The 72,089-nt window shown below is 40.4% G+C and overlaps 1 protein-coding gene across 1 annotated transcript; it reads left to right on the forward strand.

Annotated features, from left to right (window-relative positions):
- Positions 1 to 27,014: 27,014 nt before the first annotated feature.
- Positions 27,015 to 53,340, forward strand: LOC149300557 (terminal uridylyltransferase 7-like). The gene is made up of 28 exons (XM_089485041.1): positions 27,015 to 27,468; positions 30,700 to 30,878; positions 31,493 to 31,609; positions 31,791 to 31,968; positions 32,301 to 32,389; positions 33,331 to 33,382; positions 33,727 to 33,796; positions 34,123 to 34,249; positions 34,824 to 34,943; positions 35,287 to 35,415; positions 35,833 to 36,013; positions 36,095 to 36,700; positions 36,971 to 37,155; positions 37,305 to 37,455; positions 39,115 to 39,201; positions 39,492 to 39,592; positions 39,682 to 39,739; positions 41,425 to 41,528; positions 43,708 to 43,797; positions 43,943 to 44,056; positions 44,849 to 44,926; positions 45,766 to 45,943; positions 46,706 to 46,753; positions 46,827 to 46,918; positions 47,574 to 47,689; positions 48,088 to 48,392; positions 48,945 to 49,076; positions 53,273 to 53,340. Exons 1-28 carry the CDS (start codon positions 27,015 to 27,017, stop codon positions 53,338 to 53,340), a joined length of 4,209 nt encoding a protein of 1,402 aa, XP_089341167.1.
- The last annotated feature ends 18,749 nt before the right edge of the window (positions 53,341 to 72,089 follow it).

Raw genomic sequence — 72,089 nt, forward strand, 5'->3', positions numbered from 1 at the left:
GATAGTACCAGTTTGATTAGGCCAAAATCTATGCTGCTTTTTAGGCCTATGTGGGGTGACCTTGTGTCAACGATGTTGAAATTTAGGAACATTTACAGTAAGTGTCTTTATGCTTTGCCTTTAACTGCCTGGCATTCACTGGTCGCAGAGTGCACTGGGTTTCCAGCTTATTGTATTTGTTTTGGGGAATTAATATTAGCTGAGGATTCAGTGTCTATTTTGAATCCAATTCTAATTTGTTTTGAACAGACTTGGAAACTCCCTTACAAAAAATTACTGCAGTTTTTCTGAAGTAATACTGCAGTTTTTTGGACATGAAAAAACTGCAATACTGCACTTTTACTGCAGTTTTACTGCATTTGTACTTCACTGTACTGCAGTTTTACTGCACATTTACTGCACTTTTTTTTTTATATTGCAAACCTACAGTTGTACTTCAATGTACTGCAGCTTTATTGCATTTGTACTTCCGTACAAAAATAACTGCAGTAAAACTGCAGTACAGTGAAGTACAAATGCAGTAAAACTGCAGTAAATGTGCAGTAATACTGCACTAAAAGTGCAGTATTGCAGTTTTTTCATGTCCAAAAAACTGCAGTATTACTTCAGAAAAACTGCAGTAATTTTTTCGTAAGGGCTCGCAAAAGCTTGATCCGTGCCTTGATTGCTTTGTTTCAAGGAGTCTACTAAGATTTCATCGCGTTCCTCTGGGTCAGTGTCATCTTTGTGTACAGCATAGACATTTTTCCATACAAAGGTATCATTTTTATGGGTTCAGTCAAAATGAAAAAGGAAAATCATAACAAACATATGAAAAAAAGGTCTAGGTTTTGGGTTTGCAAAGTAAAAAAAGAGGTTAAAGTACTAAGTACATGTTTGGTGAGAGAGCAATTAAGAAGCATGAGCATATTGTGCAATCTACTACTTATAATGGGGTACTATGGGGTACAATATTATGGGGGGGGTTGTACGATCATATTGTGATATGCATTAAACTAGAATTGCCTATGTTGTCACCAAACACACATTTATATATATATATATATATATATATATATATATAATGCGTATTCCCTAAATAAAGTGTAATCTCTTAGTAAAGCTGTCAGCCAAATATAACTAGATAAAATAAACCTGGCTCCCAGTGTAAAAGGATATGTCCTGGCATCTGACACTGAAAGGGTTAAAAAAAATTCCCTAAAATTCAGAAGATGATGCTGAAAAATTAGTTAATTAGTTAAGGTGCTAGCAATCTGTGTGCCTTTAAGGAAGTCCTGGCTGCTATTTACTTTGCCATGACTGTATGGCACTACTTTCTGTGTAAAAACAGTGATACATTATGTCTGTGCTCATTCCCAATGTTCTAGCAAGCAACAAGACATGACAAATAGCCAATTTCAAAAACAAAGAAGGACAATTTAACCAGCTGTCAAATCCAGACAAATGCACACATTAAGAAAACACAAGGCTTTAGTACTATATTTTGGGCAAAGCACATAAGTTTACCCGCCACATTTAGACACCCCATGAGATGTGAGCGCTAACACTGCAGCAAGACTTTAGAGCTAAGGTGTATTAGATCTTGAATCTAAAATGTAAGAGCTGGTCCTGAGGGATCTATACAAAGCAGACTCATAAAAGACCCTTAGATAAAGCTGAGTGTTAGTTACATTGCCTTTTACCCCCATATTTATCATGGCCATACCCTGCACATTGTATTATTTATGTACCAAAAACATACAAAATAAACTATGAAGGGTATGTTACATAGAGAACCAGACATATTATCAAGGTTTAATACGTTTCCTGCTGGCACTGCATTGAAGACCTAATTTACTAAACTGGTTTGAAGTTTGAGGAGAAAACTGCAGCGTGGCACAATAGTTTATTGATAAAATGGGGTATTGGTGAAATGGCTTGATGGTTCAGATTGCATTGTCTATGCTATAAATAAGTCTGTAGGTAATTTCAAGGTTCCTGTATGTTTAGTATGTTTCACTCACATGTGCATATGGCTTTGATGAGGTTATCAAAAGATTTCACTGGCAGTATAGTGAGCTCCCATGGTAATATTTTATATTGGTAGCTAAAAATATATTTTTTCTCCTGCTTCAGGAGGCGATTTCATCCTCCCAGAGACCCGACTAGGAATCTAGCATAGATGCCCTCTTCAAACATCTGTGCATGAGTTTTCGCATCAAAACAATCATTCCATTACATCCCCACCTCACCTTAATAAATGGGCTGTCAGATGCTGGCTAGTCTGTGGCCACTCCACTTTTTATGCCACATGGTGTCCATCATTATAGCCTTTTTTTATTTCCTTATAGTTTTTCCCATTCTGTTTTCGTGACTAACATCAAGATGTTTTTATTCCTTTCAGTTTATGTACCTTGCGTAATTATTTCTTCCTCGCGCAGTTATTTTTCTGCTTCTAAGCTAGGCTGATGGAAGCCCTAGAGCAGACCTGGGCAAAGCACGGCCCGCGGGCCACATCCGGCCCGCTGAATAGCTCGGACCGGCCCGCAAAGAGTGTCCTGGTGACTCACCAATGAGTCCGGTGTCCCCCCCCCCGCCCCGGTCACTTACCTTAAACTCCTGTGTTGGAAGCGTTTGTCTCGGGTGCCGGCGCTTTACGCTGGGCGCCGGCATATGACGTCAGACGCCGGCGATCAGCAGTGAAGCGCCGGCACCCGAGACAAACGCCTCACGCTTCCAACACAGGAGTTTAAGGTAAGTGACCGGGGCGGGGGGGGAGATCCTGAGAAGGGGGGGTTAGGGAGTTAGAGGGGAGATACTGAGAAGGGGGGGTTAGGGAGTTAGAGGGGAGATACTGAGAAGGGGGGTTAGGGAGGGAGGTCTTACTGTGTGTGTGTGTCTTACTGTGTTTGTGTGTGTGTATCTTACTGTGTCTGTGTGTGTCTCACTGTGTCTGTGTGTGTCTCACTGTGTCTGTGTGTGTCTTACTGTGTCTGTGTGTGTCTCACTGTGTCTGTGTGTGTCTTACTGTGTCTGTGTGTGTCTCACTGTGTCTGTGTGTGTCTCACTGTGTCTGTGTGTGTCTCACTGTGTCTGTGTGTGTCTTACTGTGTCTGTGTGTGTCTTACTGTGTCTGTGTGTGTCTCACTGTGTCTGTGTGTGTCTTACTGTGTCTGTGTGTGTCTTACTGTGTCTGTGTGTCTTACTGCGTTCATAGCTTATTCAGTTATTGTAATAAATATTTTAGCCCATTTTTTAGCTCAAAATATTTTTTCCTTTTTTTTCTCCTCTAAAATCTAGGTGCGTCTTATCAGCAGGTGCGTCTTATAGAGCGAAAAATACGGTATGCACTCCGAAGCCTTGTTCATTTTGTTCACTTCTGTGCTGTGGTAATAGTTATTCAGGCCTTACTTATTCAAGCACCTCTACCAATGACGTAGGCTTGAATAACTTTATTAAACAGCACATAAGTTAACAAAATGGACAAGGCTTCGGAGTTTGTAGTTTGTAGAGGTCTGGCCCTCTAAAACCATTCCAATTTCTCATGTGGCCCCATGGGAAAATTAATTGCCCACCCCTGCCCTAGAGCCATGTACAACAATTATTAATGCCATGTCTCCACATGCATTGTATAATGCAGAAGGTAGCAAAACAAGATATTTCAGCACTGATAGTACCAGCCACAATAGATTAATTAGTATTTCAGTACCTAACTACAATAGCAAAGTATTTCCTGATTTTAAGAATCTGTTCCAGCAGATTATGAAGTCTTGTCATGGGTTTGTCATGATAAAACAGTGAAGTGAGACATTTAATGATTTCCAGTAGACAGTGGTAGACTATAAGGATGGTAGGTCAGTGGAACAACCCCCCAAATGGTAGATATAAATGCAGTAAGGGAATGTAAGCATGCATTGCATAGGCATATGGTTATCTTGAATATACAACGAGACTGGAAAAATGGGAAGACTAGGTTGGCTCTTATCTGCCATCAAATATTTACATGTAAATGTAATACTTACTCTTTACCTGTGGCTACATTTTTTATTGCCCATAACACTAAGTTTTAGTGTTAGATGCTAACTAAACTTCAATGTGGCAGAATATATATATATATATATATATATATATATATATATATATATATATATATATATATATATATATATTATACACTATACATTTAGAAGTGCAAACGTACTTAATTCCAACGTGGAACTGTATTGTGTTAAAAAACTTTGTCTGTATTTGAACAATATTTATTATTTTCCAAATTCTAGCTAGTATTGTATATAGAAGGTCATTGTTATATTATTGTTATTTAAGTTCACCAGATTGTTGTGATTTTGGCATTATATACTGGTATCTATGTACACCTGACAATGTCAACATAATTTATTTATAATTAAAAAATAATTAATAAGGTTTCCCAGCAGTATTGTGTCCATAATAGATTGCCCCTCGATGTTGGCAACCATTTATGTGAGACCTTGAAGTAAAGTGTATCATTACGGTGGCATACAAAGAACAGAACACAGATATAACATTGCCAATATCAACATCCATAAGATTAATCATATGGCCCATCATGAAGGTGAACTTAAGCAAAGGAGGGGTGTGTAGAAGTGTAACCACAGGTCCACCATGTAGCACTTGCAAGTTAGTCTGTGCTAAAGTTTTTGTTTTGAATGAGCTAAAACTGTATCAAATGTATTTTGTTATGTTACAAAGTTTTCCATATGTCATAAAAATATTTTACCAAATAAAATTATTAGATGATACAGTTTGTCCATTCCCAGAATCATGTGAAAGGTTCAACTAATTCTTGATTCACAGCCCAAATAAAAAAGTGTGGTTATATTTATACAGCTCTGGAATCTATGATAATTGGATATGAATGTTAAATTTCATAATTAATTTCTTATTATGAGTTGATGAAAAATCCAAACTATGTATAAATTTATAGATTTTGTTATGGAAAAACACAATGATCCACTGCCGTATGTACTTTTGACTTAGAGCCAAATACATTTAAAACTATTATGGTGTGCAGCTGTTGAAAATATTTAGCTTTAATATAAAATATATATATATAAATACTTTTTAAAGAATGAGCATGCTGTTTGGCTATGTAAAATAGTATTGAGATTTTTTCTATCATTTTGTATTTACATTAAAGAAGATAAAGTTGGAGGTCACCAATTTCAATTGTGCTTCTTCTGGATCAGGTTAAGTCTGTTCACTGTGGACTTCAGTCATATCTGTCATCTAGTGTCTTACCACTTAACTAAACTGAACCCCAAGATATGTGGTTAATCATATATCTTAGATAACAGTTTCAGCTTTTCCTGTGAACCTATGACACCAATGCAAATATTCTAAACTATGAACCTATGACACCCAAACAAATATTCTAAACTGATCTAAAGGTTTGTTATTTTCAGCAATATTATGCTAGGTGCACCGGATACCATGACTTAGTGTTAGTATAACTACTGAATCAAAGTTATTAGAGTTATTTTTGTAGCAAAAGCATAATAGGTTATTTTAAAAATTCAGAGCTTTATCGTAGGACTGTCATAAGATGCCACCTTTGCCACATGTCAGTGACAAAGTTAGATCTTCTCTTTACATTGTAAGTGCTTTTGTTGTGAAGTGTAAGTGTCTACCACCAACAACAGCTCAGCTACAAAGTGGAAGACCACAAGGACAGGGTTGTCGAATGCTGAATCACATTGTGTGTAAAAATCACTTGTTCTCTGTAGCATCACTCACTACAGAGTTCCAAACTGCTTCTAGAAACAATATTGGCAGGAGCTTCATGGAATGGATTTCAATGGCCAAGCATCTGCACACAAGCCGAAGATCACTTTGCACAATGCCAAGTGTCGGCTGGAGTGGTGTAAAGCACAAAGCCGCTGGACTCTGGAAGCTGAATCATGCTTCACTATCTGGAAGTCTGATGGGCAAATCTTGGTTTGGCGGATGTCAGGAGAACTCTACTTACCGGAATGCATAGTGCCTACTTTAACGTTTGGTGGAGGATAGATCATTTTTTCAGAGTTTGCATATAGATTCATCCAGAGTAAATACATGAAAAAAATCTAATCGTTCCATGAATGTAAAATATTCACTTGACCCTAAAAATTGCAGTATTATTAGTAGTAGTATCAATATCAAACGCTCTCAGTGCCATCTAGTGGCAAATTTGAGCACTTGTCTTTTCTTTATTATCAGTTTCACTTAACTATGAATTGCATTCCCAGGGGTAATTATATGATTATTTTATTTATTTTTATGTGGTAGTGGGTTTGTTTAACCCCTTCATGACAAAGGCTGATTTTATTTTTTGTACCCTTCGTTTTAACATTTCTGCGCTGCTCGTGTTTAACTGTAATTTTCTTCTTTCCCGTTTACTGAACCCACACATAGTTATATATTGTTTTTTTCAGGACAAGAAGGGCTTTCTTTAGATGACATTGTTTTGATTGTATCATATTATTTACTATTAAAAAAAGTATAAAATATGGTGAAAATTTTAGAAAAAATTACTTTTTCTACCTTTTAGTTGAAAAATCTTTTACTCATCTATAAAAGGTAATGAAAAAACCTGCTAAATAGATTCTACTATTCATCATGAGTTTAGAAATACCCAATGGTTTTATGTTTTTTTGCTTTTTTCTACACGTTATGGGGCAATAAGTACAGGTAGCGTTTTGCTATTTCAAAGCCATTTTTTCCAAATCTGATAATTCTTCCCCCCATGTGCCATTTCGGGTATCTTTGAAGCCAGCCAATGCAATTTACCCCATCAAGTCATATATTTTTGAAAACTAGATACCCCAGGGTATTTCAAATGCTAGTATTTTAACTCTTTCCATGCACCATATCTACCACCAGTCTTTGTCAAACTTTATGGTAGTCATTTTTGTGGGGCAAAAGGGCCACATTTGGGGCATGTGCATTTTTCAATGTTGAACTTTGGCGTTTGGCGATCAACTGCCCATGCCCTATTTGGTACATCTTTGAGCCCGGCCATTTCAGTGTGCTCTATAAAACCATATATTTTTGAAAACTAGACACCCCAGGGTATTTTAAATGCTGGTATTTTAACTCTGTCAAACTTTGTGGTAGTCATTTTTTTTCCACACACATTTTAGTTCAGGTATGAATAAACAGGTTCTGGTATACGTCACTATCATAAAACACCCAAAATATGTGTTCAGCAACATCTCCTGAGTACAGCGATACCTCACATGAATATTTTTGCCTGGCTGTTTGGGGGGAAAGAGGGCCACATTTGGGGCATGCACATTTTCAATGTTGAACTTTGGCATTTGGGGATCCACTGCCCATGCCCTATTTGGTACATCTATGAGCCGGGCCATTTCCGTGTGCCCAATAAAACCATATATTTTTGAAAACTAGACACCCCAGGGTATTTTAAATGCTGGTATTTTAATTCTTTGCATGCACACATTTTACCACCAGCATTTTTTCAAAGTTTGCAGTATTAGTTTTTTGTGTGTATTTTTCCCCCACACACCTACTTTATGTATGAATTTACAGCTCCTGGTGTATGCCACTGTCACACGACACCCCAATATGTGTTCAGCAACATCTCCTGAATGCAGTGATACCCCACATGCATGGGTTTGTCATTTTTTGTGCGAAGTAAAAGGCCACATTTGGGACGTGTTCATTTTTCTAATTGGAAATTAGATGTGTGGCCATCCTTCCCCCCGTGTTAATTGGGACATTGTTGAACCCGGCCAATTCAATTTAAATTTTTTGGAACTTGAAGGTTCTCCTGATAGTGATATCAGTGGGAAATTATTTTTACATTTTAGTGTTTTTTTTAACTATTTTTTTCTAATTATTATTATTTTTATTTTATTTTTTAATTTATTTTTACTAATTTTACTGATTAGAAAGCTGGGCTCCATTGACTTGCATGGTTGAATGTAGTACCTGTATTCAACCTACAAGTGGAGCCAGAGTTCTCTAGAGGGTCTGGAGACCATCTAGCGAACTTTTTCATCTTTATTATTGTTTTTACAGGGTGGCCGTCATCTTGCGGATGGCGAAGATCACACATGCAGTGGCGTAAGTGTTTGGTGTCGCAGAATGCCTCCTAATCGAGGCATTCCAGCGACACCATTGAAGTTTAGTAGGTGATCATTAATGATCATAGTTCTTACTGAAAAAGTACAAAACAAGATTACATGTATATATTTACAGATTGCAAATTTAAATGAAAGTAAAGGAAATTATATTAATGAAAAAGATGCCTAATACAATAATATTATTATTATTATGTATTGTTTTATATAGCACCATCATATTCCATAGTTCTGTACAATGGGTAAACATAACAAGTAGTATATAACATAACAATTTAAATTACCGAACAAATAGGTGAGTAGAGCCCTGCTCAAATGGGCTTACTATATTGTATCCAGTAAAAAAAGAAATTAAATGTAATAATCTGCTAAGTAGCTTTTAAGGATAACGGAGGTTAAAATGAGTACAGGCTTATTTATACAGAACTTGTTCAGGTGCAAAATATGATCTAATCTAATAAAATTTATAGTTTTTATCCACCTAACATTTGTTTAAGAATTTTAACCAGATCATAAAACCAGTATAGCTAAAGTGAATTTCCAAAAGATTTTCAAGATTTTTGGGAAACCCTATTCCAGGGGGGTCCAACCTGCGGCCCTCCAGCTGCTGCAAGACTACATCTCCCATAATGCTCTTTAAGCTAAGGGGCTGGCTGAGGAGTATGGGAAATGTAGTCCTGCAGCAGCTGGAGGGCCGCACGTTGGACACCCCTGCTCTATTCATACCAGGAGCGTGACATGGGGTCCTTTCAGTGGTGTGTTCTGGGCACACTGGGTCTAGGGTCTGCCCCATAACTGGGGAAAGATTACCCTACTGGGCAATCAGGCTCATCAGCACTGGGGCACTGCCCTAGGTCAGCTAAGATAGCTCCTGTGGTGCAGGGCATGATGAGGTTGATGTGTTATATATAATTTACTTGGGGGGTCATTGTCTATGTGTTGACATGTGGGGAATGTGTGAGGGGTTATATTGTATGTTATCTGTTGTGGACAATGACTTATTGTTTGGTATGTTGTATATATGTTTATATCAAATATATATGTTATATATATTTATCATGTTATGGTTGTAATAAAGCTGTGGACAATTATTTTCCAACATATTGGTGTGGTCTCCGTTATTGGGTTCATGGTGGGGGAAAAGGTTATGGCTGGGGTCCTCAAACTACGGCGCATTTTTACCTCAGGACATCCATGTGTTCCGAAAGATGCTTTTGGAACACAAGGATGCCTCTGTGAAGTCCCTGCGGCACGCGTTTACTTTAAAAACACGGGGACCGCCGGGAGCAGGCGCACGCAGCGACGTCACTGACGTCCCATGCGTGCACCCATGGCAACCGAGCGCGGAGAAGAAGAGAAGAAGCAAGGACGCGCGCTGGAGGTAAGTGTTTACCAGCGGCGCGTCCCTTCGGTGTTCTGACCACCGATCCTCCGGTCCTGCTATGGCCGGAGCGGTGGTCGGAACACTGAAATGGGGCAGTACACAGGCATACAGCCTCCAGCCATACTGTATGGCTGGAGGCTGTATGCCTGTGGGGGAACATACTGCCAGCCTAATGTGGGGGGAACTATACTGCCAACGTAATGTGGGGGACTATACTGCCAGCCTAATGTGGGGGGAACTATACTGCCAACCTAATGTGGGGAACTATATACAAAATACATTGACAGCTCAGCAAAATACTTTTGTGAAGCAGAAGCAGCTAAATATTTCATCACTGAGAGCAAGTTTTCAAGTTGCCAAGCTAATAGCGTGCACTGGCAGACCATTCGTGGAGGGAGAATTTGTTAAAGAATGCCTTCTTTCTGTTGCCAAAGAGATGTGTCCAGAGAAGGCCGATTTATTTTGTACAGTGAGTCTTTCAGGACCTACAATTACACGGAGGATTGAAGAAATGGGAGACAATCTGTATCAGCATTTGCAAAACCTGACAAAAAAACTTTCCTATTTTTCCATACTACCCAGAAAATTTTCTGGGAACCCATCAGTATTTGCTCTGAAACCTTGTCCATGCAATAATTTCCTTACCCTGTGGTTTGGGCTCATCATCTATTGCACATAAACAGTCCCTTGCTCTAGTCCTGGCCCATCTTCTGCTGGGCCATGAATGAACCGTATGAGGATCCCCAAAGAAAGGCCACTGCCTAGTCTACTATCCGCTCTGTATGCCAAGGCAAATGGCAATTGGAGGAAGATGTTACAGATTTCTACTTAGTAGCTACTTAAAGCACCTGGAATAAAGCAGCATTGAAAAATCGATTCCAGCTTTGTGTTGCGGATAATTAAAGGGACGAACCAGCTAAAATTGGAATTCCAGAATCCTTGAACGATCTCATCAGTCTGGTTACACAAGTTGACTGTGGGATCAGAAAGCGACGTCTGAAACGCTCCTCATTTACGAGCCAAGCCTTTAAGACTCCTTCAACTGTTTATTTCTAACCAAGGCTTGTGACCAATGCTACTCCATCAGCTACACATGAAGAACCTATGCAAAGATAGATTGAGGTCCTCTCTCTTATTAAAGAATTGGGCTTTGTTGGACTCTATATCCATTGTTTACTTTGATTATATACTGATCTTTTTCTCTTTATTACTCCAACACAGAAAAGGTGTCACCAAGGTTCTCTTCAGACTCCGGACCCACCAGTTATCCGCTAAACTAAACAAATTCATTTTTGAGACCCAGCAAATGGATTCATCATTTGCTCTTGAGGAATGGAGCCACCTACTTGATGGTGCTCTTCAGCCAGTCACTGTTTGAACAGAAACTTGGAATACTTACGACTAGCATGACGACTCAAGCCTCAACACGCTTACTGGGTTCTGTTTTTCTCAAGATTTAATCTCTACATTACCTACAGACCTGTCTCGCGCCAAAAAATAGTATAGCTAATTCCCTTATTAACATGTATTGTATTTTTCTCCCACTAATTTTTAGGATGAAGAACAGCAAATATAGGTCTGTTGTAATATAGCTAGAACACTTAAGTATTTGAAACATTAATAAAGTTTGAATGAAGTTCATGGGTACTATTTTTATTTGTGCAGAATGGAGTATATAAATAGTTGTGTAATGTCGATACACACCTTGACTCAAGCAGCAGAGCAGAAACATGCTTAGTGCCTTAAATTAGGAATTGAGTACTGTGCTCTCATGGGACATATGATGTAACATTCCCCGTACCTCAGACAGTGGATTTACAGGGTTACATAAACCTTTTATTAGGTTCTCTCTAGATTTATGGAAAAGCGTTGATCCACAGGTTGTTGCCAACTTGTTTAGCTGCTTTCAAATTGCGTTAAAATTAGACATGCCTCATGCAAAAAATATTTTTCATTGCTAGGTAGAATCCCATGAGTAATATTATATAAGGTGATTTTTTTTTGTATGAGGCTGAACACCTGCATCTTCTAAACGATTACATGTTATTAGTTTTATTTTTGTACGTTTTCATTTTGCTCTATGTATACTGCTTAAAACACATTTATGAGGAAAGTGTAGAAATGTAGGTTGTAACAAAAATTGTTGACTATACTGCAATTGTATTTTATTTCCTTTATGTTTGACATAAGGGCAGCTGCCATTAGGAAATCATAAATGCTTAACCACTGTCAACCTCAGCATTTTTTTACTTGCTTACAAGAAACTGTCACCATATTGGCATCATTGTTTTTATTGACCACCTATAGCTTGTGCTTTTAGTGCATCAATTGTTTTTGAGCATTTGTAGTTTAACCCATTCAGGAACAGCGCTATATTGTACTACATAATTCATATTTGTATATGTCTTCTTTTAGGCCTTATTTCTCTGTCTCATTCAGTGTACCCACACAATCAAGTAGAGCCATCTTACATATTTTCAATTCATGCATATAAAAGTGGGTAATTTTTTTAGAAGAATTTTTTATTTTATAGTTCTATTGAGTGATGTACATTGGGAAAAGTTACACTATATGACCAAAACTATGTGGACACCTGCCTGACCATCACACCTATGTGAGCTTTTTGGACATTCTATTCTAAAACCATTATTATCTTTTATTTATACAGAGCTGACAATTTATGCAGCATTTATTACATCACCTGGAAGATAAAAACCATGGGCATTAATATGGCGTTTGCCCCTTTTTTCAACTATAACAGACTCCACTTTTCCAGAAAAGTTTTCCATAAGATCTTGGAGTGCGTCTGTGGGAATTTGTGCCCATTCAGCCAATAGTGAGTTCAAACATTGATGTTGGATAAGAAGTCCTTGATGCAGTCAGTGTTCCAATTCATCGCAGTAATGCTGGAACAGGAAAGGACCTTCCCTCACCTGGTGCCACAAAGTTGGAAGAATATAATTCTCTAAAACGTTTTGTATGCTGTGGCAATGACATTACCTTTTACTAGATTAAGAGGCCCTTGAAATAAAACCCAGGACTGTTATCCCCCGTCCACCAAACGTTGTAATAGGCACGGTGCATTACGGTAGGCAGCTCTCTACTAGCAACCACCAAACCCTGATTTGTCTATCTGAATTCCAGACAGTGAAGCATGACTCATCACACCAGAGAACATGTTTCCACTACTCCAGAGTCCAGTGGTGGTGTGCTTTACACCACTACAGTCAACACTTGGTATTGCACATAGTGAATTTCAGCTTGTCTGCAGCCGCTTGGCCACGGAAACCCATTTCATGAAGCTCACAGTGCTTGTTCTGATGTCGCGTCCAGAGGCTGTTTTGAACTCTATAGAGAGTGATGCTACAGACAACAGGTGGTTTTTACAAGCTTCAGCACTTGGTGGCCTCACTATGTGAATGTGTGGTTTACCGCTTTGTGGCTGAGCAGTTGTTAGCTCCTATATGCTTATAGGTGCAATAATATTTTGTACAGTGGACCAGGACAGATCTAGTAGTGAAGCAATTTCAGGAACTGACTTGTGGCAAAAGCATCCTATGAGTCACTGAGCTCTTCAGTACGACTCTTTGAACTACCATGTTTGTCTATGGAGATGGCATGCCTATGTGATTCATTTTATAAACCTGTTGTGGCTAAACATCTAAAATCATTAATTAGGAGGGGTGTCCATATAGTGAACTATGTTATGGAAACTTTTTTTAAAAATTATTTAAATTATTTAGATTTTTGTGTTTTTTTTTCATCTATCCAATATGTGCATTTGTAAATTAACCTTATGTCGGTGGCAGTACACAATATATTGCAGGGATTTAATGCCATATATATTAAACAAATACAGTCTAGGACCAAATATAGATTTCAAAAAGTATGATACCCCTTTTTCACCTCTGGTATACCTTCATTGGTGAATTACAACTCCCACATCCTTAAGCAATGCCTCCAGACAAATGATAAACTGACACTCACAAAATGAAACACATGAGGCTCATACAGGATTTCAAAGAGACAAGTAGTATTCAGGTAATGACAAATGCACACATACGCATCTGCATTTGATTCTAATGGGAAGAATCCAAGTGGAGGAGTCAGACCTGAAGAACTCTGCAGCAGTAGCGTACCTAGCGGGGGGTGGAGGGGGCTGTCCGCACCGGGTGCCACTCATCAGGGGGGTGCCAAATTGCCGGCACCCCTCCAGAGACGGACAGTAATGTCCGCCACTGGAGGAGAAGGCTCGCAAGGGAGCGGTATCGGAGGTCTCTAACAGACCTCCGGCTCCCTTGAGTGATTTTAAGCCGGTTCCCTTGAACCGGCTTAAAATCACTCAAGGGAGCCGGAGGTCTGTTAAAGACCTCCGATACCGCTCCCTCGCGATCCACGCGGCAACTGCTGCTGTGCGCCGGGGTTTGTTGTCAGATCCCGGCGCACAATACTGAAGCCGCGCCCACCGCCGTCCGTGCCCTCTGAACCGGAAGAAGACAGAAGAGGAGCGAAGAGAAAGAAAAGGAGCTGACTGCTGTAAGAAGAAAAGAGAAAAGGTAGGAAATCATTCAGTGAGAGTGACAGTGAGAGTGGATTGGTATGTGTGGAATCTGTGGATTGGTATGTGTGGATTGGTATGTGTGGAATCTGTGGATTGGTATGTGTGGAATCTGGATTGGTATGCGTGGAATCTGTGGATTGGTATGTGTGGATTGGTATGCGTGGAATCTGTGGATTGGTAAGTGTGGAATCTGTGGATTGGTATGTGTGGAATCTGTGGATTGGTATGTGTGGAATCTGTGGATTGGTATGTGTGGAATCTGTGGATTGGTATGTGTGGATTGGTATGTGTGGAATCTGTGGATTGGTAAATGTGGATTGGTAAATGTGGATTGGTAAATGTGTGAGAGTGATGGGTGTTATGCTGTACCATTTCCAATGTCTTTTTCATTATATAATTATGCTCTAAAGTACATCATAACTCCCATCACTCTATACTGTTCCATACAGTGGCAGAGCTGGGAGACTGAAGCCTTGCACCCCCACCGCAGGACTCCTGAAAGGTAAGTGAACTTCAAAGGGGGGAGAGGGTAGATAGTTAGGAGGGGGTAGATAGGGAGAAGGGAGTGAGACGGGGGATAGGGGGTAGATAGGGAGAAGGGAGTGAGAAGGGGTAGATAGGGCAGAAGGGGGTGAGAATGGGTAGATAGGGAGAAAGGAGGGTAGCAAGAATATTGAAATAAAGAGTCAGAATGAGAGAGCGAAAATGAATGGATTAATGTGTGGATGAATTGTTTGAATGAGTGAGAGAATTAATGAATTTGTGAGAATGCATCAATGAATATGTGTAAATAATTTGTGTGAAAGAATAAATGATTGTGTGAATGAAAGTGAATTAGTGAGTGACTGTAAAAGTGTTTGTGTTAATCATAGGTGTATAGCTGATTTGTCAAAAAGGCAAAGATGGTATAAGCAGGGTGTTTATGGGACAAAAATGGCACAGACAGGGTGTTTATGGGAAAAAGATGGCACAGGTAGCGTGTTCATGGGACAAAGATGGCATACACTCGGCTGTTTGGGAACAATGCTGACTCATGCTGGGCTGTTTGGGGGCAAAGATGGCACGTCCTATGTGTGTGTAATTTGGGTGCTGGTCAGGTTCTATGTGGGCAATGTGGACGCTGTTTTTTTTGGAGGGTTATTAAAGAAAGCACTATTATATGTTCAGTAAATGTTATTTAAACGTATTTATTTTACTTATAAGTTATTAATTTATTTTTTCAGATTTCTTGTTGTTTACAGTTGACATACAGTTTACAAACTGGTGCAATAAATATTCTTGACATATTTTGTAGATGTCTTTACATTTGGTGGGGGGGGTGCCACTTACAGGATCCGCCCCGGGTGCCAAATACTCTAGGTAAGCCCCTGTTCTGCAGTTCCAATGTTATGCAGTCCACTCATTATTAAGTTAATAAACATGAATTTTACATATTAAATTACAAAGGAAACATAAAAATTTGGTGATGGTGGTTTGAGCAGTAGACTGTTCCTTTCGAAATATCAAGCATACAGGATATTTTGTTATTTCTGTCCTTATTACTGAAAGTATGTCTGGCATTCTTCTTTTGAATAGTCTTTAAGTTTTAGAAAGGTGCAAGCTACTATATTTTTACCAATGTAATCTCCCTCTATCTCTACAGGACTTCATTGGTGGAAATACACTCTACTCAAACCACAGTTAGAACCAATATGATTTATCAAAGGGAAGCAATAACATAATAAAAAGGAAAAAAAAACGTGAGGTAGGTTTCCATATGTATATAAACCATTTCTGCATACTGAACAGAGAAATATAGAGATCTGCAGTATCCTAGACAAGAGGTAGTGTTGACAAATACAAGGAACTAGCCTCAACACAGCATATGCGTAACATTGCCCCGTGCCCTGCATTTAAGCCATAATTCCATTTTACATTATGCCATCATACTACAACACACAAATGAAAGCTGTAGTCAGCAATGAAGAGGTTAACTACAATACAGAAGTGCTGCACTCCCATTTTGGCTATAAACACAAAGAGAGGTTAGTTTATACAGACTCCTGACTTGGCAGCAAGAGGCCTCTCAGTTGCCCCCCCTACCCATACGCACAATGCCTTTTTTACGTGTAGAATCCTAATGTAGGTATGGACCTTGTAGACCTCTTGTGCATGACCCATACATGTCATTGAAACATTGGCTGTAAGTAGCAGGACCCCTTACATTTTTTATGAGAAAGTTAGTGCCCCTGGTACAAGTGCCCCTGGCAGCTGCCTTAGTCAATGGGCACTAAGACTGGTTCTGCTATAAGGTTGTCATAGAGATGTGTTTAATATCAGGCATAAATGATCAGCTAGAAATAACTTGGAAAGATGTCTATCTAATTTCATCGAATTAAATCCATAAAACTCCAATAGATTATTGCATGTACCTAAAAACCACCGTACAAAAACTAATTTTATAAAAGTAAATGTCACAGGATGCAACCACAAAGCAATGCAGTTTCTTTCTATGGTCTGATTTGTGATCTTTTATCTTTCTTTTTTTTGTTAACTAAATGATTGCTGTTTATTATACAATTTGCTCAAGAGAGCTCAACATATCGTTACTATTTCAGTATTCTTTTAACAGCTATGTAATTAATGTCACATTGTTTTTGGAAGCCCAGCTAGAGACAGTTGTGTGCTTCATGTCGAGATAGGTAGAGAAAATCTGACAGGGGTGTGTGAGAGTTTAACCATTAGCTCTTTTTCATTTATTTTTATTTCCATCTAATGGCTATCTGACAAGCACGAAAATCAAAAACTGTAAAACTGTCTAGTAAACTAAAACAATAAAACATTTCAACAAACGCAACATCCGTGGTAGTGATCTAGAGGGGAGAGGTTACACAATATTTTGTCATGAAGGGATAAAGACATTCTCCTGCTAATTAAATATTCTTAACTAGAAAAAAAATATATTTTATGTGTCTTATAGGATATATAAAATGTACAGACAGTATCTTTTGCAGGTTTTCTACTCAGCGAAAAGTTGTCAAGTACAATGAGTAACTATATGCAAGAGTAGGGTGGTCTTCTTCTGGACACTGAGGGGTGGAGCTTGGGAGGTAGAATGTCACTCAAACTGGCAGCTCTACTGTGCGTGTGCATAATTCTGCACATGCATAGTATGCATTTTCTTGTGTCCCTATTGCAGTCCTGAATCCTGCTGCTCTGTCGAGCTCTAATTCAGTCCTGAAAAGCACTACAGAGGTAGAGATTGATGGGACAGAGGGATAGAGTGGAGAAATCAGGTGTCAGAGCTTGTCTGGCACGTCCAGGCCCACGCAGGAGCCCTCTCTTTAATGCCGCCTGGCCGGATAGTCTCCACGCTGAACCCTCGAGTCCTCTGAAGCAGCAGACACGTGCGATCCGCCTTCCAAGATGGCGGACACGTGCGTTCCACCATCCAATATGGCGGACACAAGTACACCATTAAAGAAAGCAGAGACACCTGAGGTAGATACGCTCCCTCTGACATCACAGTGTCCAGGAATCTCTTTTCTCCAATGATATTCCATATGCTGCTGCACCACCCTTCGCTTCCCTGGCAATGGAGGGGTGACGGGGATATCAGGAAGCATAAAAACCCACAAAACCATGCCTTCAGTGCTAGGTTATTCTGATCCTTTATGCAGAAGATATCCCAGCGTTCTTATACCTGTTTTTGTCCTGGTTCCTGTTCCCTTCATCTTCTATCAGACTTCCCAGTTACAAGACCTCGGCTCGCCTTTGGACCTTGTTAACTGCTGGCAGCCTCGACTTCGGAACTGTTCCTGACTACCGCTTGCCTACTCCTTCTGTTTAGACCTTCCCGGTCTTTCTTTACCTTTAGCTGGTCCTTGCCATATCCAAACACCACGATGTACTGCCTACAAGCGTGACAACAGGATTTGCAAAGCAGGACAGTTGTGAGGTTAAGTTTTTACTCTCCATTATTGTAATGGTGCTACAGAATCTGCTTTCACTCTATAATTAAAATGTCAATTAATATGCAGTGGAGGCTGCTGGGTACTCACGACAGTATAATCAGAGCATTAGACAGAATCATGATACAAGAGGGATCACTAGCCAGGAGGAACAATTAAGACAGAGATAAAGACCCCATTCTACATGCTTGTCCTGAATTCAGCAAAGATTCAGGTACAAAGGTAAGCTGCGGGAAGTGAGAAACCATGCTTTAGACACTGGGACTTGTCTTCCGACACGTTTACCTTCACCATTGCTACAGACTTCACTAATATCCTATGAGTCTGGTTTAGCAGAAATGGTACGGCCCAGAAAAGCCATACCATTTAACAGATGATTAGATTATAAAGCCTCAAGTACCTTACCATAAAAGAGAATTTTTTAGTTCTGCGCAACAAAATGTGCTGCAGTATGTCCCCCCTTCTGTCCACAGTCAGTCAAGCCATCTACTTCCTCTGGGGTGCCAAATAAAGTGCACAGTAATGTACAAGGACCTTTCCTAGGGTGACAAAGGAGTGTCCAATAAACAAACTTTGTGTAGAGCCTCCTTTGAATAAACAGGTGCAGCTTTTACTTGCCCCACTCCTCCTTTTAGAGAAGTCTAAAATGAGACAGGTGGGACAACACTATCCCTTCCAACTAGAATAATCTGTGGTTTTACTTGGATGTTATCAAATTTGTGAGGGAACATAAACTGGAGGAGGTTAAATATCAAGCACTTTATTAAACATGAAGATGTCTTTTTTCACACAGAAAAATAAACCTTATGAAATCTACAAGGGGATATTTTTGTTATCCATATAGCACCAACAGATTTTGGCACACTACACAACATATGACAGCAGTTCATATGTTGGGTGGTGTCAGCAGGTGGTGCTATTGTGTAAAAGAAAATTGCACAGTGTAATTGGAGTATTGCTAGGCTTTATTTTGGAAGGCTGAGGGAGCGGAGTCCCTCATCAAAAGGCCAGATACCTGAACCTGATCTTGCTGTATTTATAGACACTGAGCAGACCACGGCCCTTCTTAGTAGTTGCTGCTATGTGGCTAGTATTAATAAGTAAATTACTCTGCTTGGTATGTGCTAAATGTCAACAGCTTCAACATGAACAAAAAGTCCGCTATTTTATATAAATGTAAAAAAAAATAGTATTTCATGTTTGCTAATTTTTTTACAGGTTTTAAAATAGAGACCAATAGACTCATTCAGGAGATGCATATAAAAAAAGCAGTCTCTTGCAGTTGTCGCCAACACGCTATTTCTGTTATTATTATAAAATATAGAAAATTGGGCTTGTGACTCCATTAGAAATCAAATACGAATATATAACAACAAATCCCATGCCGTAAATAACTGTACTGCACAACGTACCTGTATGACTGCTAATTTTGTTCTCTGCTAGTGTGCAAAATCTGTCACATAATGACACTATATACAATTCAATCTGGTGCATAAATGTTTTTTCAGCGTGTTTTTATTCACAAATACACAATAAATTTTGTCTCATAGTGTACTGTATACGCAGTTTTTGTCATATGCAACATTTTTGTAAATTCCCCTCAACAAATCAGAATATCAGAACTTATATTTATATTATTATATTGATCCAAATTTATATTACTATTTGTTCTGTATAAAAAAACACTAACAGATATAATGAAATGAAAAAAACATGATGGTATAAAGCTTCAAACACACAACATTTTTCTGATCTTGCATCTTCAGTCTTCTTTCTTCATCCGCGAATCAGGCCTCTAGTGCGGATTGCTTTGCGGATGTGCACCAGGAGGCCTGGTTCAGAGACACAGATGAGAAAAGCTACAAAGACAGAATAAAGAAGTCAGAAGACTGACAAGATGCAAAATCAGAAGCGGAGCTGTGGAAAAGGAGACAGGGACAGGAAAGCGGTTGGTGGAGAAGGTAGGGAAGACTCTGGAATTTTGTTATACATCCTTTCATGTAAAGTCGCAAGTTCCAAGAACCTATCTGCGATGTTAAGTGAGGACTGACTGTACTTTATACAGGGGCTGCTGAGTTCTTCCGACGGTGGAAGATTATTGGGGGGAATTACCTTCATAATGTATGAGGAAACATAACACCACAGTTACTGAACACCAGTATGCAACAATAACACCAATTGCTTTAAACCAAGGATAAAAGTATTCCAATACACTTACACGAGCTGGGAACATACATGTACTTTTTGAGAACTTTTTTTTTTACATTTTCAATGTAGGGTTAATTCAATGTGTGTAATTTCCCCAGAGGTCCCTCTTTCACATAAATTCCATATATACTGAGCTTCAATATTTAATAATGTTTTTTAAAATTGCTGTGGTCTTCAAAAACTCAAGATACATATTATTGGCCAATAATCTGCTAGTATTAGATATAGTCACATAAACAGAATTTCAATCTTAATATATAATAATGCTTGAGTCTATGTATCAAATACCATCATTTCCTATGCAGTTTTAAAAGCATAGTAATGTGGGATAACCTCATGACTTTATTCTCTTTAAAAAAATCATTGCGATATGTAATTGCACAACCTATTAGTAATTAACAAAATTTCACATTGAAGCTCAAGTATACGTTTTATTACAGTAACAAAAACATGCAGTATGGAGTGCTATATGCAGGGCCGGACTGGCCCACCGGGATACCGGGAAATTTCCCGGTGGGCCGGCAGATTCGTAGGCCGGGCTGCTGCCCGAAATCTAATCTAAACGGCCGGCGCTACTTCAATTCTTTTTTTATTAGTAAAAAAATTAGTATAAAAGTATTAAAGCAGCGCCGTCCGGCGGCATCAGCACTCAGCGGCTGTGTGCGATGGCCGCCTACTGATGGGAGTAGCGTGAGGGGTGAAAACCCCGCCCCCTCGCACGGACCTTTCACCCCTCATGTTGCTCCCATCACTATGCGGCCATCAGATTAATGGAAATGTAATCGAAACGGCCGATGCATGCTGACACCGCCGGCCGGAGCTACTTTAATACTTTTTTATTTTACTTTATATGGCAAGCCGATCCGGCATATTCAATTTAAAAAAAAAGAATTAAAGTAGCTCCGGCCGGCGGTGTCAGCACGCATCGGCCGTTTTGATTACATTTCCATTAATCTGATGGCCGCATAGTGATGGGAGGAGCGTGAGGGGTGAAAGCTCCGCCCCCTCACACTCAGACTGCTGGAGCACCGGATGTCCTGTCACTGACATCCTGTCAACATAGAAAACGGCGGCCTGCTGCTACCAGAGGACGGAGGCCAGGATGAAAAAGCCCCAAAGTGGAAGAAGTAGAAGGTAAATAAACAAATTTATTTTTTTTAACAAACTGTATATTTTTTTATATAAAAGCCTTATGCCCCCCATATGCCACTCTGCCTCCCTGATATGCCTTATGCCCCTTATATGCCACTCTCCTTCCAGAAATGCCTTATACCCCTATATGCCACTCTGTTCCATGATATGCCTTTTAACCCCCTAAATGCCAGAGTGGCATCTAGGGGTATAAGGCATTTCTGGAGGCAAAGTGGCATATAGGAGGTTAAAATGCATATCGTGGGGCAGAGTGGCATATAGGAGGGTATAAGGCTTTTCTGGAGTTCCCCATGGTATGCCTTTTAACCCCCTATATGCCACTCTGCCTCTATAAATGCCTTTTAACCCCCTATATGCCACTCTGCCTCTATAAATGCCTTTTAACCCCCTATATGGCAGAGTGGCATATAGGGGGTATAAGGCATTTATGGAGGCAGAGGGGCATATAGGGAGTTAAAAGGGGGCAGAGTGGCAAGCCTGGGGCAGATGTCTGGCACTCCACCAGAATTGATCTGTGTTTATTTTCTGGATGTACCCTACAATACGAAAAGACATCAGATTCTACTAACTTAATCAGGTTCTATTAACTTAAGTAATTGAAAGCTCCTTGACATGGGGCTCTGTGTAAAAGAAAATAAAAAGGGGGTAGAAGGGGCTGTTGGCAGGTTGGCAAATAAAAGGAAATAAAAACGAAAACAAAAAATGTCTCAATCTAAAAATGTTTGCAGTAGTAAATGTTTTGATTCCATTATGTGTAATATATTTCATTTATTAGGGCCTTTTAACAGTTTTGCTTTCTGGCATTTTAATACAAATAATATGATAAAAAGAATGTTTTATAGTTATTTGTACGGCAAATAGTGTGACTCGGGTATGTATAAGGGGTGCGTGTAGGTATAAGACAGGGGTGGGCAATTAATTTTCCCATGGGGCCACATGAGAAATTGGAATGGTTTTAGAGGGCCAGACCTCTACAAACTACAAACTCCGAAGCCTTGTCCATTTTGTTAACTTATGTGCTGTTTAATAAAGTTATTCAAGCCTACGTCATTGGTAGAGGTGCTTGAATAAGTAAGGCCTGAATAACTATTAGCACAGCACAGAAGTGAACAAAATGAACAAGGCTTCGGAGTGCATACCGTATTTTTCGCTCTATAAGACGCACCTGCTGATAAGACGCACCTAGATTTTAGAGGAGAAAAAAAAGGAAAAAATATTTTGAGCTAAAAAATGGGCTAAAATATTTATTACAATAACTGAATAAGCTATGAACACAGTAAGACACACGCAGTAAGACACACACAGACACAGTAAGACACACACAGACACAGTAAGACACACACAGACACAGTGAGACACACACAGACACAGTAAGACACACACAGACACAGTAAGACACACACAGACACAGTGAGACACACACAGACACAGTAAGATACACACAGACACAGTGAGACACACACAGACACAGTAAGACACACACAGACACAGTAAGACACACACAGACACAGTAAGACACACACAGACACAGTGAGACACACACAGACACAGTAAGACACACACAGACACAGTGAGACACACACAGACACAGTAAGACACACACAGACACAGTAAGACACACACAGACACAGTGAGACACACACAGACACAGTAAGATACACACACACAGTAAGACACACACACACAAACACAGTAAGACACACACACACAGTAAGACCTCCCTCCCTAACCCCCCTTCTCAGTATCTCCCCTCTAACTCCCTAACCCCCCCTTCTCAGTATCTCCCCTCTAACTCCCTAACCCCCCCTTCTCAGGATCTCCCCCCCCGCCCCGGTCACTTACCTTAAACTCCTGTGTTGGAAGCGTGAGGCGTTTGTCTCGGGTGCCGGCGCTTCACTGCTGATCGCCGGCGTCTGACGTCATATGCCGGCGCCCAGCGTAAAGCGCCGGCACCCGAGACAAACGCTTCCAACACAGGAGTTTAAGGTAAGTGACCGGGGCGGGGGGGGACACCGGACTCATTGGTGAGTCACCAGGACACTCTTTGCGGGCCGGTCCGAGCTATTCAGCGGGCCGGATGTGGCCCGCGGGCCGTGCTTTGCCCAGGTCTGGTATAAGAGCTCAATCGCGAGATAAACTATATGGGGCTGCTCTCCAAATGTTTCCAGGGCTGCTTTTCAGTCCCAGTCCGGCCCTGGCTATATGTGATGTATTGAAAAAAAATGTAAAAAAGATTTTTTTTACAAAATGCAGTATTTAGAACAAATTAAAACTGCTTAGCAATAATACTCCAGACGCATTTTTTAAAAGTGACACTTCTACATGCACGTATTTGCCAATTGACTATTACCCGGAGCACCGTATGTTTTCTAGATTTACCTATAATTCAAATATGTTTATATGATCTCCCCAACTTGCCCATTTACACGATGGCACAGCTTTATGATATGATGTCATGGCGGTCGCAGAGAGTTGGCAGGTCGGCTTGTCCTGGGTCAGGCCTAGGCCAGTGCCAAAGTTAAATACACCACTGGTTGTAACATAGTTTGTATAGGGTCCTCCTAAACTTTACTTCTATAAGTACAAAGCGTTAAAGCGAGGCACTACTTGTCATTTTTCCACACTGAATAGTATTGCAGAACGATGGTGCTATATAAAGTAGTAATTATTAGGAAACCCTGTCCAAGTGAGTTTCAGCTGCAAAAAAAGAGCTTGTTACTGTATAGTGTACACTTGGATTAGTGAGATTTCTTGAGTCATATCACTGATTAAACCATAAAGATTGCAGAAGATCAGCAAGAGCTTTTAACAGCTAGTTTTATGTAAGGGAGCTTACTGCTTATAACGAGCGTTGCGTCGTGAGATGAAAGAAAGAAAAGACTACTAATTACACTATTCCCACAGTTCTGCATTATCGCCTCAGCGCATGCTCGGCAGGACTTTATGTTGGGGGTGGTGTCTCCTCTCACGCAGTCAGTGACTTCTTCCTGTGTCATCGTGTTCCGGTTTCCGGGTGGGGGGTGTTTGGTGAAAAGCATTATGGAGACAGCCAGATAAAAGCCGGTTGGAAGAGGCAGACTAAGAGCAAGCCAAGCCCGTGGATGTACAGTGAGGACGGGCACGGTTAGTGTGCAGTCTGAAGGGAGAGGGGGCCTCGGTTTGGTTCCCTCGGCCCATTACTGTCCTCTCGTGTTGCTACTTATGTGTTTATTGCTCTAATGCCGTGGGTCTTACACGATTGAGAATGTCGCCGTTCTGTCGGTTGGGGTTACGCTAGTTTGGCATCCGAGCTGCTGTGTACACCTTCAACCTACTGTATGCATATTTTACCTATCAATGCCCCCATAACTACAATACGTGCACTCAAAAATTATCTACAGGCTTCCAGTATGCACCATAATCTCAAAACAGGCCCAGCTTTATGGCAGCCGGGGGAGGGGGTGGGGACTTCCATTATCAAACAGACTGATACACCAGTTCTTATAGGATGCAACCATTTGTTAAGACACTACTGTCTACACCAAAGTGGGCTTTAAAATTTTCGTTTGGTTAATGTTTTCCTTTGTTATTGCAGCTGTACCTAATTGTACCAACCCACTTATTCTCGTTACTAGCAGGTAGCATGCCGGTGGTAATCTGCCTATCCTATTGCTCGATAACTATAGTAGTATTACAATCCTGAGTATGGTCTGTACATTTTTTTTTCTCTCCCCTACCTTGGTTTTCTAACTTTGCAAGAGATATGTAATGGTTTAATGTGTGCTCTTTAATAGGTGTACCAGCAACAAGTGCCACAGCACAAACTGTACTGCTTCTGTGCATATTGTTTTATTTGTCTGAACACATCTCCGTGCACATGATGTACTTACTGCCAGTTGTGTGGCAAGCACCCCCATTGATTTAAATGGGAGTGCTTTCCTGCCACTGATTGGCTGCTTCGGGTACATACCTGACGTTGAAGCTGCTCTCCTTCTTCTTTGATCATTTTTTAAATCAATCGCATCCCCCCATCCGCAGTATTCATCAAGCTAGCACTGGATGTAAGCATAGCGTGTGCGTTGAGACGTCTCCTACACCGCATATGGCTGGAGTCCTTAAGGGACCCTGCTGTGGGGGCAACGCAAAAACGTAAAGGGAAAACCAGCTATCATATGCATTAGTGCATACAGTGGCTACAGTGTCTCTTCAAAAGATAGTTGTTCATTGTAATACAGATGATGTCTTCCCACTGTAACATTTTCTATATGGCTAAATGAGTAATGACTGCTCATGGTGGACTCTGAGCCCTGCCTAGGAGTTGTCATTACTCTGTTTTCTGTATGATGCATGCGATAAAGTCATGGAGCTTTTATCCATTTATATTCAAGACTTGTCACAGGTAGGTCCTCCTCTACTCTTTGAGTAAAATTTTACACACACACACACCTATCTCTCTCTATCTATCTATCTATCTATCTATATATAATCTCCCAGTTTGAGCTCAAGCAGCTCAAACTAGATGGTTGAAATGGATTAAATCACCTGTGTTCAGATTTGATCTGATTTGATAACCTTCGCCCTATCTTTGTATTAATTGGCAGCCTTTTCTGGCCCAGGTTGGCAGATAGAGGCAGCAAAGCCTGTCGGGCTTTCATTTTCACCTTTGTATCTAATGCGTTCTTTGGACTTTGCAGTTTAAGCCCAAGCCCTCAACTGGCCTGAAAATGCCATAATTGTCATGTGCGATATTAGTTTCCCATCTGTACCTGCTACTATTTAGATATGTTAACTGAACGTGTCTGTTTATGGCTCCAAGTTTACCACTTTGTAACATATATGTTACTGCTGTTGTTCCAGTGTCTTTACTAACTTTTGTACTCTTTTCTTTTTTGGTAATTTTATGTATGATCATTTTAATTGTGAAATATTCAGCGCAGTAAAATTGTGAGCTAAATTGAGTCAAAGCATCTGCCTAGGTCAATGCAAACATTCATTGACTTCTCCTGTTAAATGAGCTCTCGAGCCAGTCAAGAGTTTGCTTGGAGGATGTAAAAGCTGGTGAAAGTACTCAGACAATTCAATATCCACGCTAAAAGGGGCTGGTTGTCAAATGCATTTTAAACATTACCGGTGTTTAATGTCCTTGTCTCTGTATCCGATACTTGTGCCCTAATGGATACATGACTATAAAAAAAGTGTTTATGCCCTGTGCAAATTGGCTGAAAGTCATTAACCTGCAAGTGTTTTCTGTACTAATTTTGATCTTTAATAGGATCACAGTGAAAAGAGTGACTTTGAAGAGCTGTTCTCAGGCAGTTGTTAAAATGGGCCGGATTGAAAACTAAATATTTTCCATCTTTCTTATCAAACACTCCAAACTATGGTAGTGTTCCTGAGTGCTCCATCTAAAAAAAAAAGTTCATTGGGTTAATTATCACAGAATGGGGGGGAGAGAGTTTTTGCGTGCCCTTTTAAATGGAGGTGGTGAGAAGCTCCTTCTGTGACAATTTGTGCTTTATGTCATTTTTTGCATGACAGACTACTATATATTGTATACATTATGAATTATTTGCATTTCAACTGATGACTGTAAATTCCCCAAAATGCTTTTTACTTGTATAGGTAATATCAGTTTCTGTTTGCTTTATTAGGCATGAATTTAGTCTCATTTGGGGAAAATGGGAGATGCTGTCAAGAAAAATAGAGAGGACCATTTAATGGATAATGAGGAAGAGTTTGGGAGACGTGTCATCAAGCAAAATGTAAGTAAGAGAGGACATGGTAAAGCCTCCTTGAAGCATGAAAAGATCACCCCCAAAAAAGGAGTTCCATTTACACAAGATGCCAGAAATGGGGCGCATCAGAATTCTTCCAAAAACTTTAGTCCCAGTGGGCGAACAGTTGCCAGCCAAAAAGATGCCTTTAATAGATGGTCAGTTGATGAGCAGCGGAGTAATTCAGAAAACTGGAGGGACCGTGGACACAGGCGACTTAGGAAGGATTCCACCAATGAAGTAGAAGATGATAGATGGCAAGACCTATCTTGCCTGGGAGACAGAAGTTACCAAGGTGTAGGGAGACCAGCAAAGAAGGGGACAGCATGTGAAGATAATCAGCGTGCCCATAGTGGAGGTTTGTGTAACCTGTTTCATGTTTTTATAAGTTCGTTGTCTTGTTCCGGCTACATATCTGAGTACGTTGTATAAATATGTGCAGGGCTAATACAGTGATCTGTTCAAATAACATAAATGTACACAGAACAAAAGGTTATCCTCTGGGACTGGAAGTGTGAAGATTTCATAGAAAACAGAAAAGGATTTCTTAGCACCACCTCTCTTGGCAGTATCAAGAGCTGAGGGTTTGGTTTAGCTCTAAGAGCCAACCCTAAATTGTAGGAGCCAGTCTTTTTTTTTTCTTTTTTTTTTTTTTTTTTTTCTTTTCTTCCAATCATGGTTTTATTTTAAGTAAAAATGTCTTGTGATGGGTGATACCGGAGCTATGGGCATTGTAGAAATGCACCAGGACAAATAGATTCTATTTAGCAGGTTTTCTTATGTGTGTAACTTGTATGGATACGCTAAATGGGAGAGGAGAAAATTACCGATAAACATGAGAACAGCAAAGTGTCAAAACAGCCTTGGTAACAAAAGGTATAAAAAAACTGCATGTTCCTTAGGGAGTTGATAAACTCATAAACTAAGAATTTATTGGTAAATAAAGTTATTACATTGTTTAAAATGGTGAAAAATCAATTCAAAATGAGGTTATTAAACACGAGCACAATGTTTTGGGCTGGCTGTCCCTACAATCATAGTAACGTACAACTACTAAAGCCATATGTGGCTGTGCTCACATGCTAACGCAATACACGAATACCCACACACTAACGCTATATGCTGATACAAAGACACTCATGCTACTGCCATAAGGTAACACACACACCACACCTTATGCTCATACACCCAAATACCACACACAGACACTATAACTATATATGTAAAGTAATTCTATATACACACTCACTGGCCACTTTATTAGGTACAACTCTCCAATTGCTTTTTAACACAAATGGCTAATCGGCAAATCACATGGCAGCAACTCAATGCATTTGGGCATGTAGATGTAGTCAAGACAACTTGACGAAGTTCAAAGGAGGCTCAGAAAGGGGATTTAAGTGACTTTGAATGTGGCATGATTGTTGGTGCCAGACGGGCTGGTTGTAAACTGCTCATCTACTGGGATTATCACGCACAACCATCTTTACAGAGAACGGATATTTTTCCTTTTTTTTGGACCAGCGAGCGGTAGTTGTGTGGACGAAAATGCCTTGTTGATGTCAGAGAAGAATGGGGCGGACTTGGTTACAACCAAGGTATACAGAATACCATCTCTGAACGTACAACACGTCAAACCTTGAAGCAGATGGGCCACAGCCGCAGAAGACCACACTGGGTGCCACTCCTGTCAGCTAAGAACAGGAAACTGAGGCTACCATTCGCACAGGCTCACCAAAATTGGACGATGGAAGACCGGAAGAACGTTGCCTCCTCTGATGAGTCTCGATTCCGGCTGCAACATTCAGATGGCAGGGTCAGACTTTGGCGTAAACAACATGAAAGCATGGATCCATCCTGCCTTGTATCAACGATTCTGGCTAGTTGTGCGGATGTACTGGTTTTGGGGAGATTTTCTTGGCACACTTTGAGCCCCTTTGTACCAATTGAGCATTGTTTAAATACGACAGCCTCCCTGAGTATTGTTGCTGACCTTGTCCATCTTTTTATGACCACAGTGTATCCATGCACCATGTCACAAAGCTCATATCCTCTCAAACTGGTTTCTTGAACATGACAATGAGTTCCCTTTACTCCAGTGGCCTCTGCAGCAACTGTGTTATGCCATCGTGTCCATATGGACCAAATTCTCTGAGGAATGTTTCCAGCACTTTGTAGAAAGTATGCCATGAAGAATAAAGGAAGTTCTGAAGGCAAAAGGGGATTCAACTCGGTACTAGCAAGGTGTACCTAATAATAAAGTGGCCAGTGAGTGTGTGTGTTTATATCAATCAACCATAACACTGACACCCCTGACAGGTGACGTGAATTACACTGATAATCTTGGCACAATAATATCATGGCACCTGTGGGTGGAATATATTAGGCAGCAAGTGAACATTTTGTCTTCAACGAAAAATAGGCAAGGATAAGGGTCTGAGCGACTTTGACAGTGGTCGAATAGTGATGGCTAGACGACCATGTCAGAGCATCTCCAAAACTGCAGCTCTTGTGTGGTGTTCCCGGTCTGCAGTGGTCAGTGTCTATCGAAAGTGGTCCAAGGAATGAAAAACAGGCGACAGGGTCTTGGGTGGCCACAGCTCATTCATGCTTGTCTGGTGGGGTCAAATCCAACAGACAGGCTACTGCAGCTCAAATTGATGAAAAAGTAGATTCTGGTTCTGATAAAAAGGGGTCAGAACACACAGTGCATCGCAGTTTGTTGTTTATGGGGCTGCATAGATGTAGACCAGTCTGGGTGCGCAAGCTGACCCCTCTCCACTGTTGAAAGAACACATGAGCATACGAACTGGACCACAGAGCAATGGAAGAAGGTGGCCTGGTTATCTTTCACATCACGCAGATGGCCAGGTCCATGTGCGTTGCTTACCAGGAGATCACATGGCACCAGGACATATCTATAGAGGTCCCACCATGCAACTTACAAGAGCTGCTGCTAACCTCTTGGTGCCAGACACCACAGCACATCTTCAGAGGTTTAGTGGAGTCCATGCCTTCATGGTCAGGGCTGTTTTGGTGACAGAATGGAGACCTACACAATATGTTATGGCTGATCAGTGTGTATATATATATATATATATATATATAATATACACACACACTCTACTCCCTCCTTCCTTTATTTACTGAAAAGGCAGGGTCTATGCTTTGCACATTACTCGACTAAGTACTCGAAATATACTCTGTACATGGATAACTTCCTGTTGCTAATTCAGGCAGGGGTCGATTTATACAAAATGCTTATGGCCCGGAAATCACACGCGACTTTGGTTTTTGTAGATCTTAGCTGGGTTAGTTGAAGTAATACCTTTATTAAATAATGTCATTGCGGTTTGATTTTATCACAGTTGCCTTATGTTAGGCCCGTGCATGGGACATAATATGGGACATTGTGGTATATCACACCTAGTAAAAGACACAGGGTTATATGTATTTGACTTTTGTGACGATGATGATGGTAATTGTATCTGTTTCTTAATGGTATGTTTCACTTTTTATTTTAAATGTGTGAAAACATATTTTTGTAGTTGAGTCATGTTTTACATCTTTCACACCTTTTGGATTGCAGAGTCCAAAATGCAAGTAAAGTCAAAGAATGATCGCAGACGCCGTCCATCTGAGCTTGATGAAGAGGACTATGTGGGCAGCCCAGAGGCAGAGAAGAATATGATGTCCAAAAAAGAGTTACTGGGTTTGCAGCAAGCTGAGGAGCGTCTTAAACGAGACTTCATCTACAGACTCAAAAGGGTATACAGCAGAAATAAAACTTTGTAGTGCAGTTTAAAGAATGCTGTAACAGGAAGAACTCAACCGTAGGACTTTTTAATGTATTCAAATTTTACAGGGAATGCTTTGTTAAAGTGAAAAAATAGCCTTTTTTTAATCAAATAGATGTACAGTTTTTCACTGGCAGTACTACTAGTCTATGCTAGATGTCTACGTAGAGGCAGCTGAAGGAGCAGTAAAATGAGACAAGTCTCATTCTCTAAATAATTTTAAGAATTCCGGCACTGATTTGCATGCAGTAAGGTTTAGTAGAGTCTCTGCAAAATGGACCTCCAACATTCAATTAACGTATGAATAGGGTTGGTATGGACTTTTTTAAGGTCTGTGATGTTAAAGTGCTTAATAATGTTTCATTTAAAAAAAATCCACAGCCTGTTTAGAAGTATTTTCTTTTACATTATCCTTATGGTACTCCTCTGCTCAATATAGTCTAGTAAATGTAGTAGAAATAATGCTTTTCTATAAAATGCAGCACAGAGAACTTTGGTAGTAACTTAAATGATTGGGATTTGCCATGCTCTGTGGGTATTGTATTTTCAACCTCTAATACCATCTTTCACTGCTTTTTATTGCAGCGTCCGAGGAAAAATGCTTCAGCCGTCTATTCCTGTAAGCTGTGTGATGTTCTGATTGAATCTGTGCAGTTGGCTCATAAACACATTAAAGAAAGGAGACACAGGAGAAGTATAAAGGTGATTATTTCCTTTTAGCCTGCAGTGGTCAATTAAATATAAGAAACTTATTATAAAAAAAGTGAAATATGAGTATTCAGGAATAAAGTTTCAGAAACAGCTATTTCAGATATTTTTTGTGCAGAATTGTCATGTTGGACTTTTTTTTTTATTTATTTTTTTTATTTTTTTCCCCTCCTAGGAAAAGAAAGAGGAGCAGCTTCTGACTACTCTACCTCCACCAACATTTAACCAGATAGAAGCAATTACTGAATCTATTAATAAAATAGTACAGGAGAATGGATTGAATGAAGATGACCTTGCACAAAGACTTGCTATTTTGAAAGCTGTGGAAAACCAAGTACAGCAGAAGATTCAGGGTATGGAATGCGGGGCACAGAGTCACACCATCTATTTGTAAATTATGCGTTTGGCATTTTTAACTATATCCCGTTTCATATCTGTCTGAGCTTGTGTGTGTGTGTGTGTGTGCGCATCCTCATGCACCGTACATTGTTATATGCAATAAAGTATATATGCTTGTAGCTATGTCTCGAAAGAGAATGTAAATATTGTACACATTCAAAACGGTCTTTTGAATGCAAATGTTTGCAAAGATTTCACAGCCATCTTCTAGTTTACTGCTTTATACAATTGTTACTTTTTTAACATTTTGTTTTTTACAATTATGGTACATTTTTTTCCCCCCCAGGATGCACGCTAAGACTTTATGGATCCTCCCTTAGCAGATTTGGCTTCAGAACATCTGATATGAATATAGATGTCAAGATTCCGCCTAGCGTAAGTAGAATAAGTGCCGGTTAAAGACACTTTGCCATAACCTTGCTTAGACTCTCCAGCCATCATGCACTTTAACGCATAGGATAGCGGAATTTCTTGATGTTACGGTCCCTTGTCAAAATATAAAGAAGTTCTAAATTTTAATCCCAGGTTCCTATTTTTATAGAACCCTTATTACTTTTTCTCTGAGAGTCTGCTCGTTTGGTGTCGCGTAGGAAGAGGAGTGTGTAGCCCAGGCAATCTACCACCTGGTTCGTAAAACCTGGCAGCAAATTCCTGCCTGATGTTTTAATCTCATATTTTGCCGCACTGTGTATGTCAATAACTCTGGGTAATTGTGCCCACCATGTTATTAGAAGCTTGCAGGTACCAAACACAACCTATCTACCTCATAGCTAGGTGGCCTATTATTTCTCAGGCCCTGCTTAATTCCCTCCTGCCATATTTGATGGCATTCTAAAGAGCATCCTGCCAACACAAAGAACATCATCATGTCATGATTCTACTATGTAAGCTTAACCATATTTCTCAAATCATAAATCTGAAGATGCTAGGTGCTGTGTCCCCTGTGTGACCTCACTGCCTGGTCCCCCTGTAAGTTTCTGGCACCCAGGCACGTCCTGTCTGGAATGCCTGTGCCAGCCCACCCTTGTTGCCCCTATAGCTGTGAACGTAATGCAATGTATGCCCTCTAATATTTGCACTATAACTGCTACAAATATATAGTGGTTATATTATTTCCAAACTCAAGACGCTTAATGTATCTTGGTCAACTTGGCTACTTTAGTGACTATTATACCACAATCATAAAAAAAAAAGTGGAACTGTTTTCATTTTTTTGGTATAAACATCTGTTATTGAAAAGAAAATCATATTGCGTATGTACTGATATGGTCAGTGTGAGAAGTCAAACAGTCATTTGGGTGTCTCTGTTATTATAGATGAATCAGCCTGATGTGCTCTTGCTTGTCCAAGAAAGTCTAAAGCAGAGTGGTAAGTCATGTAGTGTGTCTTTCTTTTTGTGGGGGGTCTTATACTTAAAATCCAGACTGGACTCGACATATATATATAAATGTCCTGTGAAATCACCACAAGTGTTCACACAGACTTCTGTCTACCTGTATTTGTGCTGCTCAAAATGTACTGGCTAATGCGGGGGAGTGTTTAGTCAAAGTTGGTTTCTTGGACAACCTTTACTGGCTTTTTTTGATCAAATCCTGCCCTTAAGGTATTCTGACTTGTTGCACGGTAATGTACAGTAGACAAATGCTAATTTTGACGTGCAACTTACCCTTGTGAAAAGGTGTTAATGTGTAATTTTTATTTTTGGGCAACAGACTTATTTACAGACTTTGATGTGGATTTCCATGCCAGAGTTCCAGTGGTGGTCTTCCGGGAAAAGCAAAGGTGTGACAAATAATGCTATAGTGCCTGTGTCATAGATTACCTGTTTGGTTACTGAGGGGGAAACTTTTTTTCGTATAAATGTTTTATGCAAGTTCATTGTCTGTCCCTAAATGAAAGCTTGTTTTATTGTAATTGCTGAATTGCTCTTAACTCTTGTGTGTATTTGTGGGTGCTGTAGTGCTGTGCGATAATTTTTTTTTTTTTTTTTAATTTTTTATTTTTTGGGGGGGGGTTGTGTCTTTTTTACATTGTAGATCTGTGTCTATTTGTAGTCATTCATAGTACAGTAACACTACGCTGATCAGTGTCCTCTATATCTCTGTTAGTGGTCTATTGTGTAAAGTGAGTGCGGGCAATGAAAATACCTGTCTAACGACTGAGCTGTTGGCCAAACTTGGTAGACTTGAACCAAGAATCATAGCATTGGTGATTGCATTCCGCTACTGGGCAAAGGTAAATAATTCTGAAAAGCAGTTTGCATTATGTAGCTGCTGTTTGTTTTGATATGCATATACAGAAATATATTTATAAGAACGACAAAATACAATAGTATTCAAGATGTATCTGTGCTATACCTACTCCTTTTAATCTTCGTGATGGCAGTTTAAATATTTGAATGACAAGGAACATGAGCGCCAATGCCTTGCTATGCAATACGATACATTGGAAGAATAAGCAATGCTGTTAAACTATTTAATACCAAGAAGACCAGCTAAAATCAGCCTGTTTCTGTTCTGAAAATATTCTATATAGAATGTTAGTGGCCCTTGGCAACAAGATTAGTATTTCAAGAATAAGACAATATATTGTATATGCGAATTGCTCATGTTTCCCTTAAATTGTGAATTTAGCATTGTGCTACGCTGCTTGCACATGGCTGTATGTAATTCCTGTATCATAACATCACAGTATTTAGAAGAAAAGCATGTGAAGTACCGCATATAGAGGAAGTGATAAGGAGTCCTGATTATATAGTTATTTGTGTCTTTTTATGTGTAATAATGCAGAAAACCTATTTTCTTTACAGCTTTGTCATATTGATAGACATGATGAAGGAGGCCTACCTCCATATGTATTTGCCCTCATGGTGGTTTACTTTTTGCAACATAGAAAAGAACCTATTCTACCTGTATATTTTGGCACCTGGGTAAGTTCTGTACAAACTGTAACATATTTTAAGTGTTTGGTCCTCAATGTCAATATGAGAATTTAGAGCTTGTTTTTTTTTTTTTGTACAAGGCCAGTTATATAACATCTTAATCATACTCACTCGGAGAGTTCCTTTGACTAATGAATCTGTAGATAGTCGTCTCAGTGTGTTGCTTGTGGAATGCCATTGACCATTCACCAATAACGAAAGTTTGGTATTTGCAATTGAAAAGAAAGTGTTCCAGAATAATGTGAAATAAAACACTCTTGCTGCACTTCATTACTGTATACAATAGTGTTTTGAATGCTGAATGCATTTTCCTTTAATGTATAATCTTTAGGTTGAAGGATTTAGCATTTCCAAACTGGGACAGTACCATATGGGATTAGCAGAAGAGCAGACTGTGACGTGGGAGTACACTCCGGCAGATGAGACTACTCCCCGTGAAGAATGCACTATAAGGGGCAAGGTGAGGGTGTAAATCTTAGCTGCCCAGGTGTCTGTTTCATTTCAATATTCATTGTGAAGTTCCAACACTGGCAAGTTTCTCCGGCAGGGCTGAGTTAGCCCTGCATAATGTACACAATTCTCAATTTCTTTAAAAAGAATAGCTGCCCTTGACACAGACAACAGCTGCCTTAGGTCAGTTTAACATAATATGCTTGTATAACCTAGATATTCACTGACTTGCACAGCTGTGATTTATTTTATGAAAACTTTAGAGCCATATTTGTTACCAATATCCAAATTAAGTTGACTATTGCCAGATCATATTTTTAAAAACAAGGCATTTCAAATGTTTGTTGCATTATGTAAAAAAAAAGGCAAAAAATAGTTTGTTTAGTTTGCTTATTAATTGTAAACTAAAAGTAACAATCTTTTGTAGGTCCCTTTGGTCTTTCCTGCAGATCGCCAGTGTCCTGCATCGATCGGCCAGCTGTGGATTGAAATGCTTAGGTTTTATGCACTGGAATTCAACATGGCAAACTTGGTTATCAGTATCCGTGTTAAAGAAAAGCTTTCAAGGGAAACAAAGGACTGGCCTAAAAAGCGAATTGCTGTAGAAGGTGTGATTTGTATATATGTGTGTTTCCGTGTTGATGCAATCTGTTATGCAAGAAACCTAATCACATTTTATTATTTTGTAGATCCATATGCTGTCAAAAGAAATGTGGCTAGATCCTTGAACAGTCAGCTAATGTACGAGTACATGCTTCACTGCTTGAAGGCAACATACAAATATTTTGCCACACCTCAAAAAAAGGTGGTAAAATCCAATTTTAAAAAAACAGCAACTTCTAATGTGGTCATAGACCAGGATTCACACACAGATGCTCTTAAAAGGGTCCCTGGGGATAACAATATGGCAGATCTAAATAAAAAACTGGAAGACTGTTCATTCTGTGGCATTGATAAGCCTGTTGCCTGTGCTGAGGAGAGCCAACAACCACAGCATAATAACTTGGAAACAGACCGGTGCTCTTCAAAGAAGAAACTGGTCTATGGCTCAACGAATGGTGACCCCGCTCTTAAAAATGATGGCTGTGTTATAGAGGAGGATGTTTTATGTGACCCCGAGGAGTATCTCCAGAGTTGTGAAGAGCTAGAAAGTTGTCATGAAGAGTCAGAGGATGATGATATACTTGATCGTGAAACCGAACATGACAACATGAGTGATCAAGGTATGGAGGAAGATAGTGAGAATGGAGAATACCCAGTTGCTGGCAACGAGGAGACAGACAGCCTGTCTGATTGTGAGTGTTTTAGCAGTGTAGCTGTAACAGAGAGGGGTGGCTTTTCAATGGAAAGTTGCAGAGGAATTTTGAGTAACATTGATCCAGAGGAGGACAGCACAGATGAGCTTGAAGAGGTTTCTCGTCATCTCATTGTACTAAATCAATCTGAGGAAGGAGAAGAGGAGGAGGAGGATGAAGAGGAGGAGGAAATAAGTCTTATTCTAAATCCGTATAGTCTGACCGCTGATGAAGACCTGGATAAGTGCACTGGTTCAGTCTGTGATATAGTGTCTGAATGTGAGCAAATATCTACCACTTGCCTCCAAAACAATGACGCGCAGGTTCTTGTAACAGAGATTTTAAAAGATAAAGATAACAAGGGGGAGTCTGTACATCTGGACAATGTGATTTCTAATGATGATGACGACAACTTGTTTTATGAGTTCAATAAGCCAATCTTCACAAGAGGCAAGGTATGTGAATTTTTGTTAACAAACCATTGTATTCTGGAACAATATTTATTATGTTTCAGCTTAAACAGTTTGAGCACCTTGTATAAGTGATAATCACCGTTCTCTTTAAAGTTTATTAAGGGACATCTCTGACCCTTTCTTTAATTTAGCTACCTACAGTTGTCTGCAACCTGTGTAAGCGAGAAGGCCATTTAAGGAAAGACTGTCCAGAGGACTTCAAAAGAATTAAGCTTGACACTTTGCCACCTCTCACACCTAAATTCCATGCTGTTCTGGATCAAGTTTGTATGAAGTGTTATGGTACGTACTGATAGTAATGTTTTGAAATGTTGCAAGTAGCTTGAGCAGCACAAATGAATTGGAATAATTCTTTAGTGCTTTGATGGAGTAGACTTCTCTACCATGCTTAATTAGCTTTTCTTTTTTTGTGTGTGTGTAATTGTAAAATTGTAAATCTCGTGCATAAAACAAATTTTTATGTACAGTTCCGGGCCATGTTGGCATATTTAAGAGACCTGAATGGATGCAATTTAACACAACAAATTGTTAGGTGCTGTGTTTACCTTTTTAGCCTGTAGGTGTATCCAATACAATAACCTCCAACACCAAAAAGAAAAAACAGAAGATGGTATGGATAGAACATGCAGATGAAACTTGAGATACGCTGTGTGAAAGACCCACTATCCCTATGTTCTATTATGAACAAAATAAGCATATGAACCATTATTCCCCTTTCATGTGAATAAACTATTGGGGTTTTTTTCAAGGAGAGATTTCTTTTGATACCATAGTTACATGATTAGCTGAAAATGTAGAATGAGTAAACAGAATATTATCTTTTATTTATATAGCGTGAACAATCTACGCAGCGCTTGAATTAAAAACTTAAAATTTCCATTAACGTGTTATTGTACTCGCTGTACTTTTATCTCTGTCACAATGGCATTTCTCTAATCACCTTGCTTTTTTTACTATGACATAATAAAAGCTATATTTTAATACAAGAATATATTTTAGTACAAGAATCCAAACACAATATTTCGCAAACTAGGTTTTAATACCTAAAAAATTTTTACTTTTAATTCACATGTAAACTATTTTTTCATATTTAAGAACAAAATTGGTTGAGAAAAATGCATTTTATTATATGCCATTTTGCCCACCCAAACTTACCAATGCATCCTCAGACTTGCCACCCCGTGCTCCAGATTCCCTGGTGTCTAATGGGGACAGCCGGTGGGCATCTGCACAAAGCGTGTAGACAACCTCTACTGCTGCCTGGCACCTCCGACCTAGCCTTCTAAGAAGGAGCAACTGAAGGTCATGTCACAGCAGCACTCAGTAAGAAGTCCCAGAATAAGTGCCAGACAGAAGCGGAGGTTGTCTGCGAGCATCGCACAGACGTTCACCGCCTGCCGGAGAAGAGGGTCCAGGTCCCCTGCTGCGCTGAGGGGAATCTGGATCTTAGTCTTCTAGTGAGACTAATTCAAGTAAACGATAATGAAAATGGTTGTCAACCATTTTCATTATCTATTTTATCGATTTAGTTGTTGCACATCCCTGGCTTTGCTAGGCGTATGCTATATCTGAAGAAGCTTAGCAGTCCAACAGAAGACCCTGTTGATATGAAAGTTTATATTTTTGTAAAGCCAGGGTATTTTTCTAGAGGTTTCAGGACACTTGTCATGCAGCTGTTTGGCTAGCGGTCACTGCCAGGGTTAGCTGTACCTGGTTTGTGTTGGTTTACCTGCTATATAAATTTTACTCAAATCATACTTTTGTTTCTGGTTCATCTGGTATGCAGTAGATTTATATGCTTTTCTTGCTCCCACTTCCTTATCCCTATCGTCTAGATTGAAAGCTTGCACCACCAGAATGCCAGCAGATATATAGCAATTTATTTGGGAATGAGTTCTTATTATATTCTTTTTTTTTTTTTTTTTTTTTCAACTTTTGTAGAAGACTTTTCTCCTTCCACATTGGAGTATAAAGCTCGTGAATTTATTCGCCAAGATTTGGAAGACTTTATCAAGAGAGAATTTCCTGGTAATTGTGGGGAGAAATATTACAAATTAATTAGAGGAACTGAAATAAAGCACTTTTAGAAAAACTGTTTAAATCAGAGCTGCGCACACCTTTTTATTATTGGGAATCTCAATTAAAATGTATAAAGCTACATGTTTTCGGGCAAGGGTACACAGAATGGTGTTGTGTCCTTTTATCCTTCAAGAGCTGGCATGCATTACTGGTTTAAATAAAACTTATTTTTTTCTTTTTAATAAAGTTAAGGTATACAAAAAAGGAAAACCGTTGTTATTTAACACATCTCATTACAGGGGCCAGGCTACGTTTGTTTGGGTCTTCAAAAAATGGATTTGGCTTCAAGCAGAGCGACCTTGATATCTGCATGACAATTGATGGCATTGAAACAGACACTGTAACTATATTTTGTTTTGCGTGTTTTGTAGTCCGTCAATTAATTGAAACGTATGTGTGTTTAATTACGTGTAATGTCTTTGTCTATAGGAATTGGATTGCATAAGAACAATCGAAGGCTTGGCATGGCATCTTCGAAAGCATCAAGGTACAAACTGTTTTCCACTTGCTTTTGTGTGCGTATATACCCTTGAATAGTTACTGCTGATCAGCCTGATGTAATATTTGCCAACACAAAGACTTGGCAGCTTTAACTTGGTAATTCAAAGACAAAAGTCAATCAATTTCAACCTTGCTGTTGATCTAGATGAAGGCAAAAAAACCCTCATGGAAGCAATTTCCCATTGTACCTAATAAAGGGGGGAAAATCCTTGACTTCAAAATAGCATTCTGACTGGACCAGCAAGGTATAACAAACCCTATCTTAATAACCAGTTATCCCTGTATGTTCTTTGCTTAAAAAAAAAATCCATCATGACAATTGACGTGCCTGGCACGTCACGGAAAAGACATCCCATTGGTGACAACTGACGTGCCTAGCAGGTCATGACTTTAAAATGGGTGTAGAAAGCAATCTTCACTTAGTGTTGCTGTAATACACACTTTCCAGATGTGGCCTTTAAATCGCCAAATTGCCAAATCCATGCATGATGGGGGGGTATCACTGTACTCAGGGGAGGTAGCTGAACACATTTCTGTGTTTGACAGTATAAATAGCTGTGCTTGTCACTCCACATGTATGAATCTGGTGCTCTGTTGTATATATTATGGAGCAGGTGGGGCCTATGTATAAAGGGGGCACAAGAGCAAAAAACCTCACAATTGCATTGGTGTAATAAAGCACTAAGGAACGAGCAATGCTGGGGACCATAGACGCAGTGGTCTGCCAAGAAAACTTAGTGCAGCAGATGGAACATCTGCTTGCTTCATCGGAAGATGTCCAGCTGTGCCATCAGCTCAGCATTGGCAGGAAACATTGGGCCCTAGTATACCCGTCTACTGTCTGGTCAGAAGCGGTCTTCGTGCAAGACTTGCAGCCAAAAAGCCATACCCCTGGCATGGAAACAAGGCCAAGTGTCTCAATTATTAAAAAAAAAATAAAACACAGGGACTGGGGTGCAATAAAATTGTAGCAGGTGCTCTGGACTTATGAGCCAAAATGTTGACTATGGGAGGTGGAGGTTCCTTGCAAGTTTTGGGGCAGCATTTGTGAAAATGTAGTTGGGGATTTAGTAGTATTAACTATGCTGAGAACTACGGATAGATACTTATCCATCATGCAATACCATCAGGGAGCCATTAGATGCCCCATATTTGTTCTGTAGCATGACAGCGACCTCAGAGTCAAGAATAAGGAGTATTGGAGATGATGGCATGGCCCCCACAGAGCCCCGATCTCAACATTGTCGCGTTTGCAATTGCATTAGTAAAGAACCAACTGAAACTGCCTAAATCCACAGTGGAGCTATGGTTAGTTCTCTAAGATGTTTGGAACACCCTACCTGCTGAGTTCTTTAAAATTGTGTGCAGGTGTACCTAAAATAATTGCTATTTTGAAGGCAAAGCGTGGTTATACCAAAAGTAGATTTGGTTTAGATTTTTCTTCTGTTCACTCATTTTGCATTTTGTTAAACAAAAAAAAAAGTGTGTACATTTTTTTTTATTATTATATGTGGTGTTTGTATTGAATATGTAGTTAAAGTTGATAACCTTTTTATCGGACTGTTTGTTACTGATAAGGTGGATGTAGTAGAATAAAACTACAAGTGCTAATGTGTTAGTCTTAACTGAATTGGAAATCCAGGTTTTATTGTGTATTTTGTTCTCCCGTAGGATTGAGAAACATTTTGTCAATCACCTCTGCCAAAGTGCCAATTGTAAAATTTTATCATGTCAGGAGTGGCATTGAAGGCGACATCAGTTTATACAACACTTTGGTAAGTTGAAATTGGTAGGTGAATTAATTTGTTCTCAGTAAGTTTTGTTTTTTTTGTTTTTTTGTTTTTTTTTTGTCTGGGGAACAGTTGGATTTTTTTTTACGTTCTAAGTGCAAATTTAAAGTACTTGGGATTAATGAGTACAGTTAAGATTTGTGTGCATTTGACAAAATTAGCGAAACACCCTATTTTCAGGATAATGTCTACTGGAATTATTTTTGTGATGATTTCTATTAGTCTTTAAATTGTTAAAAGTTTAAATTCCCACCAAGCCGTAACAGAATGCTGTATTGTTGAATCTACCTCCCCTATATTTTTCATAAGACCGCTTACTTCCTCAGTGGCTACTCTGGTTTTGAATTGGTGCCAATCGCTTGAAATAAATCCATTCTTAAAGCCATATTACAAACTCAGTGATTTAGCTAAAGTGCACCACACATGTATTAATATTACATATCAATGGTTATAAAATTTACTATAAGCAATATTAAATATTTTACCAAGAAGGCACTATAGAAAGGAAAAGGTGTCATTTTTACAAAGTAACTTTGTTATATGTTATATAAAAATGGAATAACATTAATATTAAATTTTTATATTGTGATACTCAATAGACTTTATTAGATACTAAACATTTGACATTTAATATACCAATGCAACTAGGTAATTATACAATCACAAACACATAGAATAAATGTTTTTTGTTTATATATGCAAAACATAATTGTATTGATAAATTAAATATATACATACTTGATAGAATTTATTGGATAAATACCTAACCTCACAATAAATGTATATTTCAAAAATATTGTTTTAAAAAGACCTTCAGAGCAAAATCCCTTTAGGGTGCAGCGTCTCTAATTTATATCTCCTGATTGGAAGACCAATTTGTATTGGATATATAATTTCTAGCCTATCGTCTTCCTCTCATGATAGCCCATCGCAATACTTTAGAGACTGTGTTTTAAGACCTTTTCTTGTATTGTAAATATGCTGATAACGTGTTTTTAAATCTTTTTATAGTTCTACCAATGTGTTGGATGCCACATTGGCATTTCTTATACATATGGCAAATGTAAACTGTTTTATATTAAAAATGTTATTACTAGTGAATGTAGCTCTATCACTTTTTCCAATAATACAGCCAGCACAGGTTCTGCAAAAAAAAAACCAAAAACCTGACCCTTATTCCCATTTGCTACAGAACTGTTTTTTTTTTTTGTTTTTGTTTTTTTACGAACTGTAGGGGCAAGGAGGGATTTTAAATTTGGTGCCCTTGAGAACGTAATGGACAGGCAATCTCCTAGGATAGAGCATACATCTGGTTCAGCCTATAAAACGTCCCAAATGTTTTAAATTATTCTTTCCATTGTTGTCAGTCATGTGACTTGTTTGGGTGACGCTGAACTGATTATTTATGGCAATGCTATGAAGTCAGTACCTGCATAGACTTGCATTAGTAACAATGTATGTCCAGCTGGGAGATTAGTGAACAATTGTATTTACCGCGGGGGATACTTGTTTACTATAATGGGCCATTAGCTAGAAAGAATACATATGACAAATGTGTAGCTGCCCGAAAACATATTAAAGCTAGAACTTTTTGGGGAGGGGGGGTGCATTGTCCAGCTGCCTATAAGTTGTTGGTAAACACCTTTTTTGTATTTTTATAGCGATAATATATTAGTTCTGAAAGTGTATGTCATGAGTCAGTACTTAATAAATATATTTAAAAGAAATATTGTAATGATGCCAATTGTTGCCACAGGTTTTTTCTGTCGAGGAATTTTGGGGAATATGCAAGTATAATCCCCTGATTAAAGTGAAATGCGAACAGTGTTAAAGGTTTAAAGCCTTTTTAAAAATATTTTGTAATTGAACATTTTAATACACCCTCCCTTAATACTTTATAAACTTTGCTTATCTGAAGGTCACTTGGTGTTCGGGTAACACTCTCTATTCAAAAAAGCTCATTGAGCTGATTATGGCAGGGCTAATGAAGTCGGAGCCTCTGGGGCTTTAACGTTGAGCTAACGTAACGCTCATAATTGGCAACAGAAATAAAATTCCTGTCCATGTGTATGTATTAATCCAAGGTGACAGCGAGCACAGGAATTTGCTATAAATCTCTGCATCTACTCCTCATCGGGTAATTGTTGATGCTTTCATGTTATAGGCTCTGCATAACACGCAACTTTTAGCATCATATGCAGCCATTGATCCACGAGTCAAATACCTCTGCTACACCATGAAGGTTTTTACCAAGGTAAGAAGTGGTTCCAAGGTGTATGGCCAACGACCATATTGATGTGTATGTGTGTGTGTGTGTGTGTGTGTGTGTGTATATGTATATGTATGTGTATATATATATATATATTACACACACACACACAATGTTTTTCCCTTTTCAGATGTGTGACATTGGAGATGCTTCCAGAGGCAGTCTCTCTTCTTATGCATATACTCTTATGGTGCTGTTTTTCTTACAACAAAGGAACCCTCCAGTCATCCCTGTCCTTCAAGAAGTGAGTATAAAACTAATCCAAAATTTACATGTTTATTATGAACGTTCTTGTGTAAAGTCTAATTATGCAGATAAAACTAAGTGCTAGTCTTTCAAATGACTGCAAACACATTTTGTTGGATTGCTTGTAATCCAATAACAAGTAATTCCCTCCTTTGCTTCAGTTGATCATCACTTGTGACAGGCTTTCTGTGAAATATAATGAAAAGCTAATTTATTGCGATTTTACCGCAGTGAAATGGCATGACTATTCTGGCCACCTACCTGGCACAAATCACTAATATTTAACCATTTATCAATTGCATAATATGCTCGGTTGGCAGTGCAGGTTTCAAACTTTTCATTAATGGAATACTTAATGTACTTAATGCTGAATTTAATGCCGCCAGTATTAGTAAGGGAGAACTGCATTTCCCCCAGAAATATTTCATTTCTTCACGAGCCACATCGCATCAAATTCTCTCTGCCGTTAGGGGAAGTAACTAAATTCTCCCACAAATAACTCACAGTGATCAAAAATATCCTCCGGTTCTCTTATCATTCTGTTTATTTTTGAAGTTTAATGTAGGAATGTTCAAAAAAAAAAAAATGTGCTGAGAGAACAGTTTGTATAAAATTGTGATTATTTTGAAAAAATGCATTAGGTTTCAGCTTATAACTTTTTACAGTGCTGCATTTGATGTACTAAAACATGCTAGACTGTTATTTCTATTGACATGATATTTTGTGTACGATATGTGTGTGTGTACACATGCATAATGCGTATAATTTAATGAAAGCTATTATTCTCTAGATCTACAGAGGTAATGAAAAGCCAGAAGTTCTTGTTGATGGTTGGAATGCTTACTTTTTTTCACAGACTGATGAACTGGTAAGTTTTAAATAACGGCTTCATTATTTGCAAAATGCTTAGCTTTAAATTTATGTTCATTACTATTTTGGTTCTGGGCCTTTTATAATAGAATCACTCTGTTCCCGTTATAAACACATGGTTGATGCTTTCTTAGCCAAGGGAAACTATTGAATGTTTTAAATGTAGAAAAAAGAAAATGTCCACCTTTTAAACATGTTTGTGCCTATCCTTGCACCCAGTCCGTGTATACTAGATGATGATCAGTATTGACCCCAGTGCACTTTTGCTTCCCCCTTATACTTCTTGGTCTCATCAGAGGCGGGCAGGTGGAGGAAAGCATCACAGTTTTTATTTCTAACTCCAGTAAATAAAGAATGCATACATAGATTTGAGAGGTTTGATTATCAAAAGGTTTTTTTCTGTTACGGAGCAATAGGTTCTTATCTGATGTCAATTTCTTTCAGCCTGTCTAGTCTGCCCATTTTCCCCTTAATCAGTTCTTGGAGCATTTATGTCTATCCCATGCATGTTTAAATTCCCTCACTGTATTAGCCTTTACCATTTCTGATTCTCTTGTTAAAGTAAATCTCCCTCAAATAACATCTGTTCTGCAGCCCTGCTATTCTGATTACAGTGTGTGTGGGCTCTGTCATGTTGAGTGATACCGCCTATACTCATGCTGCCTGACATTGCGGTGTTTACATTTATTACAATTTAACTGTTTTTTTTTAATTTTTATATATATATATATATATGTGTGTATATGTATAAATTAGCCTTTTTCCAATAGAATGGAGACTAGGCTGTTATTTGGAAGCCTGAACTCTTGAATTTTTTTTTTCATCACCCTGATAAAGGAAAAATATTGGCCTGAATATGGTAAGAACAAAGAATCTGTTGGTGAGCTGTGGCTTGGCCTTCTCCGCTACTACACAGAAGAATTTGATTTTAAAGAGAATGTCATTTGCATCAGAAGGAAAAGCTTACTGACTACTTTTAAGAAACAATGGACATCTAAATACATAGTTATTGAAGGTAAATAAATATATATATATATATAACATTTTTCGAAAGTATATCATTAAAGTGCTCAATGCTACCTATTAACTGAAAACTTTTAGAGCTGAACAAACGCTGAAGGGTAGAGAAGATAACAAGAACCTTTCTTTTGTGTCCTTACCTGTACCACAAAATAGCAATGGAATGCGAAATCTGTTTTGTTTTTTTTGGTTTTTTTTTCTCGTTTTAAAAAAAAAATAGAAATTCAGTAATTGAAATCTGTGTGACAACCCTATTTTGTGTCCTCGCTTCAACGGTGGTTGGCCAGAAGCTTGTGAAGCATGCACATGCCATTCAGCACACTGCGTTAGATTTTCTAAAATGTCTTTACTGAATTAAGAGTTGGTACAGGCCGGGTATTGTTTACACTTTATGTAACTCCCTACTATGTAATGCGATATAAACCAGTCCTAAAGGAGCATAACAGGTTAATCCTGGGCTGTTTGTTGTGCCTTGTCGAGAAGCACTATCCAAACCAGTGGGAAGACCTTAATCGTACAACATGTGGGATTTGTGAGTTTGTTTAAGTAGTCTGCAACACTCACAGCCTCAAGGTTCCCATTGAAATAATGGTGGTTAAGCCCTCCATTTCATAGAATTTCACCTTGACTTCATTGTCAGAGTTCTTAATAAAAATGTTCAATTTATGTAGATATCAAGGATGTATTTTAATGTGATTATTTTCAAATTGCAATATAAACTTTTTTTTTTTTTTTTCTTTTCACCTTCCTTCCGAAGATCCTTTTGACCTAAATCACAACCTTGGAGCTGGATTATCACGAAAGAGTACGTTTTTACATTTAAATATAACAAATATGTGAAAATAACTATAAAATATAATAATTTTTCTGTCCTTTAGTGACAAATTTTATAATGAAAGCTTTCATCAATGGAAGGCGTGTTTTTGGAACTCCTGTAAAAGAATTCTCGAAAGAATATCCAACCAATATGGTAATTTTTATTCTTAATGTAAAGATTTCAGCTGAAGTCTTATTTTCATTCTCATTTCAGTAATTTTTAATGTAAACAAGCATTGTTTTATTAGTTTATTTGCTATTCACTCGTCCTTCCTTGAGGGTGGCAGGGTAGCCATATTCCAATCTCATGCATGTTTATATTTCCTCACTATATTAATCTCTACTACTTCAGGTGTGCTGTTCCACCTATACACCCCACTCTCGGTGAAGAAATTAAAGGTTTCTTTAACAGATAACTTCAAAAAAGAAAGGGTTCACTGATATTGTGGTATTATACTACTATCCAACCAGAAATAGTAACACATTAAAAAGTGTCATTTTAAACTATTAGAAAACCAGAACCATGTCAATGTAGACTTGGATGTGCTGTTCCACCTACAGTACATAACATAAGCTTTATAAATCATTCTTATTTTTGCCTCGAACATGGTTTAAGGTTCAAGAAAGCACTGGTAGGTTGTTGCCGTAAAAACTGAAAAAAGACTTAAAAGGTTTTTTTATGTGATTAGGTTTCTTTTCCAATTTTGAAAAAGATGGTTTTAAAGAAAAACGGGGTCTTTGTGAAAATATATGACCAGAAAATAGAATCAACCCCATCATTAGCCATGTTTCCTACCATTTTTACATAGGAATACTTTTTTGATCCGGAAGTATTGACTGAAGGTGAACTTGCTCCCAATGACAGATGTTGTCGAATTTGTGGTAAAATTGGACACTTTATGAAAGAATGCCCTAAACGGAGAAAGTAAGCAATATTTCAAATGTACAGTAACCAGTGTGGCTGTGTCAGTTATCCGCTAACTAGATTTTTTATTTAAAATATAAATTTTTAAAGGGATAGTAAGGTCGGAAATGTTAGAAGATGCCTGTGAGATCTTGCTTGTTCTGATTTCCTTTTGTACCCTCGGTCTCTCTCCACATGTTGTAATGGTTATACCTAAACTAACTTTAGAGTGGTCTGCGTATGTGGACAGTTTTACATTACTGGAAACTATAAGCTGTACCATAACCTCAGTATAGCCAAGCAATTATGCCTAGTAAAACGATATGTTTGTTTGGAGTCTAATGCTGAAGGGAAATACCTTTAGTATGTCAATTGTGGAAATACACTGCAAGTTTTTCATCCGTATTTTTTTTATACAGAATGAGAAGCCGAAATGGTGAAGGTGCTATGAACCAAAGATACCCAGAAAGAAGACTACAAAGAAGAATGGAGGATACGGAAAATGAAAACTCTGGTTTGGATGGAAAGCATGTAACCAGTACCCCTAGGAGCATCCGGCAAGGTGTCAGAGCAGCGTATGAAACTTGCAAGGACAAAACACCCAAATCCAGCTATGAAAAATGGAGGAGGCAAGACGATCGAGAAGTGAGGGAGAAACGCTGTTTCATATGTGGAAGAGAAGGTCATATTAAGAAAGAGTGTCCCCAATACAAGGGCTCAGCAGGTGAGGAAAGAAGTCATTTGTGAACCAGAAACCATTGGAAAATAATCCTAAATAGAATTATTTTAATAGTACAATTTGCATTGCGTTAATAGTTAGGAGGTAGATAGACCAGGCCCCCTTATGTGTGTCTGCTGGGTAAAATTCAGGCATCTTTGCAACAAATTCAGTAAATTTGCTGTACATTTTAATTTCTTTCAAACAAGGGAGTGAGTGCATATTTTCATTAGATATATTTGATTGTTTTGTATATATTGCTAAGAAAAACCTTGAAAAATCAAGGATGGTTTGAGTGCCATATGCCTTTAGCGGCATTTCCTCTGTGAGCTCAGCAAGTGTGGCGATAAGGGAAATGGGAACCACAACAAAATGGTGAAAAAATGTTGCTAAAAAGCTCTGATTCCATTGCAATCGGAACTAGAACTGTCCACTTTAAGGTAGAATACTTAAAGCTACAATAGCCAGTATATCTTAAATATAACTGTGCAGTATTTGTAAGGTTAAAGTTTTGTACATGTATGTATAAGGTTTTCTTTTTTTGTGGAATACATGAAGGAAGTCCCAAGTCAGAGATGCTATGTGGATCTCCATCTGCCTCAAGTCCTCTAAAACATAAAACCAGATTGCAGGTAATACCATCAGAAGAAGACAAAAAGAAGACAAAATTGATTTTCAGCCCTCAATCAGGTAATATTTAAAATGCAAAGTATAAAATGTATATTTATATAAAGTGGTTTCTGTAGTTATCTTACAACAGGAGACATTAAAATGATTTAACCCCTTTGACAATTGACGTGTCAGGACCGCCATGGCTGTTCGCTTTCTGTACCCAAACGGTGTTGCTGTAATGGCTTGATGTCGCCCCTTCCAGCGGCGTCAACGTCTGCCATACGCTGTATGACGGTGAACACCCGTTTAAAATAGTTTAGGAGGCTATCAACTAAAAAGGAGATTTCATGGGTGCACTGGATTTAAAGGATACTTATTTCCACATCCTTGTTCATCATTTCTTCAGAAGATTCGCAAATCAGAAAAGATCCTCCGTTCCCTATTTTCAGGCTCTCCCATTCGTCCTGTCTTCGGCTCCAAGAATTTCAAAAGTCAGTGTTTTGACTGCCCTACTTAAGTCCCAAGGTATTTTCATTGTTCCATACCTAGACAATTGGTTCATTGGTTCACTGGTCATCACTTCCTTGGAGGCTCACGGTTGGATTGTAAATCTTGAAAAGTCAACTCTCATTCCATCTCAAGAATCCAATTCTTTGGTATGTGGGTAGACTTCATAAACATGAAGTTCTCTTCTTCCCAGCAACATAAAAATAGTTCTCAGAAGATGAGGAGCCTCATTCTTGTTGCTCTATTTGAAAGCCCATAGAGAGTGTTGGGTCTGATGGTGTCTGCCATTCCAGGGGGGTCCCTTGGGCAAGGCACACCTGCGGCCTCTGTAGGGTTTGATCCTAAAATTCTGGGACAGATGGCATCACACTCTGGATACGTTTATTCATTATTGAAGGGCAACCTTACATGGTGGCATGTGCTTACACTTCTCCGATAGGGTGTACCTTTCTATGAGGGCCTATGTTGCCACGTTACAACAAACACCTCCATGATAGGTTGGGGGAGCATATGCCTGGCCGAATAGCAAAGGACTATGGGGGTCAAAAGATCAGAGCCAGTCATCAAAAGTTTCTAGAGCTAAAAGCAGTGTGGATTGAATTTCTGTGTTTCAGTCAGTTTTGGCAAGGCCTTCCTGTGCAGGTCCATTCAGACAATACTACAGTAGTAGCTTATTTAACAGAACAAGGAGGAACTTGATCCAGTTCCCTGGGACAGTAATGCACAAAACTCATGGCTTGGTCAGGAAAAAGTCTCCTGGCTTTATCAGCCGTTCACATTGCAGGCCATCACATTATCCTGGCAGGCAGGTTGTGCAGGGTCTCTCTCCCAAAGAGACTGGGAGCTCAGCAACAGACATTTCGCAGAAATCAACCAAAAATAATTGGTACACCAGAAATGGATCTTATTAGGGATGCACCAAAATGAAAATTCTGAACCGAAAATTCAGGATTCACTTGGCCGAAACTGAAAATGACCCCCCACACACACCTTTAGAAGAAGAAAAAAACATTAACACACTTGGCAATCACACTCCTATTATGCCAAGTCAGCCAGGACATGCTGGAATCTAGGTAAGCATGGGCATGATAGGAGTGTGATTGCTGTTAGCAATCATATTTAATACACCAATCACACTCCTGTCATGCACAAGCAGCCAATACATGCTGAGACCTGAACCTGGCTAGCTGTCCCCTTGTGTATTGATGCTATCAGCAGTATGGGATCTGTGCATCACTTACAGCCTCTCTTTACATTAAATCTTTCTGCTACTGACCATTCACCTTTTCTGCTAACTCGCCTGACTGTCTTTCAGTAATTGCATCATGGATGGAATTCCATTATCTAAAGTTCAACATCTACAAGACTTCATCTGAAAAACATCTCCCAAATCTGCCCATTCCTCACACAAGAAACATACTAATCAACTTGTGATATCCCGTCTGGACTATTGCAAATCCATACTAACTGGCCTACTCCTCTCTCACCTCTCACCTTTCACCACTCCACTCCAAAACACTGCAGCTAGATTCATCTTTCTCCGCCATTGTTCCTCATCTGCTGCTCCACTATGACAATCACTTCATTGGCTCCCCATACTCTTCATAATTAAATTGACCCTGACCTACAGAGCCCTTAACAACTCTTCACGCCCTTATATCCCTACCCTCCTATTCAAATACACCCCTAACCACCCTCTTTGTTCCTCTCATGACTTGCAGCTCTCTTCTGCTGTAATTACCCCTTACCTACTCCCGCTTTCAGGATTTCACCCATTCTGCACCCCTCCTGTGGAATTGCCTTCCCCATTCCGTCAGATTTTCTTCCTTGTATACAACTTTCAAAAGCTCTCTGAAAACTCAAGTTTTTTAGGAAGCATACAACCATTCTTCCTAACACCCTCAGCCATCATAATTAGGGCTGCAACTGACTTATTTTCATAATCGATTAGTTGACCGATTATTTTCTCTATTAATCGAATAAAAAACAAAATGCTAATTTGTCGGTTTATTTTAAATAATTTAATGAACAAGCTGTGTGTTAAAAACAAACAGCAGAATAAAAAACCTAAAATTTACATTAACGTGTCATTGTACTCACTCTCTTACCCCCGAACTTACATCCCCAGACCTGCCCCTGTTCTCCAGACTTCCTTGTGTCTAGTGGGGGCAGCCGGTGGATGTCTGCACGATGCGCGTATACAACCTCTGCTGCTGCCCACCACTTTCACCGGGGCTTCTGTGACGGAGCACCGGAAGGTCTTGTCACGCCGGCTCCATCATAGAAGCCCCGGCGGAAGTCCCGGAAAGCAGCAGAGGTTGTCTGTCCATGTCACACAGATGTTCACAGCTGCCAGAAAGGGGGATCCAGGTCCCCTGCAGCGCTGCGGGGGATCTGGATCTTAGTCTCATAGTCTGACCTCTATTTGAAGTCCGATTTATAAGAGCATTTGCTCTGAAAAAACTAATCTTAAATTCGAACAAATCCATTCAACTAATCAATTTCACTAATCAATTTTATCGATTAGTTGTTGCAGCCCGAGTCATCATCAAGCCATCAACATGTCATTCCTATCCAAGCAGTCCCCTCCTACTGTTTCACTCCCCCATAAACCATTGACTAGATTGTGAGATCACAAGAGGAGCAAGGTCTTCTTTTGTAGCAGTTTTATTGTGTTATTCCATTATCCCACTGATCGTAACAACGCTACGGAATCTTTATAAATACATTTAATGTAAATGTTTTAGTATAGGTTTTTTTATATTCCTAGCAATTGTTTTGCATGTTTCCAAGGTTTTTTATACCTATTTAAGACCTATGTTTTCATTGGAAAAAAAAATGTATAATTTTAAGCCCGGATAAGAGGAATTTGATTAAACCAATATACAGTAAAAAAGGCAAAAAACATATGGTAGCTAGGGTACTAAGAAACCTTGGTATGGAACGGGCTATATCATTTAAATGTGTAGCAACAAGCAAAGCAACTAATGGAAAGCATATATATATATATATATATATATATATATATATATATATATATATATATATATATATATATATATATATATATATATATATATATATGAAATATTGTCACAATCATTAGCATGTCCTTCTCTATTTTGCATGGATAGGGAAATCCGGTGCCAACTGATTTAGAGTACCAATGCTGCCAAGTTCTGTATACTCGAGGTATTAAAATGACCACACTTTACAGATCCTGCTGCAGAGCCCTGATCACTGTACACCTGCAAAATTTCAAAATAAAAAAAAGGGACCTTTAGTGACCTTGTTGTGGCACTTCAAGAGAATCCCTAAGGCTTACAAATATCCCAAAGATATTTAGTCTCTTTGCTCGCTGATATTTACAGTTTTCTGTGTTGTTTATCATGTACCCCTTCCATAAGACTCGTGAAATTAAAAACTCCTTCACTGCCCATCAGTCCACCCGTATATAAAAATAATGTACTTATCATGGAGCATTTTCTCTCTCCAAAATATAAAAACCTATGCATTATACTTTTGGTGGTGGTGAACATATTTTACGGTAGTACCTATTCTGAGGAATATACCACAGTAACACACACACCAAGTAAAACAAGCAATGCAGCAAGCATAAAGAAGAGCGGAGCCATGTGTGAGATCCTTTGAGCATTCTCTGTTAAATAAAATAATAGCATCTTATTTCTTTGGTGTAAAGAACTGTTATTTTAAATACTTGTGTTAACAGTATGTTGCACAAATTGATTTCTTCCTTTTCATTACAGGTAGCCTTTCTAATAAATACATGACTCAGGGGAAAGCCACCCAGAAGAAGGCACAACCGGAATCTTAAAAGTGGAAGCTGTTGAATTTTAGGCCGTCCATGTATGAGTCTGTACATAATTTTTTTTTTTTTTTTTTTTTAAGACGTTTACTCGAGTGAAGCCATCTAGATTCATGGGACAGCAGTGATACACATTTTGGACTTTGACGTTTTGGATTTTTTTTTATTTTTATTTTTTTTAGACCTTGTAATTCCAAAATTTAGAAAAATTGAGTTTTAATGCAGTGTTCTTCCAATGTGCACCTGTTCTTAATTTATTTCAAAATTTTAACAGAAAGCCATGATTTATTTGTGTTTGCAAAGAAAACGGCAGATAATAAAAACAACAAAAAACTAAATTAAAGTATATAATTACCCCCAACAATTTTAATTGCAGAAAACTCTCAAATATATTTGGTGCACATGAAATTCTCTTGTTTGCTCACATCCAAAGTAGAAATATATTTTTGATGGGTAAGCTATATTTATTATTTATGGAAACTTTTTTGTAAAATTGTTTAAACAATGTATGACCTGCTGCTGTATTTACATACATGATTTTATTATAATTATTTGTGGGAAGAAGTCTCCATTTTATGTAAATGCTTTGTGTGTCTACATAGCCTTTTTTGCATGAATAATACCCATCTTAAATCTGGTTGTTCCTGTGCTTCTAATTAAGGTATACCCACTGTCTGAAATATGACCAATCAAACCGTATGTAACAAAAGTTCAAAAAGACCTGTAGACATTGAAAGGGAACGTAAAATAAAGTTACCTGTACAGCAAAAACATTCAATTATCCCTATTGTCACTTTCATTCTTTGTTTCAGAGAAGATCCTTAATAGAAGTATATACCTTGGCACAAAAACACTGCCCAAAGGTGATATTAAATGTAGTTTTTGCTAAAACAATACGTTGAGGGCTGGTTTCAGAAACATACGTCTTAAAGATGAACTGTCAGGTACAAGATTACTCTAGTTTACAGAAAACCTATTCATGACCTAGGTCATATTTATCTTGTTTTTCTTTCACTTTAAATAGTGACAATTTCTTTTCGCTTGTGCCGTCTGAGCTGCCATCTTGTTACTACCTCACGTTTTGCAGCTTTGCCCTCAAATAACTGATAAAACCTTGCTAGGGGATGTAGGCTATTAGATGATCATATGCAGTCTTCTAAGGACAATACACAAAGATAATACATGTTTCAACTTATCGCTTGGGTTTGGTTTCATTCAAGTGCATTTAGTTTTATGTACATATGGAAAATATTAATCTGAATAGATGAATAAATCTTAACACTTGGATGGGTATATATGCACATATATACATACACACAAGGTATCAAATGGAACAAAAAAGCCTTGTGGGTTTTAAACTCAAAGCTGCACTGCTTTCTTGAGTCAAAATTAAACAAAAGGGATGATTTAAAGCAAATATTAAACAGACTAATAAAATCGGGCAATGAAAAGTATAATTTCTAAGATGTAAAATTTCCTCTAACACCTTTAGGCCCGGGGAGGTTCATAACCTATGGCAGTGGCGACTCTAGAAACAATATATAGGGGGGGGCACACAAGATACCACAGTCAAACTGGGGGGGGGGCATTCATAATTTCCACCATTAAATCATACCACTGAGAAAATATATATATATTGCCAAAAGTAATGTGCTATGGAATGATACTTTTGTTATTGGATTAACATAATACTTGATCATTCAACATGGGAAGCCTGAAGCCACAATTTAGTACGACTAATCCTTGAAATAAATATTACAGCATAAATAACACAATACCTTAACTTTTCCACTAAATGATTTCAGGGCCTTGAATGTTTTGTCCCCTGAAGTCACTACAACTTCAGGAGGGCATTTTATCTCTGGATAAGTATACATTAAATAATTCCAACTGTAAGTTAAGTGCCAGGAAACAGATAACCAAACACACACCAACATGGGCTCTGTCACACTGACACCCAGAGACACACACCCCCCCCAACACGGGCTCTGTCACACCGACACCCAGAGACACACACACACACACACACACACACACACACACACCCCAACACGGGCTCTGTCACACCGACACCCAGACACACACACCCCCACCAGGACAGGCTCTGTCACACCGACATCCAAACACACACACCCCAGGACAGGCTCTGGTACACTGATAACCTAACACACAAACAGCAGGACACAATCTACGTCACTGACATCTACATCAGGATGGATTTTTCACACTGCATTGTTGTTTATACCCCCTTAGTGTTTTTGACCCTTGTGTATTGATGCCCCAGCCAGCACCCTTTTAGTATAGATTAATGTGGTGCCCCCACACCCTTGTATAATCGCCTCCAGCCATCACTATTTGTATTAATGCCCCCAGCAAGCCCCTCCCTTTATTATTGATTTATGTGATGGCCCCATCACATATACGCATTAGACATGCATTTTTATCTACATAATGAATACTTATCTCTTTGAAGTAAAGACTATGATTGAAACATGATTTCAAAATTACAGCTGAACTGGCAGTTTCGTTAATATTAGACCCTGCTGCTGAAATATATATATCAATATTGGATCCTGCTGCTGATATATATATATATATATATTAAACCCTGCTGCCAATAGCAGGTATAGACCAACACATTAACACACAAACCCAGCTTTGCATGCATAGATCAATTGAAATTCACTTGTGATCTCAGCACTGAAGGTATATATATATCAAATCAACAGAATCAGACATACAAATCCTGTATTTGCAGGTATACAATAACAATATATAAAACGTAGCATTGCAGGTATAGATCAAATAAATACATGGAAACAGCATTGCAGGTATTACCGTATTTGCTCAATTATAAGACGACCCCCCAAAATTTGAATATTAATTTAGGAAAAAAAGAAAAAGCCTGAATATAAGACGACCCTATAGGAAAAAAGTTTTACCAGTAAATGTTAATTCATGTAAACAATATTTTTCTCAATCATAGCTTTTGTTAAAAAAATATTTTTTAATTCCTTTTATTTTCCAACCTGCCCCCAGGCTTGTCACTCTGCCCCATAAATGCCTTAAACCCCTATATGCCACTGTGCCCCATTATATGCCTTTTGACCCCCTATATGCCACTCTGCCTCCAGACATGCCTTATACCCCTATATGCCACTCTAGCATTTAGGGGGTTAAAAGGCATATTATGGGGCAGAGTGGCATATAGGGAGGTATTAGGCATTTCAGGAGGCAGAGTGGTGTATAGAGGGTTAAAAGGCATTTCTGGAGGCAGAGTGACATTAAGGGGGTTAAAAGTCATTTCATAGAGCACTCTGCCTACAGAAATGCCTTATGCCCCCCATTTAACACCCCCCCAACAAAACAAAAAAACTTACCGGTGCTTCTGACTCCCGGTGTGTTGTCTGGGCAGCGTGTAGACTTCCGGTGCAGCTAGCAGCAGGGGTTGTCTGCGTCCATCGCGCAGACCTTCCCCGGGTGGCAGAGAGAATTCCCCGGTGAGTGCCATCTTTGCCCTTCCATAATTATACATCTATGATACACACATACTCATTAACGCATGCTCTCCCTCATTCAGACAATTCATCCACATATTAACGCATGCTCTCCCTCATTCAGACAATTCATCCACATATTAACGCATGCTCTCCCTCATTCAGACAATTAATTCACATATTAACTCATGCTCTCCCTCATTCAGACAATTCATCCACATATTAACTCATGCTCTCCCTCATTCAGACAATTCATCCACATATTAACTCATGCTCTCCCTCATTCAGACAATTCATCCACATATTAACTCATGCTCTCCCTCATTCAGACAATTCATTCACACATTAATGCATACTCTGTCATTCATACAATGCATCCACACATTAATTCATACTCACTCATTAACATGTACCCCTTCTCCCTCCCTTATCACTTTCTACCCCTTCTCCCTCCCTTATCACTTTCTACCCCTTCTCCCTCCCTTATCACTTTCTACCCCTTCTCCCTCCCTTATCACATTCTACCCCTTCTGCCTCTCTTATCTCTTTCTACCCCTTCTCCCTCCCTTATCACTTTCTAACCCCTCTCCCTCCTCTTCCCCTACTCACCCCCTTTGTATTTCACTCACCTTTAAAGTCCTGCGGCGGGAGAACGAGGCTTCTGTCTTCCTTCTCTGCCACAGCGTTCACTGCTGAGCGCCGGATATGATGTCATATAGCGGCGCTCTGTATGAAACGCCGGCACCGAGGCGGAGGTAGAGGCCTCGTGGACGAGAGTGAGTGGGGGCCGAGCTGTTGCTAGGCGCCCCTCTCTCTCCTCCGCGTCCCAAAAAAAGCTGCCCAGGACTTAAAGTCCTAATCCGCTGGATGGTTCCAAATTCGGCGGGGGGGGCAAGGAATAACCTAGGGGGGCAATTTCACCCCCTTGCCCCCCCCTGTAACGACACCACTGACCTATGGACCACAGGGGGTTTTTTGGGGGGGGGGGCGGCATGTAATTTTTACCATTTTAACTCAGTTCCCCTTTTTGAGATTTGATGAATCTGCATAAATTATACCTTGTTTTGTTTAGAAGTAGAGCCTTGTTTTAAAACAATTATTTGACGATATTAGTGACAATAGATTAAAAAAAAACTATACTAAAATAGAAAAAAAACATTTGTTGCAATTTTGCTTAAAATTGCTTCTATATTGTAGGTGTTACAGCTGAACAATGACCCATTTTATGTTAAACATCATTGATTACTTTTTTGTCCTATATTACATATTTTTAATACAGCTTTGGGAGTAGTGAATTTTTTTTTTTTGTTAATATTTTTACTTAATTGTAGGGCTTTTTTCTATTTTGGAAGGGGGAGAAACCTAAGTGTCAAACACAGAAAAATGAATATAAATATTTAGAAGAATCCTATAGTAAGGGTCCTAAACCACATAATTACAGAGGTTCACACCTATAATCATGAGTTTTAAGCGCAGTTATTCACGGCTGTTAACAATCTGCTGTTACGTCACCGAAACTAAGTGATTTAAAAAAACCTAATTTAATACTTGTTTATGTGGTTTGCTTTGTTTAGTTGTAATTACAAACCATTCTTTGTTTTAATGTGTTGTCGCTCACTGCAACCACTCAAGCATTTTGATACACACTAGGAAAATATATTTTGACCTGTGTCCATTTTCACAAGGAATACATTATTTCAAATCGTGGTTTTGGTGTACAATATCCCCTTATTTGTGAGGAAGCTATTGAGAAAACTGATATTTAAAAGCAATTTTCTGTTAAACTCTCCTTTTTCTAAATTGTGTGACTTCTCAATCTTTAAATTTAGGGATTAGCAACTCTTTAATGATGTGGCATATTCCATAAAACTTCATGCAGATTTTATCATTAGGAGCCAATTTGTTGAAAGCAACTGTTAATGTATAGCTCCTATAAACAGGGTTGGACTGCCCTAACAGAATACCGCAAGAACTCCCAGTGGGCCATCTCCCGTGGGGGGTGTTCATAAGGCCGGCCATCTAATTATATGTCCGGCTGCCAATGCAGCTACAGGGGCAAAAAATGATCTCTGCAGGTTGACGCACGGGTCTCCTACTGGCAGACTCGCAAATCAAGAGGCAGAGGACAAGGATGTTACATAAGGTAAATATCTGTATTACTTTCTTCTTCCATGCCAGGCACTTTTCACCTTTGACCCCCATCCCCCCACAATTTTTTTGTCCTATTCTTCTTTCAATCCCTGTTCTACTCTTACCACCTGAGAAAATGTCCCCAAATCCCAGGCCTTCTATATTGCATGGGACCCCATGTTTCAGAAACCTCAATAATCTAATCTGCATATCCTCCCCTCTTTATCTTTGTTACACACAAAACATGCATTCCAGGGAGCAAACTAACAGCCATACACGACCACTTGACCTCTAGTTCCCTGCAGCTTCTCGCTCCAACTGAAACCTGGCTAACCTCATGTAAAATTGACTCTCCCCTGCTCTCTCCTATGGTGGACGCCACTTCATGCTCCCAGACCTGATGACAGAATGGGTGATAGTGTAGGCTTCCTACTCCCCCTAATTTATACTTTTCAACCTATACCCTTTGTTCCATCACTCTCCATATTTGAGGTTCATGCTGCACGGCTATTTAATCTCTTTATGCATTGCTGTTATATATTGTCCCCCTGACTGCAAAGTTCCTTTCCATTACCTCTTCTTTTCATCTCACACAGACTAATACCGTATTTACTTGATTATGACGACCCCCCAAAAACCTGCCCCCTGGTTATGCACACCGGCTCCCCAGAAATGCCTCAAACCCCCCCGATATGCCACTCTGCTGCCAGATAATCCTTTTAACTCCATATATGCCCCTCTGCCCCCCAGATATGTCTTATATACCCCTATATGCTACTCTGCCCCCCAAAAAGCCCTTATACCCCCCATATGCCTCTCTTACCCTCCCCCTGGCTTACCAGTGCATCCCTAGACTTCTCCCCGTGATTCCTTAGTTTCTAGTGGGGCAGCCAGTGGAGGTCTGCGCGCATCACTCTGCGGTGTTCAATGTTATGCGGTTTCAGTCACAGTCATTTCATATCTCAAATGGGACAAGGCAAGGTTGCCCTCTGTCCCCATTCTTTATCTTATCGTTAGAACCCCTGGCAGATAAGATTAGGAATAAAATTGCTATTAGGGGATTCACGTGTTATGTCCCTCTCACCCTTACCTGGTCTCCCCAGCTGACCTCCGTCGCTGCAGGCCTTCCAAAAGCTCTGTGGAGTAGGCTGAAGCCCCGGACCGTAGTATCGTCGTCTACCCGTGATTGTGATCGCTGTAGCATGGTAGGCCAAAAGCACGGCCCAAAGTTACAAGACTTCCAGGTGTTGCCCAGACCTCAGCATAATGTTGTACACCTGTGGAAGTGACGTAAAGCCTGCCTCTACCATCAGCTATCCACCAATGATGTTCACACACAGAAACAGTGAACCAGGTGCTGTGGAATCACTCCTCTCTGGTAACCAATCTAGTGAGGAGCTTGTTCAGCACATTGGAGGAGTAGATCCCCGCAGTACTATAAAAAACCCTCAGACTGTAGCCGCTTTACACCAGTGTTCCAGAACGTCGGTTCCTGTATGTCCTTGGACTCCAGATTAGGGCTGCAACTAACGATTATTTTAATAATCGATTAGTTGGCCGATTATTTTTTCGATTAATTGATTAATCGGATAAAAAAATGCAATTTTTTTTTATTTAAAATAATGTAATAAAAAATGTACAATTTACACTTTCATCTCTTTATTGCAATGGCCTCTCTCTCTCTATTCACCTTCTTATTTTACTGACATAATAATAAAAGCTACAAGAACCCAAACACAGTGTTTCTCAAACTAGGTTTTAATACAAAGTTATTAGTAAATATTCATATGAGAAAAAAGCCTTGTTTATATTTTCTTTTATTTACCAAACTGCCCCCAGTTATGCACATCTGACCCCCAGCTTGCCACTTTGCCCCCATATATGCCTTATACATCCTATATGCCAGAGATTCAACTGTGCCCCCTGATATGTCACTGTGCACCCAATATGCCTTATACTCCTTATATGCCAGTGATATGCAACTGAGCCCCCTGATATACCTTTTACCCCCAGATATGTCTTATGCCCCCTGATATGCCTAATATTGATATGCCTTATACCACCTTTATGCCTTATAACTTCCAATATGCCACTTGCCCCCATTTATGCCTTATACCTCCCTATATGCCACTGTGCACCCTGATATGCCACTCCGCCCCCCATAAATGCCCTGCACCACCCTGAAATTCATTATACTCCCTGATTCACCACTCTGCCTCCCCCAGATATGCCACTCTGAAATTCATTATACCCCCCCATACACCACCCTAACTCCCCCAGATATGCCATTCTGCCTCCTTGAAATTCATTACACCCCCATACACCACTCTGCTACCCTGAAATTCATTCTACACCCCATACACCACTATAACTCACCCATACACCACTCTGCCTCCTCTCCCTTCCCATACACCACTCTGACTCCTCCCCCTCCCATACACCACTCTGCCTCCTCCCACCTCCCATACACCACTCTACCTCCTCCCCCCTCCCATACACCACTCTGGCTCCTCCCCCTCCCATACACCACTCTGGCTCCTCCCCCTCCCATACACCACTCTGCCTCCTCCCCCCTCCCATACACCACTCTGCCTCCTCCCCCTCCCATACTCTACTCTGCCTCCTCCCCCCTCCCATACACCACTCTGGCTCCTCCCCTCCCATACACCACTTTGCCTCCTCCCCCTTCCATACACCACTCTGGTTCCTCCCCCTCCTATACACCACTCTGCCTCCTCCCCCCTCCCATACACCACTCTGCCTCCTCCCCCCTCCCATACACCACTCTGCCTCAGCGTAAGTGAAGGGCAGTAACGGAAGCTGTCTGTGTGCATCGCGCAGACCCCCACCAGCTGACAGAGAGGATGATCCTCTGCAGGATACCTCGATTCTCTGTCAGCTGGTGGGGGTCTGCGCGATGCACACAGACAGCTTCCGTTACTGCCCTTCACTTACGCTGAGGCAGAGTGGTGTATGGGATGCGCACAGACAGCCTCCGTTACTGCCCTTCACTTACGCTGAGGCTTCTATGAAGCTGCAGTGAAAGTGCATGTCAGCAACGGAAGTTCACAAAACACCAGGGAGTCGGGAGAGAGGCAGAGCGGTGTATAGGAGGGGGGAGAAGTCAGAGGGGTGTATGGGAGTGGAGGGGAGAGGCGGAAGTTGTCTGTGCATTAACGCAAATAGCTAATCAGCCAATCACATAGCAGCAACTCAATGCATTTAGGCATGTAGATGTAGTCAAGACAACTTGCTGAAGTTCAAACCGAGCATCAGAATGGGGAAGAAAGGGGATTTAAGTGACTTTGAACATGGCATGGTTGTTGGTGCCAGATGGGCTGGTCTGAGTATTTCAGAAACTGCTGATCTGCTGGGATTTTCACGCACAACCATCTCTAAGGTTTACAGAGATTGATCCGAAAAAGAGAAAATATCCAGTGAGCGGCAGTTGTGTGGACAACAATGCCTTGTTGATGTCATATGTCAGAGCAGAAGGGGCAGACTGGTTCAAGATGACAGAAAGGCAAAAGTAACTCAAATAACCACTCGTTATAACCAAGGTATGCAGAATACCATCTCTGAATGCACAACACGTCGAACCTTGAAGCAGATGGGCTACAGCAGCAGAAGACCACAGAAACTGAGGCTACAATTCGCACAGGCTCACCAAAATTGGACAATGGAAGACTGGAAGAACGTTGCCTGGTTCCAGCTGCAACATTCAGATGGCAGGGTCAGAATTTGGAGTAAAACAACATGAAAGCATGGATCCATCCTGCCTTGTATCAATGGTTCAGACTGGTGGTGGTGGTTGTGTAATGGTGTGGGGGACGTTTTCTTGGCACACTTTGGGCCCCTTAGTACCAATTCAGCATCGTTTAAATGCAACAGCCTACCTCAGTATTGTTGCTAATTTTTTTTTTATTTGTATTTTATTGCATCTGTAGAATAGAACATTACACTGCATATATATTAAGCATTGCAGTACATTGTTTAGGTACGCAAAAACGTTCCAGAAGGCCTGGCTTGCAATCTCCCTTTCAGTTCATCTCAAAGGTGTTGATGGGGTTGAGGTCAGGGCTCAGTGCGGACCAGTCAAGTTCTTCCACACCAAACTCATTCAAATCCAAAAATACAGAAGCATTCCAAAATCTTGTGAATAGCCTTCCCAGAAGAGTGGAAGCTGTTATAGCTGTAAAGGGGGGCCAACTACATAATAACACCTTAAGAACCAGGCTTAAAACAGAGTTAAAACATGTTAAAACACACTTTTGCATTGTGTTTAGCTGCAATTTTCTCCTCTCCCATTTAGTGTACCCACGCAATTTAGAACAAAAACAGCTTTTTTATATCATCTAATTTTCTTATTAAAAAAAAAGATAAAAAAATGTTTGCTTTTTTTCTGCACGTTATAAGGCAATAAGTCCAAGTTGCATTTTGTTGTTTCAAATAACCTTTTTTCTTTTGTCCAAATCTGGTTATTCTGCCCCAAGTGCTATTTTAGACATATTTGAAGCCGGACAATGTAATTTACCCAACCATTTATTTTTTAAAAACTGTTTATTGAGAATATGAAGTAAATTTGATATAATCAGTCATACATTTCCTTCAACAGACTAAAATAATGAATAACATGGAAAAAAGGATCAATAGTCTCCACCTGGAAGAAACAGTGAATAATACTACCTCCACTTTTCCTTTTTTCCATCTCTCAAACAATCAATATAAACCAAACAAGAACATAAACCCCCAAGGTATCTCTTAGGTAATAATGCTCATCATCACAGTTCCTAAAAGTGGCTATAGGCATGGGCATAGGAACCGGGGGGGGGGGAGCCTTTCCCCCCCAGGAAATCTATCGGGGGGGGGGCAATAATAGAAAAATGCCCCTCAGGGCCGAAGGTGGACACCAGGGCTGGCCTTTGGGGTGTGCAACCTGTGATCTATGCCTGTAATTTAGAAGGGTTTTATCTATACCTTTAATGCTGAGTTTTTATGTAATTTCCAGTTGATTTATACCTGAAAAGCTGGGTTTGTTTGTTATTCTGTTGATCTGTATCTGCTACGCTGTTTCCATACATTATTTATGTATACGTGCAAATACAGGGTGTGGATGTCTAATTCAGTTGATTTATACCTGCAGTGCTGTTTCCATGTGGTGTTTGTTTGATCTATACCCTCAGTGCTGAGTTTGCATGTGAGTTCCAGTTGATCTATACCTGCAAAGCTGGGTTTGTGTGTTATTCTATTGATCTATACCTGCTATGCTATGTTTCCATACATTATTATTGTATACCTGCAAATACAGGATTTGTGTGTCTGAATTATTTGATCTATACATTCAATCCTGAGTTCACGTGTGATTTTCAGTTGATCTATACATGCAAAGCTGGGTTTGTGTGTTCTGTTCTGTGATCTATACCTCCTATGCTATGTTTCCATACTTTATTTATGTATACCTGTAAATATAGGGTTTGTCTTATTCGGTTGATCCACGGTTTACATGCAAGTGCTGTTTACATGTGCTGTTTATTTTATCTATACCTGAACTACAGAGAGGTAGGAAAAGAGAAGTGTGTCTTAGTGAATGAGGGGACAAAGGGACTCTGGGGATGATTATGGGGGAGAGGATCTCTCAAAGTCACGGTCAGAGTCAGAAGGAGGGAAGACTGGACTAAGTCTCACAGTCAACCCCTAATTTGTGGCAAATATTTTTTTTGGTGTGGGAGCAGAGGGAGTGATTGCATGCTAGGATGCTAGGATGTGTGGAGGGGGGCCCAAGGAAATGCTTGCCTAGGGTCCAATTTTTCAATATTTAAAAAAATGGGTTTTTTTTACAAAGATTAGCTGTTTTTTCCCTATATTTAATGTATGAAACGTACATTTTACGTTTATAAACATACATAAATATAATAAATACATACAATTATAAATAAATCCAACAGCGATGATCTTCTTAACATCCATAAAATAAGACCAAAATCTTAATTTATAATATGGGCTTCATGTCGGGACCTCTACCAACCTAGGGTATTGGGCACTCATATAGCCCAGAAGAATAAATCCAAAAACATTCAGATATAAGATGCGACATCGGGTTGAGGCCTAATGGGCTGTAGTCAGCGGTGGGATTCAGCCGGTTCGCGCGAACCGTTTCTTAAAAAATGATCAGTTTGCGTGAACCGTTTCTTAATTTCCCCCCTACTTTCCCCCCACTTAAAGTGGTTGTGCAGCCTATAATTGGGTTTAGGATCCAGATCCCCCACGGCGCTGCAGGGGACTTGGATCCTCCTTTTCCGGCGGCTCCACCCACCCTCCCCACAAAGGTCACTGATTCGCGCTGGCCAGCTGACTCAATTCTATTTCGGATCAACGGGGACGGCTTCTTAAAATGCCACCCCTGTCGATTCGAAATAGAAGTGAGTCAGCCGGCGCCGCTCAATAACTTTCGGGGGGGCACCAGCGCTGCTCAATGACCTTTGTGAGGGGTGCCAGCCCCGTTCAGTGAGAAGTGTGGAGCCGCCAGCAGCAGCAGGGTTGTCTGCATCGCACAGATGTTTGGCAGCGGGAATCCAACAGAGTGCACATCGGGGTCTTCAGTCAGGTAAGTTGAAGTAACTGGGGGCATGCTTGGCAGTGGAATGCTGGGACAAAGATGGCTATGGGAGACTGGGGGCAAATGCAAACTCTGTCCCCAGTTTCCCATAGACATCTTTGTCACTAAACATAGGACTATGGGAAGCTATTTAGTGACAAAGATGCCTATGGGAAACTGGGGACAGAGTTAATTAATGTGATTGATTAATTAATGGTAATTAAAAGTATGCACTGGTGCTTTTTAGATTATTGCTTCAGATTTTTTTAATGTGACAAATGTAATTGATAAAACATCAAAGGAGGCATTATAGATTTGTAAAAAAAAATACTTTTTGAAAAAAAGGTGAAAATGGCATATACCAATTTAAGTTAAATAGTTTCTTGCAGTTTTCACCTTGTTTTCAAGAAGTAGATTTACAAAAATGTTTAGTGGCTCTTTGTTTTATTAATAGCATTTGTCTCATAGACCAATAATCATACAATGAGTGACCCGGAGTGCAGAATAACACAGGAGTGTCGAAAGAGAGCAAATCAGGGTCGCATACGAATGGCATACCAGAGCCTCTGGTAGCGTAAACAACACAAACAAGTGTTTTGCCGGGAAGATGCCATACGGTGGAGATTATGACGTAGCGAAGTTGCAAAACAAAAGAACGGAAACTAAAACACAAACCAAAAAAAAAACACTGCATGGCAAGGCTGTCGGATACTTTGTCACCATAGATGTACGTGGAAGTGAGAGTTATTGAAGGACCGAGGGAAGCAACACACGTGAAGGTGTTGGCGACGGTGGGGTACCTAAGGGGTGGGCCCGACACCCAAGGTCAGCAGGCGGGAGGAGGTAAGGAAAGTCGACCATGGAAGCCATCGGAGGCCGTTTTTGTATTCCTCCCCTTTAGAATCGGCTACTAGGTCCTCCATACGGAAGATAAAGTTTACCCTGGATATCCAGGCGCCGATGGGCGGCAGACCCGGGGTTTTCCAAAATCAAGGTATGATTGACTTGGCAGCCTGAATCATGTGTATAGAGAGAGATTTCTTGTATGAGGTACAGGAGGACTGTGTGTGGTGTAGGAGGAATACCTCAGGGGAGGGGACAAAATCGGGGTCAGCTACGTCTCTTATAACCTCATCCACCGTCTCCCGAAACGGGCGTATGTCTCTGCAGTCCCACCATAGATGTATGTAAGAACCGTCCGCTTCGCTGCACCTCCAGCATAAGGGAGAGATATTGGGTAAGTAGTGGTGCAGTTCCAGGATGTCAGGCCCCATCCGGACTGCGGAGCGGCATTTCTTTAGTTTACCTTGCATTGCTATAGTTTTCTCTAGTCTTGCTACGGTTTTCCTCCCTTTGCAGTAATCCATTCCTGGATTTCCCTATTTTCTGTCTTGTACTTTTGATTCCTTGATTCCAGTCTTGCTCTTTGTGTTAGCTCTGTTTTCTTTATAAGGTGTGCCCCACCTGTGTGTTCTGTTTGTCTCAGTCTGCAGTCTACAGGTATATCTCTCATTGCTATGTGTCTGGGTTTCATGTTTAGTTTGTTTCGTATTACTGTAAGCAGGGCCGGCCCTACAATGGAGCCGACTGGGCGGCACTTCAGAAGGGGCGGCAGAGCGCCGGAAGTGACGTGAATTTCCGGCGCTCAGCATTACAAGCCGGCACCGTGGCATCACAGGGAGACTCGCCGCAGGACTGTTTAAGGGTAAGTACCGGTGGGGGGGGGGTAGATAATCCGCCCCAGGCGGCGTTAAGTCTTCGGCCGGCCCTGACTGTAAGCAGGGATTAGTGTTAGGACCCACCAACATTGGAGTATTTGGGGGAATGGTGGGCGAAGCATACTATGGCCATAAAATGTGACGGAATCTCCAACAGTTATCTTATAGTCCTAGGCTAGTTCCTGTATTTAATGTGTGTCAGTCTCATGTACCTGAATCCCCGGAAGCGGGGTGTCCTGTCTTGTACCCCCGGTACGGGGGTGTCCTGTCTTGTATCCCCGGCAGCGGGGTGTCCTGTCTTGTATCTCCGGCAGCGGGGTGTCCTGTCTCGTATCCCCGGCAGCGGGGTGTCCTGTCTTGTATCCCCGGCAGCGGGGTGTCCTGTCTTGTTCCCTGTTGTGCCCTGTATTATGTATATCTTGTCTGTTATGTTTCTTGCTTGGTCTCTCTGTTCCTTGCTATGTCCTCCTTGCTCTCTCTGTATCTTGCTCGCTCTGTCCCCCTTGCTTGCTATGTTTCTGCTATATCCTTTGCTTAGCTTCCATGCTCCCAGCCTGCAGCATCCTGCCCATTTCTATGTTCTGTTATGTCTCATACCTGCTCTAGGGTGCTTGCAGGTTATTACTTTGTTTTGAACTGGATAACATCCGCTGATATGTCAGGGTGCTGGTATGTGGCTGCACAACCCTAGGTGCTCAACACCCTGGAGAGAGCTGGACACCGTGTTATGTCTCGGGAGCGGTCAGATGCGCCGCAGTAGTCCGGAGAAGCCAAGCTGCTGAAGGTGAAATAGTGGGAGCTTGGAAGGACGACAATCCGGCGGAGAAGCAGGAGCTGTTGTCGCAAGTTGATCGGGGTCCGTCATGAGCATGTAAGCGGCAATAGTCCAATGAGAAGGGCTGCCGGCTGCTGAAGATGGGACTGGAGCGAGGAAAGGCATAGGGAAGAAGAGAGAGTCAAGGTGATCCTGCGGAAGCGAGCCTCAGGTCGGTACGGGTTCCTGTCGATGCTAGCGTTTCTGGCGTTGTGCTCTGGAGGACCACTCCCTGGAAGGGTCGGAGAGGCGAAGGGAAAGCCCCACTGGTAGGGGATGTTCGCCACACGGAGAACTCGGGTAAGCGGTTGAAGCGTACGTCTATTCTGTAGCGTAGCGGGCGACAGGTCCTGGAAGACCGAAATAGAGTGGAAGTCCCAGATAAAGGTAGGTCTGTTCCGGAACGCTCAGACAATGTCCTCCTTCAGGGGGTAGTCACAGAGACAACAGACCACGTCGCGTGGAGGGAGGGAGTCCGGTGGCTTCTGTCGAAGAGCCCTGTGAGCCCTATCGAAGCAGATAGGAACTGACTTGTCCCTGTTCAGGATCGTGTTGAAGAGAGCCTGGAGGGTAGTGGATAAATCCTCGTGCGGTATCGATTCGGGCAGCCCACGTACTCGGAGGTTGTTCCGGCGGCCTCTATTTTCAAGATCTTCTATTTTGCGAGACGGATGGCGAATCATGTCCGATTGCTCCCTTAGATGCTAGGTTAGGGAATCGACAGTTTCATGCACACAAGGCTGTTCTTCGAGTGCCGCCACGTGCTCGCCAATATGGCGGATGTCAGATTGTACGGCAGTAGGGCTAGATCGAATCCCTTCAGTCGCTCGGTCCACAGTGTCTGCAATGTCCGCTTTGGTAGGTAGTAAGTCGATCCTCTCCCTCCAGGAAAGGTCTGGCGGATCAGGAGAAGACTGTCTGGCCTCCAGGGCGCTCTCTCCAGCTGCCTCGCTAGCCAGGCTCGCAGAGGAAGATGGCGGCCTATGATAGGAGTCCCGGGAATCGTTGTCAGAAGCAGCATGGAAAAAAGAGCGCAACGAGATAACCGAGCCCCTTTCCTTCGATCCCGATGTCTTCGGGGTAGTGTGGGATTTGGTGTTCTTGCCCATGGTGCATGTGAACGTGGATTAAAAGCTTATTTTCGGGCCAGGTGTAGCAGAGCTCCGGACTCAAGCGACCATCTTGGCTGCCAGAAAGCCACGCCCCCCTCCAGACTTCTATTGAACACTTTGATTAACTGCCTTTCATATATATATATATATAAAATTGTTCAAAGTGCATTTTTTACAGTAGATTTTACTTATTTATGTGTGACTGTCTGAGTCTCTGTGTGTGAGAGACTACCTGAGTCTCTTTGTATGAGAGAGACTGCCTGAGTCTCTGTGTGCGAGAGAGACTGCCTGAGTCTCTGTGTGCGAGAGAGAATGCCTGAGTCTCTGTGTGCGAGAGAGAATGCCTGAGTCTCTGTGTGCGAGAGAGACTGCCTGAGTCTCTGTGTGCGAGAGAGACTGCCTGAGTCTCTGTGTGCGAGAGAGACTGCCGGAGTCTCTGTATGCGAGAGAGACTGCCCGAGTCTCTGTGTGCGAGAGAGACTGCCCGAGTCTCTGTGTGCGAGAGACACTGCCTGAGTCTCTGTGTGCGAGAGACACTGCCTGAGTCTCTGTGTGCGTGAGAGAGACACTGCCTGAGTCTCTGTGTGCGTGTGTGAGAGAGAGACTGCCTGAGTCTCTGTGTGCGTGTGTGAGAGAGACTGCCTGAGTCTCTGTGTGCGTGTGAGAGAGAGACTGCCTGACTCTCTGTGTGCGTGTGTGAGAGAGACTGCCTGAGTCTCTGTGTGCGTGTGTGAGAGACTGCCCGAGTCTGTGTGCATGTGTGAGAGACTGCCCGAGTCTGTGTGCGTGTGTGAGAGACTGCCCGAGTCTGTGTGCGTGTGTGAGAGACTGCCCGAGTCTGTGTGCGTGTGTGAGACTGCCCGAGTCTCTGTGTGAGAGAGACTGCCCGAGTCTGTGTACATACACACACCAACAGACAATACAGGACGCATATAGTCGACAACAGCGGCGAAGGAGGACCCAGAAATCTACAATCTGCAGTTATGGGAAGATCACAAAGACAACAGTCCCATTGGGGTATTATCTAAAATTTCACCGGTTAGGTGTAAAAAAGAAAACTAAAGATAGAAACCCAAGGATTAGGTTAAACCTGTAAAAGGTCAAATGATTGAGTATAATCATGCCAAGAGGACCAAATATCATTATATTTTGTGAGATTCTGATTTAAGGAGTAAAAATATCGTTCCATATTTTCTTGAAAGTAGGAGCGGCTATACTTCGCCAAGAGCTGGCCAAACACATTTTTATAGCAAGTAGAATGTTGATTGCTAAGAGTTTGCGCGATATACATGAGGACGGTAAGTCCAGATGGAAGAGCCAGGTATATGAGTGAAGAGAAACATTAGATTTAAATACACTGCTCCAAAAATTTAAGGGAACACTAAGATTACACATCCTAGATCTGAATGAATGAACTAATCGTATGACATACTTTCGTCTTTACATAGTTGAATGTGCTGACAACAAAATCACACAAACATTCTCAATGGAAATCAAATTTATCAACCCATGGAGGTCTGAATATGGAGTCACACTCAAAATCAAACTGCCCGAGTCTGCTCTGTCACGTCTGTCACATGTGTTCAGTGTGAACCTTCTTTCATCTGTGAAGAGCACAGGGCGCCAGTGGCGAATATGCCAATCCTGGTGTTCTCTGGCAAATGCCAAACGTCCTGCACGGTGTTGGGCTGTAAGCACAACCCCCACCTGTAGACGTCGGGCCCTCATACCACCCTCATGGAGTCTGTTTCTGACCGTTTGAGTGGACACATGCACATTTGTGGCCTACTGGAGGTCGTTTTGCAGGGCTCTGGCAGAGCTCCTCCTGCTCCTCCTTGCACAAAGGCGGAGGAAGTGGTCCTGCTGCTGGGTTGTTGCCCTCCTCCACGTCTCCTGATGTACTGGCCTGTCTCCTGGTAGCGCCTCCATGCTCTGGACACTACGCTGACAGACACAGTAAACCTTCTTGCCACAGCTCGCATTGATGTGCCATCCTGGATGAGCTGCCCTACCTGAGCCACTTGTGTGGGTTGTAGACTCCGTCTCATGCTACCACTAGAGTGAAAGCACCATCAGCATTCAAAAGTGACCAAAACATCAGCAAGGAAGCATAGTAACTGAGAAGTGGTCTGTGGTCACCACCTGCAGAACCACTCCTTTATTGGGGGTGTCTTGCTAATTGCCTATAATTTCCACCTGTGATTGTCCATCAGTGTTGCTTCCTGAGTGGACAGTGTGATTTCACAGAAGTGTGATTGACTTCAAGTTACATTGTGTTGTTTAAGTGTTCCCTTTATTATTTTGAGCAGTGTATATAAGAGAGAAGCTTAATAGTTTCAAGTTTAATCTTCGCTAATTTACTGCATGTCCTCCAAATGTGAAGTTGTGTTCCCTCCTCGCAACCGCATCTCAAGCATAAACTGGAGGTCAGATTGGAAAATATATTTAAGCGGGAGGGAACCAAGTACGACCTGTGTAATAGTTTAAAAAACATCTCATGAAGATTTACTGAATCGGCCACCTTCCTAACCTGTATCCATACATAATTTTTTAACAGTGTTTCAAGTTATATATTATTGTACTTGTTTGCAAAAAAGGAGATGGGGAGAAGAAGTGGGTATCTGATGGGGAAAAATGCTACCCCCAGATTTTCAGGGGTTCCTACGCCCATGACTATAGGCCCAATAGTCGTCCATGTCTCCGACATCAGGAACTTCCAAGTAAAGTCATTGGAGGTTTGCCCATCAGTATTTGTCCAATATCAAATCAAATGTGCGTCTAATTTTAGTTTGTATGTCAACATCAAGAGTTGCAATAAAAGTTTTCTACACCTCAAAGAGTCTCTGAGAATTTTTCTTTTTGTCAAGTGAAGTATCTAACAGTCCATACTAA

This window comes from Sceloporus occidentalis, unplaced genomic scaffold, assembly GCF_023333645.1.
Source record: "Sceloporus occidentalis isolate IW3139 unplaced genomic scaffold, rSceOcc1.0.p SCAF_24, whole genome shotgun sequence".
In the NCBI taxonomy this organism is placed as follows: domain Eukaryota; kingdom Metazoa; phylum Chordata; class Lepidosauria; order Squamata; family Phrynosomatidae; genus Sceloporus; species Sceloporus occidentalis.

Coding starts and splice junctions, on each gene's coding strand:
- LOC149300557 (XM_089485041.1), top strand. CDS start 27,015: ATGGGAGATGCTGTCAAGAAAAATAGAGAGGACCATTTAATGGATAAT. Junction 27,469..30,699: donor TCAGCGTGCCCATAGTGGAG/GTTTGTGTAACC, acceptor TTTGGATTGCAG/AGTCCAAAATGCAAGTAAAG. Junction 34,250..34,823: donor CATTCCGCTACTGGGCAAAG/GTAAATAATTCT, acceptor TTTTCTTTACAG/CTTTGTCATATTGATAGACA.